At 34.7% G+C, this 72,089-nt stretch overlaps 3 protein-coding genes across 4 annotated transcripts; 1 reads left to right on the forward strand and 2 right to left on the reverse strand.

Moving 5' to 3' along the window:
- The first annotated feature begins 29,945 nt into the window (after positions 1 to 29,945).
- LOC131167262 (F-box/kelch-repeat protein At5g15710) lies at positions 29,946 to 42,295 on the forward strand. 2 transcript variants are annotated; one of them, XM_058125973.1, is made up of 2 exons: positions 29,946 to 32,120; positions 41,778 to 42,295. In XM_058125973.1, the coding sequence occupies exon 1, from the start codon at positions 30,373 to 30,375 to the stop codon at positions 31,741 to 31,743; it is 1,371 nt and encodes a 456-aa protein (XP_057981956.1). In that variant the 5' UTR covers positions 29,946 to 30,372; the 3' UTR covers positions 31,744 to 32,120; positions 41,778 to 42,295. The 2 variants fall into 2 exon arrangements, with proteins under 2 accessions (XP_057981956.1, XP_057981965.1); XM_058125982.1 differs by having other exon boundaries at positions 41,790 to 42,295.
- LOC131167270 (GDSL esterase/lipase 7-like) lies at positions 40,340 to 42,171 on the reverse strand. The gene is given in 6 exon segments (XM_058125998.1): positions 40,340 to 40,862; positions 40,864 to 40,937; positions 40,940 to 41,021; positions 41,779 to 41,863; positions 41,865 to 41,958; positions 41,961 to 42,171. Coding segments are annotated over 6 exon segments (609 nt in total). The 3' UTR covers positions 40,340 to 40,799.
- A 5,409-nt stretch (positions 42,296 to 47,704) lies between the features above and the next one.
- LOC131147257 (uncharacterized) lies at positions 47,705 to 48,133 on the reverse strand. The gene is made up of 2 exons (XM_058097038.1): positions 47,990 to 48,133; positions 47,705 to 47,908 (listed from the first exon to the last, which is right to left on the reverse strand). The coding sequence occupies exons 1-2, from the start codon at positions 48,131 to 48,133 to the stop codon at positions 47,705 to 47,707; spliced, it is 348 nt and encodes a 115-aa protein (XP_057953021.1).
- Positions 48,134 to 72,089: the final 23,956 nt, after the last annotated feature.

The raw sequence follows: 72,089 nt of genomic DNA on the forward strand, positions 1-72,089 counted from the left end.
CATTATTTCAAATCTCATATCATTGCAATTCGACATATAAAACATAACCGGTTTCCATTATCTTTATTTCTGCATAAAACATTTCAATATCTATATCATAGTCTCTTTATTCTCAGTGCAAATCACATAACCCAATTAAACACATTTCTAGTATAAATCATATGCCACACAGTTTTATTCGATATTCATATCATAATAATCACAAGTAAAATGTCATATACTCATTCTTCATGTATTCACTCAACCTTTAATTTCTAAAATAACTGTTATAATTTATTCCCCTTGCCTACCTTGTAATGCCCCAAAAATAATTATTACAGGAGGATGTAGTGATTCAAAAAAATAAATAATTAATTAATTAATTAAATTATTATTATTATCAATTTAATAATATAATAATATATTAATATAATATAATATTATAATATATATATATATATATATATATATATATATATATATATACATTACTTATTCCTAAAGCTTAATGCTTCAGGAGATTTTAGATTTCAATTGGAAATGTCTCTCAGGCAGCGTCTCTCTCTCCGCTCTCTCCTCCATCCTTCCTCCTCTCTCTCCTCATTTTCTCGGCAAATATTCGGCCGATGAGAAAACGGAAGATACCGCTGGGTTCTTATCTCCACCACCGACATTCTTACCGAAGTGGATTTGTCGTAGGAGTGACATACGCACCACTCCTAAGGTAAGGTATACTCCATCTCTTTCCGCAATTTCTCTTTAAATCTTTAGCCAAATTGATGATCAAACACCACCACGAGGTCCTAGTCTTGATCCTCGTCATTTTGGCTGGAGCAAATTTTCAATTTGGGGGTCCTAGACACCACTCCAAAGCGAGGGTGAGATTTAGGGAATTAAGAAAATTGTTATTTTTGAGAGTTTAATTGTTTATTTGGAATTTATAGGCTTAGGAAATGTTAAAATAGTATTTTATTTAGGGTTGATTTGATTGAACTAGGGTTATTGAATCAGTATTTGGGTGAGCGCTGCAGACATTATTTTGGGGTCTCTACTGGCGTAGTTTCTGGAAACCAGGTAAGGGGAATAAATTATATCAGTAGTTTTGTGAATTTACTAGTTAAAATGGAAATTTTACATGTTTATAAATATATATGATTATCATGTGGGTTTTAAAAGAAATTCCAACCATTTGAACTATGATTTTGAGCTTAGGGTTGCGTAGATATTATTTGTGAAAATGAAATGTAGAAAGTAATAAAATTCTTTGGATAATTGTGAAGGAAATTAAATGTGTATTTTTAGTAATCTGAACGATGAACATGGGTTGGCTTTTGATATTTTAAATGATATGATTATGCGTATTATTTAAATGGTGTGACATGAGTAAAATGAAAATTCTGTGATGAATTATGATACATTTATGAGATGTTGGAAATATTGAAATGTGATGAGAATATATATACTGCATGTGTATTGTTAATTTGAGCAGGATATGAATGTTAAATTGCAATGTATGATTTGAGAACTCTAGTAAATCACAGTGAGGCATAGTACTGCTGCGTATGATTTTGGCAAAGATTAGTGCACCCACACATCTCGTGGAGAGTGTGGAGATGGGATGGTCGATTGTGCTGTGTAGGGTAGAGATTCCCCCTGGAGTCTAGACCAGTGTGGGAATGCCAATCTAACTTACAGACTGAAGAGGTTGTTTTTTAATTTAACTCTGGTGGGCCGACCAGGGTTAAGTCCAGCCTTCGGGCCACATAACTCGTCATGGGGGGAAGCATGATCGTGATTATCCATCTGGTAGTGAGTTCTAAATGCATAATTGTTTTATTTAACCAATGAATAATATGAAAACAGAATATGTGAATGCAGACGTGAATATAAAGTAACATGAATCAGAGTAATGTTAAATGTGAATGTGAAATGTGAAAGTGAAATGTGAAAGTGAATTATGTAATGCAAAATAATAAGAGCATGAAAAGATGAATGATATAGAGATAACATATACAGAGTAAAATAAATGTATTATGTATATATATATATATTGTAGTATTATATGTATTTGGGGCAAAGTATACTCTCCACCCGAGGGCTTGCTAAGAAAGGCGAGTGCCCTGATTAGTATCTGATGTAGCCATATTGGGCTGCATAACGTATTAGGGTAGATGGAAGCTACTTGTATGGGCGGATAATCTTCCCCTATTCTCGAGAACATCTGCCAGTAAACATTTGTGTGAATGTGTGTGTATACGAGATAAATTATCCACCTAAGGGCTTACTGAGTAAGGTAAATGCCATGATATGCTTCAGTTGTAGCCATATGTTGCTTAAGGTATCAGATCAGTGGGGTGCTACTTGTATGGGTGGGTAATCACCCCAATCCTTGGGAACTCTTGTTGGTAAAATATTTTGCATGTGCGTGAGTAGGGATAGAGAATGGTTTTATAATTGTGATAGATTTGAAATGAAGATTGTATATTTGTACACAAACCTCATGATAGCCACACACTGGTGTTATTCTATTCCGACTTACTGAGATGTGTCTCACCCGATATGAATTTCATCTTTTTCAAGACCTTTGCGTGATCGAGTTTAGTGTTTGGTGTAGCATTTTTTAAAGAGAGAGGGTATGAAATTTTGATGTAAAATTTTGGGTTTTGTTTAAGTTTTCTAAGATGTATATATATATATATATATATATATATATATATATATGTTTGTGAATACTGAATGTTGGAGAATACCTTCTGAGAATAAATATATGTAGAAACTCTAGTATATTATTGAGGAGTTGTTATAATTTTCTCTGCGTAATTGATGATATAGAACTAGATATAGGTAAATGGAACACGTGGCACTTGGGCCCCACTTGGCGAGTTCGGGGCATCACAAAGTTGTATCAAAGGTATACTTCAAATAACACTCCGGATCCTAGTTTCGGGTTTAGAGCGTTATAGTTTGGTATTAGACAATTAAGTTTTAGGTTCTGCAGACTTAGGGATGATTAATACCAGAGTATAGGAAAAGATGATGGGGAGGATAGGAAATGGGTAGGACAAGTGTTGAGAATTATAGGATTTTGTCTCGTAGCCTAGAGGCGGAAGTACATCGATGACTTTCTGTGATATTTCTGAAGCAGTCGACGGTTTTGGAAAAACTACAGCAAACCTTAGATGATTTCGTTTCTGAGCTGTGGGACTGGTCTTTAACTTAGAGATTTGGATGTATATTGGATTCTAATTTAATGATTGTGTTGAGTAGGTTATGATAATGGAATTCTTATCTTTTTTCTGTCCTATTTTCAGGATGGATCCTAGGGGTGAGGATGTAGAGGTTGAAGGAAGAGATGACTCAGAGACTTCTAGTGAGGAGGACTTTGATACCTCCACGATGTTGAAGGGTATAGCCTGTTAGGTCAGGGCAGAAATGAGAAAGGATCTTAGAGAGCATAACTATCCACCTGTAGACCAGGGCTATAGCATCAAGGAGTTTATGAGGTTGAACCCTTCGAATGTTGAGGGAGGACTTGATCCAGTGACTTCAGAGAACTGGGTTCAGGAAATTGAGGAGATAATGAAAGTATTCGGTTGCACGAATGAGCAGAAGGTCCGTTATGCCGCGTTTAAAATGATTGGAGATGAGAAATGTTGGTGGCTTTCTGCGAAGATGTTAGAGGGAGAGAGGGTAGCGAAAGTGGCATTGACTTGGGAATGATTTAAGGAACTGTTCTTTGACAGGTATTTTCCCTTGTCCACTACAGAAGAAAAGGTTAAGGAGTTTACCAACCTGACGCAGGGGAATATGACTATTGGGGAGTATGCAACGAAATTTGTAGAGCTATCTCGCTTCGCACCATTTATGATTCCAAATGAGGCAAGAAAGGCCAAAAATGTTCGAAAAAGGTTTAAGACAAAAGATATTTGAGCTTGTAGTGGGGTTTAGCTCCAGAACTTTTCGTACTTGGTGGATAAGGCTTTGGTACTGGAAAAGAGTATGCAGGATGGTATAGAGCTGTCAAAGTAGAGAAAGAGGCTTGCTCCTTCCACTTTTCAAGTTGAGGCTAGTTAGGGATCATGGAGGAGAGAAAAGGATATAGTGGGCCCGAGGCAGGAGATGAGGGATCGAGGTTATTATGATTATCCAAATAATTCATCTTACCCTGTATGCCATAGATGTAACAAGAGGTATAAGGGTGAATGCCGAGCTAGGGGTCCTAACTGCCATAGGTGCGGTAAGCCGGGGCATATTGTGAGGAACTGTCATGTGCAGCTACCTAAAGCACCTTTACCGAACTAGATTTGGGGAAACCAAAAAGTACCTTAAGGTGGAGGTGGTCCAGCACGTGTGTATACAATGATCCCAACCGAGGCAGATATTTCCAGAGGCGCAGGTATGTATGTTTGATTGAGATATATAGTAGTTTTATTTAATTATAGATGATGTAGAAGTTCATATGGTAGCATATATTGAAATGTATGAGATATAGTGAGTTAATAAATTTTAGAAATGTGAAAAATGGTCGGGTAGCGAATTTCGAGGATGAAATTTCTATAAGGAGGGGATAATGTAATGCCCCAAAAATAATTATTACAGGAGGATGTAGTGATTCCAATAAATAAATAAATAATTATTACTATTAATTTAATAATATATTAATATAATATAATATAATATTATAATATAATTTTATATATATATATATATATATATTATATACATTACTTACTACTGAAGCTTAATGCTTTAGGAGATTTTCGATTTCAATTGGAAATCACTCTCAGGTAGCGTCTCTCTCTCTCTCTCTCTCTCTCTCTGCTCTCTCCTCTATCCTTCCTTCTCTCTCTCCCCATTTTCTTGACAAATATTTGGCCGATCAGAAAATGGAAGATATCACTGGGTTCCTATCTCTGCCACCGACATTCCTACCGGAGTGGATTTGTTGTAGGAGTGACGGAGGCACCACTCTTAGGGTAAGGTATACTCCCTCTCTTTCCTCAATTTCTCTTTAAATCTATAGCCAAATTGATGATCGGACACCACCACGTGGTCCTAGTCTCGATCCTCAACATTTTGGTTGGAGCAAATTTTCAATTTGGGGGTCCTAAGCACCACTCCAAAGCGAGGGTGAGATTTAGGGAATTAAGAAATTGGTTATTTTTTGGAGTTTAATTGTTTATTTGGAATTTGTGGGTCTAGGAAATGTTAAAATAGTATTTTATTTAGGGTTGATTTGATTAAACTAGGGTTATTGAATCAGGCTTCAGGTGAGTGCCGCAGGCATTATTTTGGGGTCCCTGCTGGCGTAGTTTCTAGAAACCAGGTAAGAGGAATAGATTAAGTCTGTAGTTTTGTAAAATTTACCGGTTAAAATGGAAATTTTATGTGTTTATAAATATATATATGATTATCATGTGAGTTTTAAAAGAAATGCCAACTATTTGAACTATGATTTTGAGCCCAGGGTTGCGTAGATATTATTTGTGAAAATGAAATGTGAAAAGTAATGAATTTTCTGAATAATTGTGAAGGATATTAAATGTGTATTTTCAGTAATCTGAACTATGAACATGGGTTGGATTTTGTTATTTTAAATGACATGATTATGCGTATTATTTAAATGGTGTGACTTGAGTAAACTGAAAATACTGTGATAAATTATGATATATTTATGAGATGTTAGAAATACTGAAATGTGATGAGAATAAATATATATATATATATATATATATATATATATATATATATATATATATATATATATATATAGTGTATGTGTATTGTTAATTTGAGCAAGATGTGAATGTTCAATTGCAATGTATGATTTGAGAACTCCGGTGGAACATAGTGAGGCACAGTATTGTTGCGTATGATTTTGGCAGAGATTAGTGAGCCCACACGTCTCGTGGAGAGTGTGGAGACGGGATAATCGATTGTGGGTAGGGTAAAGATTCCCCCTGGAGTCTAGGCCAATGTGGGAAAGCCAATCTGACTTATAAACTGAAGAGGTTATTTTCTGATTTAACTCTGGTGGGCCGACCAGGGTTAAGTCCAGCCTTCAGGTCGCACAACCCGTCATGGTGGGAAGCATGACAGTGATTATCCATCTGGTAGTGAGTTTTAAATGCTTAATTTTTTTAATTTAACCAATGAATAATATGAGAACAAAATATGTGAATGCAAACATGATTACAGAGTAACATGAAATCAGAGTAATGTGAAATGTGAATATGAAATGTAAATGATGTGAAATGTGGAAGTGAGATTCATGTGATGTGAAATGTGAAAGTGAATTATGTGATGCGAAATACTAAGAACATGAAAAGATGAATGATACAGAGATAACAGATACAGAGTAAAGTAAATGTATTATGTCTATATATATATATATATATATATATATATATATTGTAGTATTATATGTTTTTGGGGCGACGTATACTCTCCGCTCGAGGGCTTGCTGAGAAAGACGAGTGCTCTGATTAGTATTTGTTGTAGCCATATTGGGCTGCATAACGTATTAGAGCAGATGGAAGCTACTTATATGGGCGGATAATCTTCCCTATTATCGGGAACATCTGCTAGTAAACATTTGTGTAAATGTGTGTGTATACAAGATAAATTATCCACCCAAGGGCTTACTAAGTAAGGTAAATGCCCTGATATGCTTCAGTTGTAGCCATAGGTTGCATAAGGTATCAGAGCAAAGGGGTACTACTTGTATGGGCGGGTAATCACTCCAATCCTTGGGAACTCTCATTGATAAAATATTTTGCATGTGTGTGAGTAGGGACAGAGAATGATTTCATAACTGTGATAAATTTGAAATGATGATTGTATATTTGTACACAAACCTCATGATAGCCACACATTGGTGTTAATCTATTCCGACTTACTGATATGTGTCTCACCCGATATGAATTTCATCTTTTTCAAGACCTTCACGTGATCGAGCTTAGTGAGCTCGAGGCTAGTGTGGCATTTTTTAGAGAGAGGGGGTATAAACTTTTGATGTATATTTTTAGGTTTTGTTTATGTTTTCTGAGATTTGTATATATGTTTGTGAATACTGAATGTTAGAGAATACCTTCTGAGAATAGATATATGTAGAAACTCTGGTATATTATTGAGGAGTTATAATTTTCGCTACGAGATGATATAGAACGAGATACAAGTAAATAGAACACGTGACACTCGAGCCCCACTTGGCGAGTTCAGGGCGTCACAAGGGGGTATTAGAGCTATACTTCAAATAACACTCCAAACCCTAGTTTTGGGTTCAGGCGTTACATGGCTTACTAAGAGGCCTGCTAAAATACCTGATCCCACGCTCGCGGCATTCAAAACTCAAAACCATGAAATTCACATTTTGCCCAATTCAATTAACTCAACGCCAGAATTATAATTATTTTTAACATTTCCTAGGTTCACACACTCCCACTAACCGGTTAAATTCTAAAAATGCGGGTTTGATCCACTCCTCATATTTAAATTTAATTTCTAACATATTAAAAATACCAATAGGATCAAATCCCCACAGTTAATCTAATTCCAAAATATTCCCAAAAATCTAATTTAATCAAATCCCTGAAATTTAACTGAATTCCAAAATATTCCCCAAAAATATGCTATGATCAAATACTTTAATTTAATAATCACATATTATAATTTAACCGATTGAATTTATAAAAATAATTGACATAATTTGTACTCCTCACCTTAGTCTTGGAGTGATGCCTGAGATTCTCAAACAAAAAATTTGCTCTGACTAACGTGATGAGGATCAAACCTAGGACCTTATGGTGGTGTCCGATCGTTAATTTGATTAGAGATTTAAAGAGAAATTGAGGAGAGAGAGAGAGAGAGAGAGAGAGAGAGAGAGAGAGAGAGAGAGAGAGAGGTTACCTTATCACAAGAGCAGTGCCTACGATACTCCTACAACAAATCCACTCTGGTTAAAATGTCAGTGGTGGAGAATGGAACCTAGGGGTATTTTTTGTTCTCTGATCGGCTGAGTATTTATTAAGAAAATAAGGAGAGAGAGAGAAAGAGGGACAGAGGAGAGAGAGTAGCAGTGAGCCTGAGAGAGAAATTGGGAGTTGGCGCGAGGGGGGTGTACTTGAAATTGAAATTTGGTGTATATATATATATATATATATATATATATATATATATCTTATTATATTATTTATTTAATTAATTCAGTTAAATAATATTTAATTAATTAATTATTAATTAATATGTTATTTTTTCCTAGGTTACTACACATAAGTTTAATACTAATGGTTTTCAAAGACAAAACAAAGAGTTTGACAAAAATATCCTATACTCAAATGAATTTTAATGTTGGACAAGTTTTAAATTATATTAGTATTGTAATCTTTTAAAGACTTGGTCCCGGTTGGGTTTAAACCTTATTTATACACCTTTAAGTCAAGATATTGAAGAAATAGGGCAAAATGTCGATGGTTTGGTTAGGTGCATCAACGGTTTTAGGCAGAGAGCTAAATGTCTTTCTTGCCTGAGGAAACCATCAACGGTTTAGGGAAAATCATCGACGGTTTAGGGAAAATCGTTGACGGTTTGCGTCAAGTTCTAAACCCCAAGTGCCATAAAACGACTAGTTTCCAAAGTATTAAATTGTTTTATTAGTCCAAAGGTCATATAGCAACTAGTAAGCCACTTTGCCTATAAATACAAGTCCAATAGCTTGTTTAAAGATTGATCAAAATAGTTATATATCATTTGCAAGCACATTTCAACTTGTTCATCATATTTTTGCTCAACTTCTTGTTGCAAAGGGTTCTTCGTGAACCGAGTTGCGAAGGATTCTTGGTGAACTGAATTGTAAGGATTCTTGGTGAACCTTGCGGCCCTGGGTGAGCGTTAAGGGAATGGTTCTCTTAGAAAAAGCCTTAGTGAGCGAAAAAGATTTGTTCCTGACTGTAAAGGCTTTTCCGCCAGTAAAGGAGGTTTATAGTGGATTGTGAAATCCTTGAGTGTATCTCAAGGAGTAGACGTAGGCAAGAGGCTAAACCACGTTAATATTATTTGTTGAGTTTTTATTCCTTATTCTATTTAATTAATCTTGTGCATGATTTACATTTATATATATTCTGATATAATCATTTGTATCTTGCCAAAATTTATTATTTTGTAGAAAAGAATAATAATCCACAAAAGAGTCAATTCACCCCCCTCTAGACTTGACTTTAGGGCAACAACAATAATATCAAACAGACCCTAAAAAAGTAAAGAACTACAAGTATAAGAAGGTAAATTGGAGAGGCATGTGTCTAACTTTGGTCCGATTTGGGTCACCTTGGGTTGGTTGGGTTGTAGATTTTGTTGGTTCTTCGCAAATCAAAATTCATGATTATTACCTATCTAGTAGCCGATTCCTAATTCAACCAATTGGACCACTCTATTTAGTCTTTTTTTTTTTCTTCAAAACATTAGACAAAAGGGAGCTATGTAGAGGGGGAAGAGAAATTTAAAAAATTTATAAAATTGTGACTAAACTTATCATATTTACAAGATTGCCACTGCGTCTTTATAGCGTCTATTTATAAGTGGACAAAAAGTTATCATGATAAACTTCTTGATTTCACTTAAAAATTATTTAAAAAAGTGGTTGTACAATAACTCTTTTTGTAATAAATACATGTGGCAATGTGAGCCAAATACCATTTTTTTAAAAAAGATATTTATTTTAAGTGATAAGTAATATAAATACTTATTTTTTAAGAGCTTCTAAATGAAAACTTAGTTAAAATTACTAAAATATTGATATACAACTTAAGAAAATACTCATGCTTGCATTTTTGTGAAATAAAAAAATATATCAAATGTCATTTTGATATCATTTATTTCTAACTATAAAAGTCTACTAGTAAAACCAACCCGTGCTTTAGAGCGAACATATATATATACACTTCAATGATTAGTTTTAACAATAATATTAAAATTTAACACATTATTTTAGATCATTTGTTTAATGGAATTGTCAAATATTGATAAATTTACATGAATAATATAATATTTAAAAAAATTACATGTAGTCCATAAAATTTAAAAAATATCATGAACATGTACATATGATATAAATTTATTTGCAACAGACAAATTTAAATGTAAAATTAATGTAAAAAAATAAAATACAAATATAGACCATACTAATATTGAATGAGGATTTAAAATGTAAAATTTGAGTAAAATTTAAATACTTTATTTTTTAACATATGAGAAGTTGTGCAAAATATTTTAAAATAATTCAAAATCTAACGTATATAATGTATATGAATAGAAATGTAACACGGTATATATACTTCGATATTTTTAAATAAATAATAGGTGTAAATAAAAATCAAAATAAAGAAAGTAGGGAGCAATAATTTAAATCAATTGTGTAATATAAAAGTATTGAGAAATAAAGTAATAAAAAGTTGTTCATTTGGGATCCATTTAAAAAAATACATTTTACTAAAATTCGATCATATTAAAATTTTTAAATTTTGTCTAACAAATGAGAAAAATGTGTTTAAAAAATAATAAGTAGGAAGGGAGAGGGAGAAGGGTTTTAAAAAATTTTAAAAATATACAGTGTAGCTTGTGTGAGGCCAAAGATAGAAAATTTAACAACTAAATTTTAAATGATTAAAGATTGGAGAGCAACTTACATGGGGTCCCTTGCCTCTGTTATATAGAGGGGAAAAATATGAATTTTTTAAAAATAATGGGGCTCGCGTGAGGCACAGATGCCAAAGAGGAATCATTTTTCAAAGGAATTAATTTATGTTGGGATTTTTTAATTTTGTCTAATAAAAAAAGATTTTTAAAAATAGTAAATAAAATTTATGGGATCAATGTATAGAAAGAAGCTTAATAAATAAATTCAAAAAATTTAGTAGGATCTACATGGAACCAAAGAGAGAAGAATTTTAAAAATAAATTAAAAATAATTAAAAAAATTAATGGGTCTGCGTAGAGCCCTCTACCTATACTCAAAGAGAGGAGGGGGAAAAGTCAATAAATGTTAAAAAAAATTGTGATGTGGCATGAGCCCCTCCATCTATCATAGAGAGAGTAAAGTAAGAGAAGGTGAGAGAAAAATTTTTTTTTATAAAAAAAACACACTTAAATGTAAAAAAAGAAATTCAATGCCACGTGTTAACACTGGGTGTGACATTAATGAGGTTGAAATTCACGCGCACACGCACACACACACATATATATATATATATATATATTTTAATTTTTTGAAAATAAAATGAAAAATAAAAAACAACGTCACATCACATTTTAACTCAGTCGGACCACAAACGCTTATTGATCGAAGCAGTTGATCAAGATTGGATAGAAAATTTTGAAACTCTCTTCTCTCTCTCTCTCTCTCTCTCCATGCAGCGGCTACTCTCTCTTCTAATCTTTCTTATTTTTCTAATTGTTCACTTTTCTTTATAGTAGCAAAGGATAGAGTTATTAACCTTATTCTCCCAAATGGATCTCTCCAGACATGGGCTACTATTGGATAAGTTTGGACCATCCTTACTTAGAAAGGAAATCCAACCCAACAAGCGTGTGGAGGTGTTGTGGAGTGGTAGTGCCAGCGATGGCATGCAGTGGAGATATGAAGGGGCTATGTTGTGGCTATTAGTTGTTGTTCAAATGAAATAAAACCTAAAGATTCAAATGAGAAACAAGAGATAAGGTTGAACTTTTTGCTTTTAGGCCATAACTTGGCTTGCAGAAGCAAGAAAATTTTTTAAAAATTAAGGACAATTTGGTATTATTGTTAAAAGTTATAGAAACAAAAATTGGAAACAAAAATTAAAAATTAAAAATAGAAACTAAAAACTAGAAACTAGCAATTTGCTTGCTTAACATTTTTTAAAATAAAATAAATTAAAATTTTAATTAGTAAAATATTTATTTTTATCTTTAAATAAAAATATTATAAAAATATGATTAAAAAAATAAAATTACAAAGAATACACATTAAACAATTATTATAATAAAAATATACTTTATATAATTATTTTACTGAATTGCTTTACTTTTGAAATTAACTTTACAATAAAATTTTTATTAGCCATGACAACTGAAAAATAGTAAAAATAATTTGTAATTGGCTTTATTTTTAAAAAAATTTATGTATATTTTTATTTTAATTATATTCAAATTTATAAGATTATTTAATTTTGATTTTAATCTAAAAGTCTATAAAATGAAAAATTTAATCCAAAAAAAATATTTTTAGATATTAAAATTTATTACAATATGTTTGTAACACTCCAACCCCAACGGGTCTAAGATATTTACTTTTTACTATTGATTTACAGCGGAAGCAAATAAACTCAATTATTATTAAACCAGAGCGCTAATTATCCATATTACAATCATTTATTTCAAAAGAAGAAAAACTACATAAGCATAAATATTTGACATCATACTAATATTTCTAATCAATCTTTATTTTTCTATCCCCACCCGCATGTTTGCTAAACCTGATTTTCGACATGCCCTTCAGAGTTATCTAAAATAAAAATATGATTAAAGTGAGACGACGCTCAGTAAGTAAATAAAATTATTATTAGTGTGTGACCAAAATGAGCTTTTAAAAATCTCATAAAATAATATTTAATACTATAACTTCAAATTTTTTTCTAAAATAAATGTAAATCTAAAAATTTCTACCTAAAACTTTTACCATCAACTATAACAATAAAATTTAATAACCATATACTATGACCGTAAAATTGAACTTTTAACTTTAAAATTATAAAAATATTTAACAATATACATACATATACTTTTCCTTATACGTTTCCTTTAAATCGCTATTTGGGCAGAAGAATGACCATTTTTCGTATAAACTTATATTTTTCCTTCAACTCATTAATAACTCTGTACTCGTAATTAAATATGTATAAACATATATTATAAAAACCACCCTTAGACTTATTTGCCGTAAGTCATGTTTACCCCTATGACTGGGTTGTGCGGTCCGAAGACTGGACTTAACTGGCTAACCAACCAAACTAAATCAACGTACGTAAACATTAAGTGAGATTTTCCTTATTAAGTCCTGGTCCGGAACCAGGTGTGCACTCATTAGAAATCCACTAATATAAATAACCACTCTGTAAACAGTGTGGGTGCACTCTGATCCATTTAAACTTCAAGCTGTGATACCAAGCATCTGTAACTTTGAACTTGTTTTGTCATAAGGGGTTTTAAAACCATCTTATTATAATTTATGCAATATAAAATAATCTCGTGAAAATCTCATCTTTACTCATATTTTCATGAATAATGCAACATAAAAATAAACTCATAACACACAATTTTTGTGTTAAAAATATATATAAATTTTTTTAATATAAAGAAATGTTGAAAATTTACCCGAGGGGATTACAATATTTCTTAACCCAAAAATAAATGCAAGTATATTAAAGATAGAACTGGTATAATTAAATATACATAAAAATAAACTCATGTAAATTTTATAGAACTAAGTAACATAATTGAAATTTACTTACAAAATAAACTCAGGTATGAATTTTAAATAAAAAAGAAACTAACATTATCAAATTTACTTACAAATAAATTCGGGTATAGATTTTAAATAAAAATCCTAACATAATCAAATTTACTTACCTTCTTCTTTTATCTTGTGCTACGAACACAATAACTATCTCTAAGAAATGAGATCGGAAAGAGTGGGTGAGTGAGAACTTACTCAAAAATTCTCTCTCCACCACAAATTCTTTCACTCACTAATCTAATCTTTCTCTTCTTGAAAAAATTGTTGTGAAAAATAAAGGTTGAGAGCTCCCTATTTATACGAAAATTTTAGGGAAAAAATGAAATTTGTAAAAGTATGAAAAAAGGGGTGAAATTATAATTTTTTTTAAATTAAAGAATGGCCAAGGGATAGGCAAGGTATGAGTTGAGTATAAGATGAGGATGGAGGCCATGTGAGAGTGCTTGCCACCATTTAAATATATTTCTAATTAATTACTTAATTAATTAATTAGTTAATTAATTATTTTATTTTATTTTTATCATTATTATCATTATTATTATCATTGTTATTACTTTTTGAAAAAAAATTAAATTTAAACCCAAATGGATCCTACGTAACTCCAATAATTCTCATACGATTTTATGAGTCCTACACAGTTTCGAGACTCATGTAAACCTCCACACGACTTCGGGACTCATGTGGGCCCCACACAGTCTTGTGGGCCCCATATAGAATACCTATATTATTATTATTTTATCATATATTTCTGTAAATTATGTCAGACAAAACATTATTTTATGTACTTATTTATGTGTACAAACAGTGTCTATCCTGTTTATCCTATGAAATTCTATTTTGACCGGGCCGACCTCCAAGTAGCGATTGAGCCGTAATGGTCTCTAAGCGCTTGCTAAGACAAGGTCTTTCTTAGACATCAAACATGAAATTAAGGATCCTATAGAAAAACACTTTTGTATTGATATTATCTTAATGACCATTTTTATTATTTTATTATTATTGTGTTTTAATCGTATATATATATTTTTGGGTCATCACAATGTTGACAAATAACTGAAAACCAATAAATTTGTTTTTTAATTTGTTGGCAAACAACTGAAATTCAATAACAAAACAAAACAAAGAAAAAAGTTGACTACATAAATAAACATGTTTTTATAATCTTTTCTTTTTCCACTCTGGAAAAATAGAAACAAAAAAAGAAGAAGAAGAAACAACAACGATATCAAACATACCCTAAAAAGGTAAAGAACTACAAGAAGAAGAAGGTAAATTGGAGGGGCATGTGTCTAACTCCGGCCTGATTTGGGTCATGTTCGATTGGTCAAGTTGTAGATTTTGTTGGTTCTTCGCAAATCAGTAGCTTGTTGGTTCAACCAATTAGACTAGCTTGTTTAGTATATTTCTTTTCAAAACATTAGACAAAAACAGAGCTATGTAGGGGGAGGGGGTGAGAGGAGGAATTTTAAAAATTTATAAAATTGGGACTAAGCTTATCATATTTACAAGATTATCACCATACATATTGCAATGTGAGTCAAAAACCATTCTTTTTTTTTAAAAAAAATTTATTTTAAGTGATAAGTGTCAATGTCATTTATTTCTAACTATAAAAGTCTACCATTTTTTCAAAAAAAATATTTATTTTAAGTGATGAGTAATACAAATACTTATTTTTTTAAAGGGCCTCTAAATGAAAACATAGTTAAAATTACTAAAAAAAAATTGATTTAAAACTCAAGAAAATACTCATTCTTGCATTTTGGCGAAATAAAAAAAGTGTCAATGTTATTTTGATATCATTTATTTCTAACTATAAAAGTCTACTAATAAAACCAACCCGTGCTTTACAGTGAACATATATATATATATAGTTCAATAATTAGTTTTAACAATAATATTAAAATTTAACACATTATTTTACACCATTTGTTCAATGGAATTGTAAAATATTGATAAATTTAAATGAATAATATAATATTTATAAAAGTTTACCCTCTGTTTCCGAGTCAACCCTTGATCCGGGCTTTGAGGAGCTCTGCCTGTATACGGATTACTTGAACTTAGGTCTTAGACTCCCCTTTTCCCCCTTTATCTCTAATGTATTACGTTTTTACCGAATAGCACCCTCTCAATTGGTTCCGAACTCTTACCTCTCGTTCACCTGTTTCACCGTCGCAATCTCTTCTCCACCTACGGTGACCTCGAAGAAGTCGTTGCAATCCTTGACAAGGTCACCGAGAAAAGTAAAGGGTATGGGTTTATTACGTTCAAACACGTCAATGACACTTTGCTCGCTTTAAAGAAGCCAGGTAGGAAAATTGACGGACGAATAACCGGGACCCAGCTTGCAATATTGGGAAATTTTGGATCTAATGCGAATCCGACTACAATTGATGTTCCTATGCGCAAGATTTATATAGCCAATGTGCTTATTCTTAAGGTATGATTTTTTCTCCATCATACAATAATAATTTTTTTTAAGAAAAAAACAAATAGATGTCACAGTTTCAACGCTTGAAGAGCTTTGCCTTAATGGCTAATAATAATTATTAGGATGTTCAAGTTATTTAATTGATTAAACAATGACCCATGCACCAAATGCATAGTGAAGTCATGACAACTGCACTGTCAGTCAAATAAACAAAACCAAGCTTTGAAATTCCAATGGGTTGGCTGAATACACCATGGGATCAACAATAATGACTATTGCACATGAACAAGAATTTGAAATTGTAATTAGAAATTTAAGTTGAAATTACAACACACAATGAAACTGCACAATTGTAGCAACTGCAATCGGCAAAACCCTAAACAGCAAAACCGAGCTCCTTAGTGTCATTCTGTCTAGTACCTGAGCCCAATCAGCTGAACAATCCATATCATAATCAAAACAAACAGTAACAAAATCACCGTCGTCAATTGTAGACATCTCACAGATCTTAATTTCAAACTTCAATCTGCCACTGGACTTATATCCCCATGTCCAAAAAATCCAACATAGGACTCACCTGCAATTCCCTTTGCCTCAAATGATTGAACACTTGGTGCATGCATGTCCAAACCCTTTGAAACAAATCCATCCTGAACCGATTTCGAATCCTAACTGATATTGAAAATACCAGAACTCACATCTTTAACCCCAATAAAATCCAAATTACAAGAACCTGTCGAATTGAACAACCATCCCGGCATCGTAAATTGCCAAAATGTTACTGAAGATATAACCCAAAAAATGAGCACAGCTCATTAGGTAAAGAAGAATCGGTCCAACTGACGAGCAACGCTCGTGAGGCCAGAAGACTACCCCAAAAATGAGCACAATTCATTAGGAAAATAAGAATCGGTCCAACTGATGAGCAATGCTTGTAAGGCTAGAAGATTGCCCAAAAAGAGAGCATGACTTATTGGGTAAGGAAGAATCGGTTCAACTGACGAACAATGCTCGTGAGGCCAAAAGACTGCCCAAAAAATGAGTATAGCTGATTAGGCAAAGAAGAATCGACCCAATTGACAAGCAACGCTCGTGAGGCCAGAAGACTGCCCAAAAAATGAGCATAACTTATTAGGCAAAGAAGAATCGGTCCAACTAACAAGCAACGCTCGTGAGGCCCATAAACGGCCCAAAATATAAGCGCAACTCATTAGGTCAGAAATGGAAAAAAAAAAAAAAAGAGCAAGACTCATAAAGCCACAAGTAGCCCAAAATGTCTCAAGAAGAGCTGCTCAACCAAAGAAAAAAAAAAAAGGACAACAACAATAACAACAACTTTCGAAATTTAGAAGCCAGCTTCAAAAATTCGAAATTGAAGAGGGGGGACAGCTGATATACCTCAAATATATCACTTACCATAAGTCTAAAGGCTAGTATTGATGAGGGCAATTACCACCTACGTCAACTATTCAGGTAGAGTAATTGACGTCAGCTCCATAATGACCAAAGAAATATATGCCAACGTTATAATAACCGGAGCGATCCACGCTTGCGCCATAATTCGCCAATAAATGACACATCACCCTTGAATCAAACTCTATCACTATAAATGGGGATTCGGAGAAGAGGCTAAGGTATCTCATTCTAAACTTTACTTTACTGTTGCATAAAAAATCTCTCAAGCCAATCCTTGACTTAGGCATCGGAGCGATCCCCCAGAGTACATCCCGAGTCCTCAAAGCCTTACTTATTTATCTCTTTTCAGGTGGTTGTGATTAGGGATCGTGAAGGTCGTTCAATTTTTGGTTGCAACAATTCAAAATTTAATGTATATAATTTATATGAATAGAAAAGTAACACGGTATATATATTTCAATATTTTCAAATAAGTAATAGGTGTAAATAAAAATCAAAGATAAAGTAAGTAGGAAGTAATAATTTAAATCAATTTTATAATATAAAATTGTTGAGAAAGAAGGTGATAAAAAGTTGTTTATTTGGGACCCATTATAAAAAATATATATTTTAATAAAATTCATTTGTATTAAAATTTTTAAATTTTGTCTAATAAAAGAGAAAAATGAGTTTAAAAAATAATAAAGAATTTGATTGGACTATACATAGGAAGGGAGAGAAAGACGGGGTTAAAAAAATTGAAAATTTTTATAGTGGAGCTTGTGTGAGGCCAAAGAAAGAAATTTAAAAACTAAATTTTAAATGATTAAAAATTGTAGTGCAACTTGCATGCCCCCTGCCTCTTCTATATAGAGGGGGAAAAAATATAATTTTTTTAAAAATAATGAGACTCATGTGATGCCCCTCTACATCTGCCAAAGAGGAATTATTTCTCATAAGAATTCATTATGTTGAAATTTTTTATTTTTGTTAAATAAGAAAAAAAATTAAAATTAATAAATAAAATTAATGAGATCAACATAGAGAGAAAGAAGTTTAATAAATAAATTTTAAAAAATTAGTAGGATATGCATGAGACCAAAGAGAGAAGAATTTAAAAAAAAAATTATAAATGATTTAAAAAATTAAAAGGCCCACGTGGAGCCCTCTACCTACGCTCGGAAGGAGAAAAAGTCAATAAATATTTTTAAAAATTGTGAGGCCCGCATTAGCTCTCCATCTAGACAGAGAAAAGTAAAACAAAGTGAAAGGACAATTTTTTTTTTTTAAATAGACTTAAATGTAAAAGAAAGAAATTTAGTGCCACCTGTTAAGATTGGGTGTGACATTAATGAGGTTGAAATTCATATATATATATATATATATATATATATATACATATATATATATGTATATAGATTATTTAATTTTTTGAAAATAAAAAAGTAAAAAACAACTTTACATCACATTTTGTGGGGACTCCTATAAAAATAATTTTGGAATCATACTTTTGAAAAAATCCTAGAAACAATAAATAAAATATTGTTTTCAAAAAATATTTTCCTGAAAATGATGGAACCTTTTCCAATTTCTACCATTTTTTTATAATTATTTTACTTAATTGTTCTACTTTCTAAATTAACTTTACAATAAATATTTTATTAGACATGACAATTGAAAAATAGTAAGGGTATTTTGTAATTGACTTTATTTTTTAAAATTTATGTATATTTTTATTTTAATTATATTTAGATTTATATGATCATTTAATTTTAATTTTAATTTAAAAGTATATAAAATAAAAAATTTAATCCAAAAAACTATTTTTGGATATTAAAATTTATGACAATAGGTTGACAAAATAACTGAAAACCATAAAATCTGATTTTTAATTTTTTGGCAAAAAGCTAAAAATCAATAACAAAAAAAAAAAAAAAAACTGACAATAGAAATTATTATGTTTTTATAATCTATTTTTTCACTTTAAAGAAAAGGAAACAGAAAATAAGAAATAACAACGATATCAAACAATCCCTAAAAAAGTAAAGAACTAACTACAAGAAAAAGTAGGTAAATTGAAGGGACATGTGTCTAACTCTGGTCCGATTTGGGTCAACCTTGGGTTGGTCAGATTATAGATTTTGTAAGTTCTTCGCAAATCAGTAGCAGTGACTATTAGTTGTCTATCTAGATCAGGAAAGTAGCTAATTCCTATTTCTACCAATTGGACCAACTTGTTCAGTCTATTTCTGTTCAAAGCATTAGACAAAAGGGAGCAATGTAAGGGGGGAGGAGAAATTTTTAAAATTTATAAAATTGTGACTGAACTTATGATATTTACAAAATTATCACTGCGTTTTAATAGTGTCTATTATAAGTGGATAAAAAATTATCTTGAATAACTTCTTAATTTCACTTAAAAATTATTTTAAAAAGTGGTTGTACAATAAGACATAATAAATACATATTGCAAGTTGAGTCAAATACCATTTTTAAAAAAAAAAAAAAAATTTATTTTTAGTGATAGTTAATATAAATACTTAATTTTAAGGGATTCTAAATGAAAACTTAATTAAAATTACAATAAAAAATTTGATATAAAACTGAAGAAAATACTCATGCTTGCTTTTTTGCGAAATAAAAAAAATGTCAATGTCATTTTGATTTAGAGTAAAATATGACATAGTAATATTTTCTTAAATCTTGACATAACACGCATAATTACAGCAGTTTATGCCGTCATAACATAACGTAAAAATCATGACACCGGTACCAACATAACATGACGTACTTGTACATGAAATTCTTACACTTGTTAACATGATATTCTTAAAACCATAGATTTTGTATTATTTTTATGGTTTTCCTGAATACTGTTATAACATGTTTATCTTGAAAAAATCGTAATATTTCAATATACTATAAATTTCATGGAAATATTAATACTTATGTCACACAAATGTAAGTAACCTTATAAACTCATAATTTATTATGAAATCATATCTTCTCATAAAATGTGTTAAAATCATTTCCCTATTCAACAGCAGTATTCCCAAACATTGTTCTATAACATACATATTTTTCTGAAAATAAATGTTGTATAATAATAAATAATTTCATGAAAAATACTGATTTAATTTATTCTCTTACTCGACTTATTGAAAAGCCTACAAACTTAACCAAACCTACTCCTATGGTATTCCCAATTCAACACCCTGAAATTACATTTTCCCCAATGAAACTTCAATATTATTCTATTTAAACATTTTCCTTAGTCTAGAAACACCAAATACCTTATAAAACTTAAAATAACTAACTTATCCAGATTTTGGGATGGTGCCCAAGTTGGCCTAACCAACGAACTACTCTAGCAGACTTGAAGAGAATCTTCCTAGGAGTAGTGTGGCAGCTTTCGATCGTCGAATCGGTGAAATACGAATCCGAAAATCTATAAAGAAGGTGAAAGAGATGTTTTTAGAGAGAGAGAAAACCTTGCATGCAATTTCCTTTGTTGAAAACCCGAGTTTGACATACTTATAAAACACATATTCGTTGACGAGACACGTCACCTCATTGACGAGTCTATGAAGGGAGTTCGTCAACGAATACTTACTCCTCGTCGACGAATTTTAGGTCCTGAAATCAGCCCTCTTGGTAATGTCTCGTCGACGAGCACTATGCATTCGTCGATGAGACCCTACTGAAACCCTTTTTCAAAAAATCATTTTCTCTCATTTCTTTTATTTTTTAATTACTATAATTCTTCGGATCTCTATAGAGACCACTAAAAATATGCATTTAAGTCCTGTTTTGGTCTTAGTGCTTCATCAACACAGTGTAACAAAGCATAAGACATTTTGGGTTATATGGGTGATGATTCCTATGGTCATTCTAAGGTCTCTTGAGAGTTAATCCCAAAAATCCGACGTCGGTCGACCAAGGTGATTCCTAAGGTCAAACTACGGTTTTGAGCATTTAATTCTTATCATACATGATATGTAAATATTACAAACCCAAAATATAAAACAAAATGCATTTTACAATAAGAACAAATGTGTTCAATCTTCTTGCTCGTTTGCCTTCATGGAATGCGCCAGATTCATATGATCTTGGAGTTTATTCTGGCTTCAAAGTCCTTTGATCTTATGTGTGTTAAAATTTAGACCTGTTCACATACTTAAACACATATAAGATACTAGTATTTTGTCTGTATCAAAATAGAGATCGGACTCAAAAAGTCAACATGTGTTCTTGATGCCTTTAGGAGTTCTTTGACTCCTAAAATTGTGCAAGCTCTTATCTGTATGCAAGATTTGATCCGAGGTTCATATACTCCAATTATGGTTGAAGAAGACATAGATGATCTTGAAAATCTAGAAAAAAGTAATATTATATTAATATATTGTCAAAGATTTTCATTTGTTCATTGAATGATTAATTATTACAACTTGCAAGTGCTTCTATATAATTTTTTAGAGTTTTCAAAGGTTGCATTGGAGTTCACAATTGGTGAATAAGCCAATCAAAGAAAGAAAAAAGGGTTAGTTTCATATTGAGATTATGCTTAAGTGTTTTTTCATAGAAATTACATGCTATCAATTATCATTATTGACAATATATAATTTATTGTTTTGACATATTGTTGAAAACTTAGAATTTTAATTGTTTGTCATTTTCATATATTTACAGGTTACAGGACATGCCATAGGAGCTGAAGAGTGGGAGTTTGTGATATAAGAAGCCATGAAGTGGTAGTTGATGTAAGAAGCATTAAAGCCCTAATTTTTGTTTTAATTTTTCAAAAATAATTTACATTTCATGTTTGGTTTTGGTTTTTTATTTTGTACAAACTGTTTAAATTGGTCTGTAATATAATATTAGGGAATTTGAACTCTTGAACTCAAAGCCAAGCAAACGTTGCAAATGATTAAATTTCATATTTGGTCTGTGATTGTGTTTTTTTTTGAAAGAATTTCTAGATTGTTTTAGGAAGAATTAAAGGATTAGATTGATTAGAATTTAATGTTTGGTATGCAGACACTTCTATTTTTACATTGACTAGATTTTATCTAAGTAGGGATAAGGTAGCTAGTTGACTAGATTTGACCCTCTGATGGTTTCAATATGAATTTTTTTTTTCTTGAGAATTAAGAGCTGTTTTGTGATGACCCAAAAAAATATATAATAATAAAATAATAAAAATGGTTATTAAGTTAATATCAATACAGAAGTATTTTTCTGTAGGATCCTTGATTCCATGTTTGATGCTCAAGAAAGACCTTATCTTAACAAGTGCTCAGAGACTATTGCGACTTAGTGGCTCCCTGGAGGCCGGCCTGGTCAAAATGGAATTTCATAAGATAAACAGGATAGACACTGTTTGTACACGTAAATAAGTACATAAAATAATGTTTTGACTGACATAATTTGCAGAAATATATGATAAAATAATAATAATATAGGTATCCTATGCAGGCCCCACAAGATTGTGTGGGGCCCATATGAGTCCCGAAGCCGTGTGGAGGTTTACACGAGTCTCGAAACTGTGTAGGGTTAATAAAATCGTATGAGGATTATTGGAGTTACGTAGGATCCGTTTGGGTCTCGAAGTGACGTGGGGCCCACAAGATCATGTGGGGCCCACATGAGTTTTCAAAATTTAAATTTAATTCTTATTCAAAAATAAATAATAAAATAAATAAATACTAAAAATGGTTCAAAATTAATAACAATGATAATAATAATGATAATAATGATTAAGAAAAATAATAAAATAATTAATTAACTAATTGATTAATTAATTAGGTAAGTAATTAATTAAAAATTTATTTAATGCGAATGGTGGCAAGCACTCCCACATAGCCTCCATTCCCATCCTATACTCAACCCATACCTTACCCATTCTTTAATTTTAAAAATTATAATTTCACCAATCTCCCCACACTTTTATAAATTTCATTTCTTCTCTAAAATTTTCCTATAAATAAGGAGCTCTCAACCTTCATTTTTCACAACAATTTTTCCAAGGAAGAAAATAATTAGTGAGTGAAAGAATTTGTGGTGGAGAGAGAATTTTTGAGTAAGTTCTCAATCACCCATTGTTTCCGATCTCATTTCTTAGAGATACAGTGTTCGTAAGGAAAAAGGTAAGTAAATTTTGATTATGTTAATTTTTTTTTAATTTAAAATTTATACCCGAATTTATTTTATAAGTAAATTTCAATTATGTTAATTAGTTCCACAAAATTTCCATGAGTTTATTTTTACACATATTTAATTATACCAGTTCTATCTTTAATATACTTGCATCTATTTTTGGGTTAAGAAATATTCTAATCCCCTCGGGTAAATTTTTAGCATTTCTTTCTATTGAAAGATAAAATTGTAGACACCCTATTTTTGCCCTAACCAAACAGAACAAGAGGTCTCTTATTATTATTATTATTATTATTATTATTATTATTATTATTATTATTTTATTAATATTATTTTCCTATATTATTACTACTTTACTTATATTTTTATTATCATTATTATTATTATTTTTCATTTTTTATTACTAGTACTTTTATTATCTTTATTTTATTTTTACTTTACTATACTTATTTTTATTTTTCATTTATTTTGTTGTTTTTGATATATCATTATTATTATTACTTTTTGTATTATTACTCTATTTTTGTTAATTTACTGATAATGCTTTATTTTTATTTTTACCATAATTATTTATTATTATTTAATATTAATATAGTAGTATTATTATTATTATTATCTTATGGATACTTATATTATTATGATACTTATTATTAATATTATTTCCTTTTTCATTATTACCATAAGAGTAAAAGCATAAAAAAAATAAAAAAAGAAAAGAAATTCAAAAAAAGGAAGTTTGGTTTTAGGTTTTCAATTCTTTTTATATAAGGGCAATGAAGCACACAAGGAGGGGGGTGCACAGCACAGCCGCACGGGGGCAAAGGCCAAAAGAAAAAAACCCTTGAGCAGCCCTCACACACAGCAGTTTCACGCTGCTCCCATCTCCCTCTCAGTTTCATGACTCACAGCCACTGTCTGCCTCTCCCCGACCATTCCCATTACAACCACCACCACCTCCCATTACCATCTCACGGCCACCATCCTCCGGCAACCGCTCGAAGATCCCGCTCCAGATCCTCCCTGCTGCACCGACCAACACCAGTGGCCTCCCCTGCAAACACCGACGGCCACATCTATCCCCGACGAACCTGCAAGGCCGAGACCATTGCAACCTGCACCAGGCCAACCGTCTTCTCCATAGCTCCTTGCAGAAGCCTGCTGCCACGTCAAAACCAGTAGACCCGAGAGCCTCCACCAACTGTTCCTCCAAACAGCAGCCCCCTGCTGCTATACAAGCTACCCTGCTGCAACTCCATCGCATTCCAGCAAGCACCAGGCCACCTAACTCCGGCAGCACCCCCGGTGGTCAACTCCCTGCCTCCAACTCTGCACACATTTGCACACAGCTTCCTTGCTGGGAGTTTCCTGCACCCACACACACATACACACACTCACAGGCACACACATGCACAGGCCTTTGTTTGTTTTGTTTTGTTTTTTTTATTATTATTTTATTTTGTTTATCTCATGGAACTGTGAAGATTTTCTTTTTATAACCCTCTTATTTTGTTTTGTTTTGTCTTTTTATATATTATTAATTATTAATTCATTTGTTTTTTTTTTTTGTAGGAATTTTTGGGGCTTATTTCAATGTTCAAAGTTTGGATTTTGTTCTCTTGATTTTATGGTACATATGTATATATATATATATATATATATATATATATATATATATGGTGTTGTTTTCGTTATGTAAGTATCAAGTTTATATTTTTATTATTACGTTTACTTGTATTATTTATTTTGTCTGCTGCGTTTGGTATATTTATCTCTATTATTATTTATGTTTAGCACATAGATTATTTCAGGATTGTTTGGGTATTTTTAGTTTAGATTAATTTTCACATTAACATTGTCTAGGTTTTGTTTAACATTTAGATTATTTCATGATTGTTTGGGTATTTTTAGTTCAGATTATTTTTCTCATTAATATTGTTTAGGTTTTGTTTAACGTTTAGATTATTTCATGATTGTTTAGGTATTTTTAGTTTAGATTATTTTTCACATTAATATTGTTTAGGTTTTGTTTACAACTTAGATTATTTTGGTTGGTTTTTTTTATTTTTTATTTTTTATTTTTTATAATTTATTTTTCACATTAATATTGTTTAGGTTTTGTTTAAGGTCTAGATTGTTTCATGATTGTTTGGTATTATCTTTATGTTTGTATTTGGCATTTCTCATTATTATTTTAGTATATAGGGTATTATTTATTATGATATTTTAAGCATTTTTAGGATCTTAGCATATATGGTGTTTTTAGTTTGTTAATATATTTAGTAATAGTATCATAGTATTTCTATTATGTTTACATGTGCTGAGATTTATTATAGTATCCTTAGTATATTAATATAGAAATATGGTATCTAATTACTTATTTTGACATTCATGATATTTTAGTAAGTGTGTATTGCTTATTACTCTATTAAAACCTCCCATATTAGTATCTTTCTATAAAAAAATTTTTATACAATTTCAAATTTTGGGAGAGTATTTTTCTTAAGTATTTTCTTAATTATTATCCCTATGATTTTATTTGCGGAGGTATGAGCCTTTGGGCATCACGTACCATAAGCTCTGAGAGAATATATATATATGTATATATATATATATATATATATATTTATTTATTCATTTTTTATGTGTGTTTATTAATTCATAAAAGGAGTAGTTTAAAGAATTATTAGATTAATTTAGGGATAATTTCAAATTAATTAGGTACCGTTCGTAAGAACGGGCGCATAGGGGGTGCTCGTACCTTCCCCTCGCGTAACCGAATTCCCGACCCCAACTCTGGTAATGTAGACCGATTCTACCCCTAACGGGGTAGTAATCACGTGTTCTAACCGCACTAAAGGTTAGTGGCGACTCCTACACTTTCATCTTTTTAATTGAAAATTCAAATTGATTTTAATTTCGCCGCCCGGGGCCCACGCGCTCCCTGGACGTCGCGACAAAAATTATATATATTTTTAACACAAAAATTGTGTGGCATGAGTTTATTTTTATGTTGCATTTTATTTTTGAAAATATGAGTAAAGATGAGATTTTTATGATATTATTTTAAATTACATAAATTATAATAAGATGATTTTAAAACCTCTTATGACAACGAAAGTTCAAAGTTACAGATGCTCGGTATCGTAGCTTAAAGTTTATATGGATCAGAGTGCACGCACACTTTTTACAGAGTGGTTATTTATGTTAGTGGATTTCTCTTGAGTGCACACCTGGTTCCGGATCAGGACTTAATAAGGAAAATCTCACTTAAAGTTTACGTACGTTGATTTAGTTTGGTCAGCTAGCCAGTTAAGTCTAGTCTTCGGATCGCACAACCCAATTATGGAGGTAAACATGACTTACGACAAACAGGCATAAGGGTGGTTTTTTTACAATATATGTTTATACATATTTAATTACATGTACAAAGTTACTGATGATTTGAAAGAAAAATGTAAGTTTACATGAAAATGATTATTCTGGTACTTAAATGACGATCTAAGGAAAACGTATAAGGAAAAGTATATGTATGTTTATCATTAAATATTTTTACAGTTTTAAAGTTAAAAGTTTAATTTAACAGTTATAATATATGATTATAAAATTTTACTGTTGTAATTGATGGTAAAAGTTTTATGTAGTAAATTTTAAATTTATATTTATTCTAAAAGCAGTTTTGAAGTTATAGTTTTAAATATTGATTTACGAAATTTTTTAAAAGCTCATTTTGGCCACACATTAATAATAATCTTATTTACTTACTGAGCGTCGTCTCATTCCAATCATATTTTTTTTCAGATAACTTTGAAGAGCATGTCGGAAATCAGGCTTAACAAGCACGCAGGTGGGGATAGAAAAATAAAGATTGATTAGAAATATTAGCATGATGCCAAATATTTATGTTGTGAAATTTTTCTTTTTTAAAATAGATGATTGTAATATGGATAATTAGCGCTCTGATTTAATAACGATTGAGTTTATTTGCTTCCGCTGTAAATCAATGGTAAAAAGTTAATATCTCAGGCCCTTCGGGGTTGGGGTGTTACATGTTTAATTAAACTGATGGTGTATAACGTAATAGTGTAAATTTTATTCTTATAGTTCAATAGCAAAATATCATTTTTATTAATAAAATTAATAGATGAGGTGCTTAATTAAGCTAGAATTGGTGTATATATATATATATATATAATTATATTATGTTTTTAACAATAAATTTCAAATTAATTCAGTTAAATTCGGTTAACCAAATTACCCGAAAAGGTAGTTCGGTTGGTTTCAATTCGGCGAGACCCCGCAGTTCGGTCGGTTCGTTTAATAGTTTTCATTAATCGAAATTTTCGGTTAATTCGGTTAATTAACTGAATTTAGTCGAACCGACAATTTGCTTACCCCTACATAGAACTTTAAAAATATAATGGACATGTACATATAACATAAATTTATTTGCAGCGAATCGGTTTAAATGTAAATTAATTGAGAAAAATAAAATATAGATATAAACATAATAATATTGAATGAGGATTTAAAATGTAAAATTTGAGTAGAATTTAAATATTTTAGTTTATAACATATCGAAAGTTAAACACTTATATATAATTGTAATATTTTGATATTAGAACCTTATGGTGGCAGTTAGGTAAGAAAATAATAGCTCTTTTTAATTTTAATGTATACAATATATTTATAAACAAAAATATAATACGGTATATATATATATTTGAATAGTATGAACTAAAAATAATTCTATAATTTTAGTGGAGAAAAATTGTATTGTATTGTATATATTATATTGAATATTTTAAAAATAATTCCAGTCATTTATGCTAATTTTAATGTATATAATGTATGTGAATAGAAATGTAACATGGTATATATATATATATATATATATATATATATTTCAATATCTTTAATAATATAAATTGAAATTAATTCTATACTTTTAGTAGATGTAAATAAAAATCAATAATAAAGAAAGTACAAATTAATAATTTAAATTAATTCTATAATCTAAAAGTATTGAAAAAAATGATGGAAAATTGTTGAGTTGGAATCATTTTTCAAGAGAATTCATTTATGTTAGGATTTTTTAATTTTGTATAATAAGAAAAAAAGATTTTTAAAAATAATAAATAAAATTAATGGAATCAAAGTAGAGAGAGAGAAGTTTACTAAATACATTCGAAAAAATTTAGTAGGGTCTGCATGAGACAAAAGAGAGATTTAAAAAAAAATAAAAATAGAAATGATTAAAAAAATTAATGAGCCCGCATGGAGCCTCTACCTATGTTCAGAAAGAAAGGGCGGGAAAAAAGTTAATAAATATTTTAAAAAATTTGTGAGACCCGCATGAGCCCCTCCATCTATTACATGAGAGTAAAGTAAGAGAAAGTGAGAGGACACAAACCTAAAAAAAGAGACGGACTTAAATTTTAAAAATAAATTCAGCGTTGGGTGTGGCATAACATTCAATGAGATATATAAATATATATATTATTTTTTGAAAATAAAAAAAACAACTTTACATCACATTTTGTGGGGCTCCTAAGAAAATTATTTTTGAATCATATTTTTGAAAATAATTCTAGAAACAATAAATAAAATAGCTTTTTCAACAAATATTTTCCCGAAAATGATGGAACCTTTTCCTATTCCTGCCATTTTAAATTAATTAAGGATCCACACGATCATCACAGAATGACTCAAAAGCCTGTCAACAGCCACAGCCACCAAGGCACCCACTGTTTGGGCTGGGCCCAGCACTTCATAAAATGAGCCATAGGTGGGGCCCAAGTATGAGGAATATCGTGGGACCTCCCTACTCGTGAACCACATCTTAGATCAGCCATGAATTGGAAGTCACGGACTGCTCTGCACCGTTTGATTGTGGGCCTGCTTAATGGACTGTCCAGATTGGGGAGCAAGGTACAATGCATTGAATTTTTTTTTAAAAATAATTTTGATATTAAACCTTTCATCTAATAAACTGTTAATTTTTTTCAAAAAAAGAATTTCACGAATCCAAATTCTCTGTATCGTTTTAAACTTGATTTAAAAAATACATGCAGCTTGATTAAAAATAAACTCCCCCCAATGAAAATAAAATTGTCACAGTATAGTTCTGAATAAAGAAAAATCTAATTATTATATATATATATATTATATAAATATTTTGTTTGTGAATTTTATGATATGAATTTGTTTTTTACAAGTAATTTTCACGAAATAATGTCTCTTACCGTGTACTGCTCTCCACTTGATTGTACCCTCAATTTATGGCTTCGGGCAGGGACAAAAAAATTAATGCAATGTAAGCTCCACAGAGCAAGAGAGGGAGACTGTAAAAAAAAAATAAAAAAGTAAAAGGGCAGTTGGGGAAGGAGGGAGAGGCTTTAAGTTTAGGTCAAGGTTGCTCTCATTTTTATGTAAGGAATCCATTTTTGTCTTGGCTCTGACGTGCTTCCCTCTAATCGCAAGGATGCCATTGTGAATTCTCAAGAGGTAACGCTTCTTTAACCCGAAAGGCTTGAGCTTTGCGTTTCTGTTTCTAAGATTAATGATTCGTGTATGGAAAGTTGTGTCTTTTCTCTGATCGTTTCCACTGCCAACAAGCTTGTTCTAGTTTGGATCTGAGAAGAAATTAGGGTTTTCGATTGCAGCTGTAATGCTGTTCCTGTATAATGATTTTTTGAGTTTTGCTTTGTTGGGATTTTGAGGTTTTCTCCTTCATTGCGTAACTCTGCTTTTGTATTTGAAATTTTGGATCCTTTAGCCCGTGGAATGTGAATTAAGATTTATTCTCGATACTTGAATACCAACTAGTTTTGGGGCGTTTGGGATTTTGGGAGTTCATACCATGGAAGTTTATACGATGGAGGGAGGAGGGGAATCTGCGGGGTCTGGGTCTGGTAAACTCGTACCCCCCCAGTTGATGAAAAGTGAGTATTTTCGTGAAGGTGAGCAGTTGATGAAAAGTGGGCCTTTTGGTGAAGAGGATGGTTGCATTAAGCAGGTGGCATCTCTTAGAGGATCTGGAGTGAGGAATACAAGCCCGTTAGGGCGAGTAGGGTCAAGAAATATTAGTCCTTCTAGGCAGAAGGTGATTAAGACCAAACCACGCGGCTTAGACGAAGAAACAGTTTCTACATTTGGCAAAGCAGCTCACCCTGCTGTTCAGATGGAAGATAATATATGGGCAATGTTACCTGAAGATTTGCTTAGTGAAATTTTGGCCAGGGTTCCTCCATTTATGCTCTTTCGGCTTCGATCTGTTTGTAAACGGTGGAATTCAATTCTTCAAGATAATAGTTTTCTTAAATTTCATGCACAAGTGCCATCTCATGGGCCTTGTCTTCTCACATACTGGAAGAACTTGCAGACACCACAATGCTCAGTTTTCAGCTTGCCATTGAGAACATGGTTTAGGATCCCATTCACATTTTTGCCACAGTGGGCATTCTGGCTGGTTGGCTCTTCCGGTGGTCTAGTCTGCTTCTCTGGACTTGATGGGCCGAATTTCAAAACCTTAGTTTGTAATCCCCTCACACAGTCTTGGAGGACCTTGCCGAGTATGCATTATAATCAGCAAAGACAGTTAGTTATGGTTGTTGATCGGATGGACCGATCCTTCAAAGTCATAGCCACCAGTGATATTTATGGTGACAATTCATTGCCAACTGAAGTATATGATTCAAAGCTCAACAGTTGGTCACTTCACCAGACAATGCCTGCTGTCAATCTATGCTCCTCAAAGATGGCATTTTGCGACTCCAGGTTGTATTTGGAAACCCTTTCACCACTTGGTTTGATGATGTACCAGCTGGATACTGGATACTGGGAACACATTCCAGCTAAGTTTCCAAGGTCTTTGTTGGATGGGTATCTAGTTGCTGGCTCTCACAAGCGTTTATTTCTTGTTGGACGCATAGGCCTTTATAGTACTCTTCAAAGTATGAGAATTTGGGAATTGGATCATGCAAAGATAGTGTGGGTGGAGATAAGTAGGATGCCACCGAAATATTTTAGAGCTCTTTTGAGGTTATCAGCTGAGAGATTTGAGTGCTTTGGACAGGATAATCTGATCTGCTTTACATCTTGGAATCAAGGAAAGGGGCTTCTTTATGATGTAGATAAGAAGATTTGGTCTTGGATTGCAGGCTGTGCTCTTCAGTCGTACAATAGCCAGGTTTGTTTCTATGAGCCACGGTTTGACGCTTCCATCTATTAGGTGGTGAATTTTGCTCCATGCTATCAATTATTCAAGGGTTTGCGGGGGGTTATCATTTTCAACCAGCATTCTTTTTTTTCTATAACACCCCTTCTCCGGTTTAATGCATCCATGAGTTCAGCTTATTCAGATTTGGCTGGTATACTATTTTCTTAATATCTGATGTTCCTGAAGATTTAATGCTGGCAAGCAAGTTGTTCATAACCCAAGAAAGCAGGTTTAATTTGCAAGATTTTCTACCTGACAATTGGTAATATAATCCACTACCAGGGTGTTGTAAAGGGTATTGCTTGAGTAACATTGTAGTTGGATGATTGGAAAAGAGCTGAACTTATTAGAGGAATTTCTCTGTGGATGTTGATGAGTGGAAAATAATTGTAAGATTTTTCCTCTAATTTATGTACACTTTTGAAAGTTTTTGGGACATGCAAGTTCTTTATCTTAATCAATTGATATTCTTTGTTTGTTTTTTAATTACCATATGATTATGTAGTGGTGATGCCTCATTTATATATTTCAAACATGTTGCCTTAGTAGTTTCTTTATAATTCTCTATGTAAGAACTTGCTTTTGTTTGAGTTTAGAATAAATGTATTTCTCTAGAAGTAATGGTCAAGCCTTTGGTTTGGATTTTAAAAGAGTTGCACTGTCTTGGTCTTTGCTGTAGCTTTATCTTCTAAATTCTTCTTTATCCTGTTTTTGTTGCTGTTGCGTCCATTTAAATGTTGCCATGTTCTCAATTTTGTGATTTGCCTCCTGGTGTTGGGTTATGGTCCACAGATTTTGTAATTCTGTGTTTTTCATCGGCAATTTCTCTGCTTGTTTCATGCGTTGATTTTTTTTTCACGTGTTAAAAAAGGGGTTTACAGGTTCATTACTTTTCATAAATCTCTAAACTTCTCAGAGGAGGGTTGAGGGCAATTTTAAATATCACCTGGTCAAGTGTGGAATGTTGAGGGAGTTTTTATTATGGGAGGGGTGGTAATTAAAGAACTTTGTCTTTTCAATTATGCTGTTCTTGAAATTTGTTTTTCAAACACCTCCCATTGTAATTGATGGTGCAGTTCAAATTTTCAAACTCTTCCTTGCCTTTCTATTTTTCTTACTCTTGCCGCAATCCAATTGATTCCCCGGCCTCCGGAAGCTATCAATCTGAATCCCGTATTGTCCACTTTTATCATAGAACTGCTTGATAATCTGACTTTAATGGGATCAGTGCAATTCTGGTGTGGGAATGGGTAAGAAGCATCTTCTATTCAAGCACTTGTCTCCTACTCCCTCTTATCTTGCTGAGTATTTGTTCCTAGATTAATCTGTTAATTTTGTTCCTTTCCTACCCCATGATAAAAAAATATTATTACTCACTAAATCAACAATTAGAGTTCCTGCAATTCTCCAACAATAGACTATATTTGCTTTCAAAATCAGAATTGACCCATCACTCTCCCTCTCTCCTTCACTGCCTCAATTCTTACCCTGAAATACCTTCCCAAACTCCTCACTGCTTGTACCAGACTTGGTTTCCACCAATGAGGATTGCCATTACTATTCCATTGAAAGTTCTTGTGTGTGCAATTTTGAAATCTCTGATCTCTTTGACTTCATGCAACTTGATTTTGTCACTGCTATTCCTTCAATGAGGATTGGGCTCTTTGGAATTATGAGCATCGGTTACTGAATCTTTCTGTTGTTGGAGACATCAGAAGGTATCACATAAGATTTAGAAATGCCTTGTTCTTACTGCACTCTTTCAGAAATCCTAAATTGCTTCTGAACTCCAAAAACAGAAGTTTGTTGCTTATTCACATGACATTCCCCATGAGATTCCACCATTTTCTGCTTATTCATGGTTGTCAAGATCATTCGATGAGAAGAAGAATGGCTTGTTTTCATAGATTTTCCCCAGCTGTATCTGTTTGTGGGTTGGAGCATGAGATATGATACCATCCATGGTGTCTGTATATAGTCATCCTATATTACACATCTGATGGCTGTTAAAGCTTGATATACATTGTTGGCCGGGCCCACAACCTAATAGCTTAAACTTTTAGGTGAAGTGGCAATCTAACACGGTATCAGAGCTATGGTTGCCAGGAGGTCCTGTGTTCTAGTCTTGTTGCCTGTGTTTATTGTGTGGTGTTTAAAAATTATTATATTTCCTATAATGGGTGTTATTTATCCTTTGCTCATCTCTCCACATGCTGTTGGGCTGCTTGTGCAAAGGAATGTTAAATCTTGATATTATTTGTTGCCCCACAAAGGTTAAGTAGTAATCTAACAGGCTGAAACCACTTGAGCTTCATTTTTTTTTTATAGAAAACATTTAGGCTTCATTTCGTATATCAGCAGTTTCCCTAAAACCTGTTAGGCCTTTGAACATGAGTTTAAAATGTGTCCCATAATCACCAGAAAAACTGAGCTGATTGATTTTGAACTGTGCCCAATCGCAAATGGTTCCAAGCCCTAAAAGCAGCTTGTTCCAGAATTGTCTTCTCCTTCCACCACTGTGAACCCTGATACCCTAATTTCAGCTGCGTGCTGCACCAGTGAAACCCAGGTTCTAAATGCAAACAGCTTGTCCTCCACAAGAAGCAAATCACCATGACCCACTCTTGGAACGAACATCCTCAGTTCCTGTGATTGCATATTTCCATCTTGCTGATTAATTTGATTGGTGTTTACTCCAGCTGATGAAAAAATAATATCCCTTTGTACCTTGGCAGAACTTCACTGCTGCCCTTTTTATACATGGAGCAAATGCCATCTGTTGTAGAAAATCAGCCCCACTTCTAAGAAAATTCCTTCCTCATTACTGATTCTTCACTCAATAAGAACATCTCCAAAGAATTTTATTGCGGCATCTGACCTTCTCTAACCTTAAAGACATCAAAGACTAGTGATCACATTCACATGGCATTGTTGAAGTTGACACCAAACGCCTGATTCAACAAATTCAAACCTTACCATTCTTTGACACATGAGCGAACCTTCCTATGTTAACCTTCACAAATCTCCACTCAAAAGTCTTATCTGTAAATCTGAACAAGTTCAGACAGTACCTCCCTTGAAACCTAATGACATATTCTAGGCAGAAGTCCAGATCCAGAGAGAATAGGGGTTTGGGTCCTGGTAACTTGGTATCTAACTATCTATATACATTGCTCTCGGAAAGAATTGGTCATGGTGGTCCCCTTGAAAATTAACTCCTTCTGGCATAAGGCGATTAAAAGAAAAATTTGGTTTGCTGGAAAATAAGTGGGATGCTATGCTAATATTGCTGCTAGAGTTACCATTAGAGGCCTTTAATATTCTTTTCATGCATCTCCTTTGTAACTCTGTTCTTCCCTTCTGTAAAGTGCTGATCCAAATTCCTATTCTTTAGAGCAGTTATAGAGATATTTGTGGGAGTGATTGGATTAGGTCACTGAAAAAGAAGGGTATGCATGCTGTGAATCTGTTAATAGTAATATCTCAAAATACTTATTTGTCCATATTTTGAAAATTTTTTAGTAAATAGTTACCTGTAAATTTGAAGGTGTTTTTTTTTTTTTGGAATAGGCTGACGGGAAAATGATGACTGAAAACCATTTTCTCTTCCCTTAATTAATAATAGAGACGATGGATGACTCTCAGTTCCTTTGTGGGGAGGATGTGTGGGCATTGGGGTGCGAGGGTACTTCTTTTATGTTGCTCCTCTCCTTGTTACACAATGCACCTATTTCTTCTTTCATGGTTGTCATAGGGAATTTTGTCTCCTGGAAATTTTATTTTCCCAAGCTTTATTTGTTGGTTGGTTGGACTATTTTTGATCTTCATCAAGTTGGCAAATTAGGGTTTGGATTTTGCATGGTTTTGGGACCTTTTCTTGTAAAACACTTTTTTCTTGATTAACTCCTTTTCTTTCCCTTTTGTTAATTGAATTTAGAGAGCCAATGTACCATTCAAGGTCAAGGTTTTTGTTTGGTTAATTATCCTTAATAGAGTATCAACAATCTCTGAATGTTTGTCATGTTTTTTGTTTGCGCTGAGGCATTTTCTTGTCTTTTTGTTTTTTTTTGTTTTTTGGCATTGCTCTATGACTTGGAGATTGTGGAGCTTGCTGTTTGGCTTTTTTGGAGAATGTTGGGTGTGTGTGGATCCTTGGAGGCTTTATGCTATGCCTTTTAGTAGTTTTGAAAAGAGTAAAGGTGTGAGCAGGTTGTGGGATTGTGTTGTTTTTGCAGTTCTTTGGAATATTTGGCTGGAGAGGGATGCGGAAATCTGTAATGGGCATTTTCTACCTTTGCAGCTACCTTTGGATAGAATTTGGCTTTCGTGCTTCTTATGGGCCTTTTCTTCCGGTTGCTTCCAAAAATTGCAAGGCCTTATTGGCTTGTTATCTGTTGCTTTGGTTGTTTCCTGTTGTTTTTTTTATCTTATTTTTGTTTTGTCTATCCATGAAGATGCATTATCCTCCCAAATACTAATTGCACTTCTCTTCTCTCTTAATATAATTTCTTTTTCTAGAAAAAAAAATTGTAGTCATAGGATTATGTTAGACATGCGCTCTATTGCTGGGCCCTTCAGGAGGAAGCTAAGGAGAAGAAGTGGATCTGCATTCCTCTTGCTCTTTGATTTTTGGGATCTTGTGGAGGGAAAGGGATGATAGAGCATTTGAAGGGGTGGTGGTGTCTCTCTCTCACTATGGAAAAGTGGCTGCAAGCACTTATTTTTATTTGATTTTACTTTTGTTGGTAAGAAGTACTAACAGCATCTGTACTTCTCCCAAATCCTGGAAAAGAAATACCTGGTTGGTCATCCAGTAACCCTCGCCAAATAAACGAAAGAAACCTATTTTACATGCCCCAAGTAAATACATAGTGTACTGTTTAACCACACCTGAAAAAAAAACAAAAGAACAAGTGGGGACAATGTTTTTGATGACACCTTACCCTGCGGCAGATTGGTAGTGATATCCCTATTAAGGGTCACCAACCAGACATGCTTTAATCTTAGGAGGGTTTTTTGTCTCCCAAATATGACAAGGTGGAAAATCCAAAACCCAGATCTTAACATCCATCATATTAGAAATATGACAATCCTAAGCACATAAAGCAAAGAAGAGATCTCCTGCTCCCTATCGTTCAAATCCTTTCAGAAGGAAAATCCTAAGCAAAAGTATTATCATTGGGAATAAGTAAAAATGAAATGAAAAGAAGAAATAGCAGCATTATGGACCAAAGAAGGATGATAAATCTGAGTAGAAGTAATCATTAATGCTGAATCCCCCACCAAGGCATCCTCCCAGAAGTAAATACAAGAACCATTTACCCATTTAAACTTTGTCAAATGAGTAAAGAAATGGAGAATGCAACATGAACCCCCCATGGAATGTTAGATGAACATATAAGCTGTTCCAAAGTTAACCTTGCATTGACATGAGGAGGAGGTTATCGTTACTGTAGGTGAATAAACAGCCTTTCAGTTTGGCATAAAGTGAGGGGAATGCCATTCAATTGCTACAGAAAGGAAGCTTGATTTTTTATATGTAGTTCTGCAATTGTGTTTGATGATCCTGTCATTCCTAACTTGTATGTCTGTTACTGTGTGAAGAAACGTTTCTGGAATGCCCTTTTTTTCTATTTTGTTGAGGCATGTGTGGCTCCACAATCTGTCTATGATTTCTTGGTAGTGAGATTTTGGGTTTTGGAAGAGGTAGAAGAGGGAGGGCTTTATGATGTCCACTGTATGCCATTTTCTTGATTCTATGGCTTGAGATGAAAATAATTTTCAAGGATCAGATAACTTCTCCATTTTTTCTTGGGGATATATTGAATTTTCTTGCTTCTTTTGGGACACTCTTTTAGGATATTTGGGGGGCTATCGCTGTTTGATCTTCAAAGGGAGAGGTGGCTTATCCTGCATCTTGTTGTGCTTATATTCAGTCTTTATGGCATTTTTGTTATCTAAAAAAAAATTTTGTATGAGATCATGTTAGAAAGGGAGGCTCTAATTGGGGCAGATGCATGGTTATATGTGTGTGTGTATATAGAGCCTGGTCTTTAAAGCAAAAAGGTAGATGGCAAGATTCTTTTGTTCCTACCCTTGTGTGTGGGAGAGAGAGAGAGAGGGCACTCGTTGAACTATGTAGGTCCCTCTCTCTCTAACACACTCCCCCCACACACACAGAGCTAGGAACCAAAGAATCTTTGAACCCAACTGCAAAAGTCCAAATAAAAAAGAAAAGAACCATGTCTCTCTCTCTCTCTCTCTCTCTCCATCTTTTGCACTTATTATACTACTTCTAAAAGCACAACAGTGTTTTTTTTTTTTTAATAGTCCATTGCGACAAGCTTTATATTGAAAATACTATCCTTTAAAATACATTCTCTTAAATTTTAACGGCAGTTGAAGCGTTTGAAAGAATGATCTTCCATCTCCTTCGAGCCTTGATGCTGGATCCATCATTGGCACTTATACATGCACACTATTTGAAATTTAGCAGTTTTGTTCAAAGATTCTTTGGTTCCTAGCAGTGGGTGTGGGTGGGTGTGCACATGCGTGCACGTGTGTGTCTCTGAGTGAGAGAGAGAGAGAGAGAGAGAGAGAGAGAGCTGTTAGAAGCCTCTATCTTTTTGACTTAAGACTAGGAATGTAATAAATGCTATACTAGTTTGGAGTCATTTATCTTTTTCCTTTAAAACTAGGGCCATAACAGCATGAAACGGAAATAGCAATGTGTTCAGAAAACACTTGTTTAATTATTTAGGTTAAAGAATTCGTTTGATATTTAGTTGGTCACCTCTCAGGGAAGAAACAAATGGTCAGTACTCACCACCTTGAAATGCAGTGGGAATGCATATGGAGAAATCACCTTGTTTGGTTTCCTTTTTAGAGCATTTGATGTATAACAACTTTTTTAAAAATCACAGATGCATAGCCCAAACCATCATTAGATAACCAAATTTACTTATCTGGACAAGAAAAGTCTTCAGATGCAGATATTTCTAAAGAACAGGTTACCAAAAAAGAAGAAATTCGAAGACCATGTCAAATTTTTATCATCATTAGAAAAGGATGATATACAGAGACTGCAGAGCTTTACTAGCTGTTTGGTTTTTATTCTGTGTGTGTATTGAAGAGGAGGTTGCCTTACCCTCCTATTTACACCCTTTCTCTTTCATAATATAATTCTTTGAAAACAATTCAGTAGAGTAGAATGATATGTTGGCTTCTTTAGAGAATCCGAGAATAGAAATCATGAGTTCTTTGAATCTTTAAAATTAAGTGGACATTGATCCTCCTGTTTGATTTTCGGAATCAGGTTTGGAATGGAATCAAATTATAGGAATGGAATCCAAGTCCTGTGATTGGTTTGTGAAATCAGGGAAGCTGAATTGTATTGTGGACAGAATACTAACCCCACCATTGCAAGGGGGTAGGGGCTGTCACCAATGAGGCCGTGGTCGTTGTGATTGGTGATGTTTGTGACGGTGCCACAGGTGGTGCTGTAAACCTGGCCATGTGTTGTGACTCCATTGCTGTACCACTCCTTTAAGTTATCGACATAGGTCTGGGCGTCCATCTTCTTATTAGAGTTGATCATGTTGATGGCCACATTTGCCCTTACTAGGGGGTGTGACCTTTTCTGGAATATCTGTCATTGCTGCTATGGTTTCGTTCATGACATGAGTCCCAAACACATTAGCAGTCCTAATTAATGTCTTCTATTAATATATGGGATTAGAGTGTGTTGTAACTCTTACAGTAGTGGCCTATGGACACCACATTTTTAATGGAATTTTTTTTAAGATAAATTTAAATTTAAGTTATATAGTTGAAAGGCTAGAAAAATAAATAATTCTGAAGGAGAAATATTTTTGAAAATTGACTTATTTCTCATTTCATGCTAATCACCATTCAGAAATACCCAATGGGGGAGCAAAATTCATATTGTGATTTTGACAGTCATTTTGAGTGACTGACCATTCCAGCACTGATTCCAGTCCTGCCTCTATTCTTTCGTGCCTGAATTCTATTCAGCAGACCAAAGTTGGGGTTGGTTGGGTAAGGTTCGGGAGGACAAAGAAAGAAAGACAGCACAAAATGGTTAGTAGCCATTTATATTTGTGTTTCCTAAGCTCAAGCAACCTGGAATCTTATTTTCTATCCAAATTTGATCCCGAACCTCAGAAGGAAAGAGCAGTTCATCTTATGAAATGAAATAAAATTCTAGGGAATAGGTTTGTGGCTTTGTGCTTTTACTGTCCTCAATATCATAAGCAGCACACATGTTTGGTTATGGCATTTGGACTCTTTATTACATGTGACATTTTTATTTTTCATTTTCTTTTTTCCTGAAAAAAGCGTAGGTAATATTTGAAGTTTAAGTTTGACAGAATATGTTTGCTAATTTTTGAAACTGCAGATTCTTTTATGATAAACAAAAATTTAGTAGTGCAAATTTGTGGATTAATGTACCATCATTTTGTAATTGCTTGAACTGTAAATCTGATTCTCTGGTCCCCCCATCCCACTATTATCAATCTGTAGATATTTGCTTGGATGCCTTTACTTATTTCAGAAGCCTAGGTAGATGTTGCTTAATGATGCGGCAATTTATTATATGTGGTCTTTCACCTGTTGGTGGGAGCTATTGACTGTCTTTTCTGTGTCTTGCTTTTTGATCATAGCTGCTTTTGACAGTGTTGATATCAAAATGTCTGGGTTGTCCATGGACTCTGGGAAGAGTATTTTTGATTGAATTGAGCTTACTGTTTTTGCTTTCTTAACCTGTTAGTATTGAGTATTTTTCATTGAATCAAGCTGTACTGTTTTTTGTTAACTAGTTAGCATCAACTTACTAGCCTTTGTTTGAAAACTGAGCTGCGAGTGCTGCCTTGCATATCCTGTGTCAAGATTACCTCTTCTATGCTATATATTTATCAAAGAAACTAGAATAGGTCATAGGAGTGTGGTACAACGTCACTTAATCTGTGTAATAGCAATACCCACCTGAAAATAAGATAAGACTTAAGAGTAACCGAAGTTGGCTAGTCTAAGTGGAAATTTCCCCTCTATAGTTCAGCTAGCTGGTAGACACTGATTGGGTGGCATTTGGCTGTAGACTTGCTGTAGCAGCATTTTTGCTATAATGGCATTGGCAGCTTGAGTTGGATGGAGAGAGTCCCAAAACATGTATTGGTTTCTATTGCACATGGCTGCTGCAGGGGAAGGCAGGTGAGCTGCCCTCCGTACTTCCCATTACTGCAACAGACTTTGCTTGATACTGCGAACCCTGCAACACAACATGACAGAATTTAGGAATGGATTTGTCTTTCCCACAATGAATCACATTGGGTGCATCAATTTGTATTTTATTATGGCTGTTGTAGTGCCACTAATAGATATTGCCAATTTGTCAGACAGTAGTGATTGGGTGTGGGATACAGGAATATAACACACTTCAATAGCCATTATTTGAACCCTTCTCAATTCTTATCCCATTTGAACTGAAAAAGTTGTCGGTTTGCTATTTTGGACTGTAAAATGGGGAATTCCATATATTCGAAGGCCAATTTATTATTTCTTTCTAGCCAAAAATGAAAAAAGCACATTATTCGTATAAATTTCTATGAAGAGCATTAGGGCACCCATTGCATCCAAGGGGTCAGATTCATTTATCTACTTGTACCTTGGTGTTGTACCGAAGATATCAGTGGATGGCTATGTTATACAGGAACTTTTTTCAATTGCCACTATATGAACTTTTCTATTTTTTATTTTCTATATATATATTTTAATTTTTTTTCCCATTCTACCTGAAAAAATTGTTGGTATGTTGTGTTGAACTATAAAGAGAAGTTTCATGTATTCTGAAGACTAATTATTTCTTTCAAATCCAAAATATCGTGTTCATATAAATTTCTTAGAAGATGTACAGGAAGCAGTAAATGTTATTGTCTAGCTTTTATAATTGTAAATTGTAGCTGAATCCCCTATCTTGATGGCTGCTATACCTTGTATTTAATCACGTCAAGGAATGCTTGATGCAGAATGTTTGGCAGGGTTTGTGGCCATGTCATAGAAGAGATTATAAATGTTTTGATAGATGAAGAAAGATCCAGGGAGGCTGGCACTGGGATTTTGAGAGTTGAGTAAGGCAGTTGTTGACTGAAGTGACCAAGTTGTTGACCCGATCAATGCAACTGTAATTGCCACTCACCAAGGATAGCTGGCTGGTATGCATCCAAGTGGCCCAGAGCCAACCAGCACCATTTTCCTTGCTCCCAACTCTCTGGAAATAGCGGAAACACTGAACTCAAAGAGGCCTGCATGTAAGCAATGCTTTAAATCTTCGTTAGCCACCACTATCGACGCATGGTGCATCATCAACACTGCTTGGGAGTTGTGATTGACGTTTCCAAGCCACGAATCAAATGTTGACATTATTGACGTGTGGTCATTTCCACATTTTTGTCGAAACTAAAATGTTAAATTTCGTTTTACAAATTTTTTGTTGAAATTTTTATGAGTGATCTGATTTAGATATTCTAACAAAAATTGTCAAAAATCAAACTATTCACTATGAGACTAATATTCAGAGGGAAAAATTCTCTCTTAATTATCTTATTTTTATTGAAAGCAAATGTTAGCAATGGGTTTTGAAAATTATATGCAAGTTAAATTTAGATGAGCAAAAATATTTTATTTGACCATTTATATCTAAACTATTTCTATTTGTATAATTAATTAACGAAATAAAATTTATATTAATTGAATATGTTTAATATGACTATTAATTTATGCTTCATCTTGCACACAACAATACTTCCTACCTTATTGATGCATTTAGTTTATGACATTTTCAATTTTAGATTTGTACAAAATTTAATATTATTTTTTATCATTTTTATCTAAATTCGCATAGATTCTAATACGAATTGGTATACTCCAAACACAGAATAAAAGAATTTAATGCTTTATCCCTAATTTGTATTATTATTTTTCTTTTTATTTTTAAAAATGGCATAGAAATTGACACCCAAGTCAAAAAAATTTTAACATTTAAAGTTTTCAAAATTTTAGTCAAAATCCTAATTTAATTTAATACATTGCCTCTATATGGACTAATAATTTACTTGTTAGACTTAGACTTGGCAAAACGGATTGGGTCGGATAATCTGCGATGGATAAGACAGAATATTGGGTGAAGAAATCATAATTCATATTCGACTCGTTTAAGTGACAGATTAGGTGGTTTCGGGTCGAATAATTCATGGCGGATGGACGAATAATCCGCCATTTCTCAAATATAAACTTTTCTATTAATTATATCAATCATTCAATCATTTATATTAATTAACGACTCCTGATTCATATAAGTAAAGCTGTAAGCATTAAAAACTAATCATTCATCAAACCGTCAACGATTACATTTGTCATTCAAATGATGAAGATTCGAGACAAATCATCACAATAAAAACTAAGGAGCGTCAAAGATTCAAAGTCAATTGTTTGAGGTAGAGCTTATTGATTCAAAAGGAGCTTATATGTCAAAAATACAAATTTTATCTCAAATTATGAGATTTATGATATCTTATTTATTATTACCTATATCGTGTAATCGTATTTAAATACCCCTGCTTATATCCTCTCTAAAGCGCGTAGTGTTTACGACCTAGTTATTTGAATAAAAATATCATTATTCTTAAAAAAAAATAAAATTAAGCGGGTTAACAGATATCTGTCGGATAAACCCAATCTGACTCACTAAGGATATAGATATGAAAATGGAAAACCATATTCGACTTATTTAACAAGCGGTTGATTATAAGTCGGTTAAACGGGTTAGATGCAGGTCGGATTAATGAATTTTTATCCTTTTTGCCAGGTCTAGTCAGACCAGCTCTTTGCCGATGTTGTTCCTTCCATCTTTTCCTTTTCCGTTCTTCTCTTCTACTCCCCACTTCTTTATCATTTTCTCTCTTTGGTTTTCTCTCTTACATTACTCTTCCTCCGAATTAACTCATTCAACAACTCAAATGCGGACCTGCCTATGCTTGGATTACCATTTTTTCACACCTTTCCCTTTTTCCCATGTCTTGCATGCATAAATTTCCACATATTATTACTTTTACAAAATAATGACAAGCAAAATTAATTCCAAAATATCTTCTGCTGAAGCAAAAAGTAAATAAATAACTTGGTACATAAAAAAAATTTTATAACTAAAAAAAAAGTGGTTCTCTAACCGAGTTAATAGTTTTTTTTTTTTCTTATGATAGGAAAATTTGTTCTACATTTATGCAAACATGGGGAGGATTTGGATGAGGAAGCTAGTTTTTATATTAGAAGTCCTATAGCTTGTAAGCACTTACATAATGATGATGATGTAAAATGGAAGAAGACAACTAAAAATAAAAGGGAAACAGAGTTGGACTAAAAACTCCACACTTCATTGATAAGAAAATGACCATTATATAGGTTAAAAACAAACGGTTACAAGTACAAAAATAGGCACCACTAACATCATACTAAACAACTCTTAGGCACCACTAACATCATGTTAAACAATTCCTAGGCACCACTAACATCATGTTAACCAACTCTTACAAATTAGGCAACAAATAGAAACAAAATACATTCTAATGTGTTGCTACTAATTTATTCAACAAAACCTCCCTTAAATTGATGTTCCATACATAACATTAGTTTACTAAGATTCAAACTTTGAAGCGCCATCCCTCAGATAAAGTCCTTTGAACTGGAAACAGTAAGTAACTCCCTAAGCTTCTGAAATGTTGGAAATTTGAGAGGTTTTGTTAGAATATCAACAATCTGGTCTTCACTTCTGTAGTAAACCAGATTAATAACTCCCTCATTCTTGAGATCTCTCAAGAAATGATACTTCACATCTATATGCTTGCTTCGACCATGTAGAACAAGATTCTTTGAGAGCTTTACTGCTGAACTATTGTTATAGTGAATGAGAGTAGACCTATCTTCTTTGAACTATAGCTCTTCAAGAATCTTCTTCAGCCAAATAGCTTGATAAGCAAAAGTTGTTGCTGCAAAAAATTCTGTTTCGTGCGTGAAATGTGACGATGGCGATTCTTTATAGGACCATGAAACAGTCCTGTTCCCAACATGAAAACATATCCAGAGGCTTTTCGATCATCAGAATGTCCTGCATAATCACTATCTATAAACCAAAACAATATGACGTTTCTCTTTTTTGAAGAACAATCCAAACTCTTTAGTACCTTGCAAGTAGCTAAGAATTCTTTTTGCAGCCAAAAGATGAATCTCTGTAGGACACTCCATGTATCTACTAATGACACTTACATCATACATTATATCCAGCCTTGTTGCAGTCAATCAAAATACATTAAGTCCCCATAATTGTTGTAAAGAGCACGTTAAATCTCTTCCTCCATCATCCTTGTTTAGCTTCAAACAAACCAGACGGTGTATTCATAGATTACAATCCTTCCTCTAAAACCCGTCCAAGAATTTCTGCCATATACTTCTTTGAGGAATAAGATGCCAGTCAAGGGACTTACGACACTTCTAGCCAAGGAAAAGTAATGGCATCATGCAAGATCCAAACATTTCAAATTTCAAGCCATCATGGATTCTTAAAGCTTTCAAACTGGCTTGTATTACTTCCAGTTATAGATTAGATCATTAAATATAAGCAAATAGTGAGCATTTTCCCTCTGTCCTCAACTTTATGAAAAGTGTATGTTCATAATAAGGACATTTTTGAATCTTCCTTAAGAATAAGTTCTATACGATTATCTAAGCCAGTGGGGTTGTTTTAATTCATATAGAGCCTTCTTTAGTCTATACACTTTCTGCTCATTTCCAAAGTTACTATAACCAAGAGGTGAGAATAAATGATAGTTACTTCAAATCTCCTGGTCGGAATGCCTACTTCATGTCAGTTGGAAGATAGGCTATGAGTTTTTGAGCTACTAAGATCACCAATCGGATTGTGTCATGCCTTGCAATTGAGCAAAACTTTTTATAATCAAACACAACACTTGCTCATAGCCGTGGCCACCACGGGGCCCTTGTCCTTGTTTGACTTCACATTCTCTTCCGCTTTGTCTTGTTGTAAATCCACTTCACGCCCAATTGTTGTGCCCTTCTGGAAGATCAGATAACGCAAGGTCATTCTTCGATGGCTGAAATTTCAGCATCCATTAGCTTCCTCCATTTGTATTTCTTTGACAGCACTTTCAAACACTGTAGGATCACAATCTGAAAAATAGAGCAAAATGAGTGATTGAGTCTTCAAATTGAGAATTTGATTACTCATATATGACACCTGTTGGCTTCCTCGAACACGATGAGGAACCGGATTAAGCTTTTGCTTGTGGTGCTATTGGTAGTGACATTCAGAGGCTACTAAGAGTTTCATTGAGGATTCTCAACGCATGGTGATGGGGCAAGGTGTTGCTGCGGCGTTTAGTTTGCTAAGCACCATGTTCTCCATCAAAAACTAGTTGGAATTGCCCTCCAAACTTCATTTTTGCTTTAATCCCATATTGATCTTCATAAAAAACACTCTCAATGAAAAGTATTTCTTAGGTTAGGATTTTGTAAAGCTTAAAGCCTTTGATGACCACTAACACCAAGAAAAATAACTTTTTTCCCTTGTAATCCAGCCTTATTCCTATTTTGACGGAATAGTGGCATAGCAACACACCCAAAAAAACTCTGAAGTGGTCAACATCTGGTTCCGTCCACTATATGGCTTCCTTGTGTCATATTTGAACGAAATTGTGGGGACTGTCTACATATATGAATGCTCCAATTAACTGCTTAGGTAGAATCTTTTTGGAATACAATCATTATTAAAAGACACTCCCACCATTTTAGAATGTGTGATTATTCCTATCACAAATGCCATCTGTTGGGGGTATAAGTGCGGTTGTGTAAGTTGCCTTTTGATTCATAAGTCTCATAGAACTTGCAAATTCATGTGCTTTAATTCTCCCCCACGATTTATATGCGAAGAATTTTTAGGGACTGCCAACTTCTTTCTCAACACCTTATAGATTTATAGGTTAGAAAGGCTTCAGACTTCTCTTGCAAAGTAAAACTAAGCTTTTTGTGACTAAAAATCATCAATGAAGTGAAGGTACGTAATATTCTTACCTCCAGTGAACATGGAGTTATTAGGCCCGAAAAGTTTGGAGCATGAAACAAGCTCTAGTGCAATTTTAACCTCCATTGATTTCACTTGGGAATTGATTACAGTGTGTTTGCTAACAAACACATCTTCAACAAACTTAAGAAAGGAGCTGTGTATGTAATTGTAATTTTGAGGAAGACTGTCACCATTATCTTTTGTGTGTAAGTCTTCCATCTGCCAACTAAGATGACCATAGCAAAAATGCCATCGCCATTCCTTGTCCAACTCTTGTAGCAAGACATGAGTGAGCGGTGTCATGAGAACGATGGAAACAATCATGGCTATCATGTGCCTTGAGTATCAGCCCAACTTGTCATCTTCAAATTCTCAAAACTCCCTTTTGATAGAAGATTCCCATATCCCTTTCTTTGTAGACTGCCTAAATTGAGTAAATTGTTCTCAAATTCTGGAACAAAGAGAACGTTTTGAATAGTTTGAAAGAATTTCTAGTGGTTTGAATTGCACCTTTCCCTTTCCCATAACAGAGACTGTAGAGACATCCACCCTAACTTCATGACATCGCCAAAAAGATTCATCCCAATTAAGAATACACTTCTCTCAAATCATATGGTTCTGCTGAGATAGTGTCTTAGTACCACAAAGAATTTTCTGGGGGTTTCCTCCTCATGTGACAAGCCTAGCAACAAAGACACTTGCTCTTCCCTCTTAGAAAAACTGGACTACATTTCCACCATCTCTCCTTAGATTAGTACGACACTCTGACTTGTAGTGGCCAAACTTGTGACACCAATAGCATTCAACTCTTGATTTGTTTGCTCACTTTGACTTGGAAGGCATTGAATGATTGTTGTTGTTGTCATGGCCTTTTCCTCTCGCTTGAGAGTCAGAATCTTCAGATTTATGATTTGAGTGCCTACCATCATTGCTGCCTTTGCCTCTGCCTTTTCCACGTCCTTGACCCCGTCTTTTTGATGTCGAGGCTTGTAACGCTTGCTCCTCCTTGTCTTGCCGAATCATTTTCTGGTCATGAACCAACAAAGAACTTTACAATTCATCAATGGAGATACTGTCAGTATCTTTAGATTCCTCAATAGAACAAACAACATAGTTGAATTTTGTTGTCATCGAACGAAGAATCTTCTCAATTATAGTGACATCTGCTATTTTGTCGCCATGGATTCTCATCTTATTTGCGATTATCATCGTCCTGGAGAAGTAATCTGTCACCAATTCTCCATACTTCATGTGTAAAGTTTCAAAATCACCTCGAAGTGCTTGCACTTGTGCTCTCATACTTCTTCTTCATAGAGTTCTAGATTTGCTTGGAAGTTTCTTTACAAAGAATGGTTTCTAGGATGGAATGATCAATTGGTTGGAAGAGATAATTTTTTTCTTTGAGATCCTTCAACTACTGCCCTTCAAGCTCCACCTTATATGCATCTGTTAGCATAACACTTGCTGTTGGTTTTGCTACTTTCGACACAACAACTATCCTATATCCTTTGGACCTCAAAAATTCTCCATAAGCATGCTCCAATGGTCATAGTGACCATCAAAGCGTGGAATGAATGGCTGCACAAAAGTTTTAGAAGCCATTGTGGAACTCTAACCTTGCTCTAATACCACTGATGTAAAATGGAAGAAGAAAACTAAAAATAAAGGGAAACAGAGTTAGACTGAAAACTCCACACTTCATTGATAAGGAAATGACCATTATATAGGCTAAAAAAAAAAAACGGTTACAAGCACAAAAATAGGCACCACTAACATCATGCTAAACAACTCTTAGGCACCACTGACATCATGCTAAACAACTTCTAGACAATACTAATATCATGCTAATCAACTCCTACAAACTAGGCAACAAATAGAAACAAAACCCATTCTAATGTGCTACTACTAATTTATTCAACAGATGGTCAGTTTCGTTGAGAATACCAGCTGGTGCCGCTGATGCGTAGTTGAGTCCTCTCAGGATATTTTTTACTTTGGCCAATGGAGATAAATACGGCGGTATCAACGCAGCCCCAGATAGCGTGCTGTAGCAGCACGCACGTTTTGAAGAAAAGAGTGATGAAGAAAAAATAGCAAAAACACAAACTATAGGAAGTAAAAAGATGCGCTGAGACAAGAGAATGAAGTGTGGTATATATACGTCCTGATGTAATCGATGGCAGTGAGGCCGTTTCACGTTCAGTTGGAATGCTGTAGTCAATGCCATAAGGGTAGTAGTTGGTTGCGCAGCGGTGAGCATGTAGATGTTGTTTCCACCGTCAATGAGAGAGTCGACGAAAACAAACATGGCAGGGGTGAGAGTGGCACTATCATGGCCATGAGCAGCCTCCAAGGACTGCACAAGCGCAATAATGCAGAGGAATGTACAGGCAGCACCACTTCTTTGGTCTGTAGCTTTTTCCATATTTCTTCCTTCTCTTTGATGCTTAATTTGGCATATATAGAGTGGACAGAGCTTGGTCAAAGGCATATGTGGTTCATATTTGTAAGGTTGGGGTTGGCATTTACAGTACACTATTTTGCAACAGATTGAGTTGGGTTGTTAGTTAGCAGTTACAATAAGTTTTTTACTGTCCATCCCTTGCTCCATCTCTTACTGTGTCACTACATATTTGCATGTTGTTTGGAGTACTGTAATGATGCTAACCCATTTGGCCATATGGCGCACCCTGATGGGACAGTATTCCATGTTTCTAGGAGTGGGTTCAGCGCATGTGGGTGGTCGGGATATATCGAGTATTTGAATGATGCACAGGTTACTTTCTATATTTCATCTGGCAGGAGTTTCCCTTGTTTGGTTTTCATTTTTTTAGGCTGACCTGAAAGCCCTCGCTAACTGGTTGCCTTTTTTCGTTTCAGTCTTATAGTATATTTATTTTTGGGTGGGCTGATGTTTGGGGTTATAATGCGCGCCCATGCGTTAAGTCTTGTGTGAAATTCTAATCATGCTATCATGCGCGGACCATGAATAAGACCATCTCAAAGTTTTTGAACCATTTAAAGAGTACAAGTTCGTCATCTTGAGTAATGGTACTTGAACTCAACATTGAACAATCATATTGCAAGTTATGCGGTCATGGGGCACGTGATGACACGAGTTCACGTATCGGGCCCTCACTAGGTAAAGTAGTGTGAGACCCGTGGTGACATGGGTCCATGGTACAGAGCATTATCCTTATGTTGATGACATAAAAACAATGCTTTTGTGTCATGTTGCTGAAGTCAAATAAAAATTTGAATAGACATTTCTTTGCGCATATTAGTTCTTAAAATTGTTCTAACTTTTAATTAATTAAGGACTTCTATTTTTCCTTTAATAGCTAGGCATAAAACCTCATTTGCTAAAATGAAGAAGTTCATCTCTAAATTTTGTGATAGAGTGGTATGGAAAATTTGAGTTTGAAATTTTAATTTGTTAGAAATGTGGCTCATATTCGAGTGGAACGCATACACCGGGAAAGTATTGTGAAGCAAAGAACCAGAGAGAAGTTTGTAAGTAGAATTGGCGACTGTTTGCTCGATAGTTTGGGATAATTGTTGATGGTTTGCACTGTAACCGTCGACGATTTCAGGCAGTATGCAAAAGTAATACTCTCAACTTAAAATTCTAGATGGTGCATCTTTCTGGGATATCAGAAAGGCGTGAAAGGGTTCAAGGTGTGGGATTCAGTGGCAAATAAGGTGGTGATCAGTAGAGACGTGGTTTTCAATGAGAAAACCATGTTGCGTCGTACTTAGGAATAATAAATAGAGAAACAAGTGCCAAAAAATTGCAGCAACAATGAGCGAGCGATTTAGGAAGAGTTGGAGACTCAGTGCTGAAATGCAGGGAGTTCTGGCTCGAGAGATCAGTCGACGGTCCAGGTGGAGTTAGAAACTCAAGGTGGATATGATGGTGTTTAGAACACAAGGAGTTCTAACTCGGATGACTAGCAGTCACATCATAGCATAGCTGTAGATAGACCAAGGCGCATCGTTAGGCCACCCCCCAAGTACGATTTTGATGATCTGGTGTCTTATGCAGTTATCACCAATAATAGGGATCCCTACTATATTTCAAGAGGCCATGTGCAGCCAGTAGAAAGGTAGTTGGATAGGCGCTATGGTGGAGGAGATGGAGTTGTTGCATAACAACTAGACGTGGGACTTTGTGGAGCTTCCAGTTAGGAGGTGGGCGATTGGATGCAAGTGGGTATACAGGAAGAAAGAAGTAGTTTCAGAAAGGGAAAGAGAAAAGTACAAGGCTCGCTTGGTTGCAAAGGAAAACTTGTAGAGGAATGGAGTAGATTATGATGAAATCTTCTCCCCTGTGGTCAGACACACTTCTATTAGGATAGTGTTGGGACTGGTGGTGCAACACGACTTGCATCTGGAGTAGATGGACGTAAAGACAACATTCCTCCATGGTGATCTGGAGGAGCTGTGTTGACTTTTTGAGTCCGATCTCTGGTTTTTATTCTGACAAAACACAAGGATCTTATGTATACATCTAGTTTGTGAGTAGGTTTATAATACAACACACACAGAGAAGGATTATGGAAATATAAGGAACTTACAGATTAACTCCGGCATTTTCCAATGAGAAACTGAGAGCCAAGGAAGAACGACTTGTTGTGCTTCATTTGTAAAGGCATCTGTATTATATTTGGTCTGCATATTATGGTCTGTAATATTTTCATCTGCATGCATGATATGAATGAGCTCAAATGACCATAGGGAACCACAAGACCTTAGGGATTCAGTCGACCAACGCCGGATTTTGGGACTAATTATAAAGCTCAAAGACCTTAGATAGACCATAGGTCCTTGCACAAACACTTAGAAAAATCCCCACTATCATTTATGCAATCAAGGGTAAAAATCAGGACTTAAATACACACTTTAAGTGGTTTCAGTTGACCGAACTCGAAGCCATATAGAAGCTTTGGTTGACCGAACTTACCAGAGTCAACATGTTGACTATTCGGTCGACCATTTTGAAATGAACTTGCACTACACGATCGACCTAACTGACACGTGGGTGATTCCTAACTAGGGGTGAGCAAACGGTCGGTTCGGTTAAATTCGGGTAATTAACCGAATTAACCGAAAAATTCGGTTAATATAAACCATTAACCGAACGACAAAATGAACGAACGACACCAAACCGACCCCGACCCGATTGCCCATCGGGTAAATTCGAGTTAATCGATGTTAACCGAATATTAAAAATTTAATTGTTAGAAATATAACTACAATATAATTTTTTTTTAACCAAAATCCACCTTAATTAACTACCTTATTTATAATTTTATTAATGACCTACTATTTTACCAAGAACAACGAAGGGGGAATAAGGGGTGCGGGGGGGGGGGGGGGGGGGGGGGGAAAAATTAAACAAAAGGGGGCAAGACCAATAGGTTAATTAAATTCTTAATGCACTTAAGAAGCAAAATTTATATTCATAAATTCTATTTAAATCTAATTTAATTAGTACTTCGGTTTATTCGGTTACCGAAATTTTTTTATCCCTTAACCGAACCGAAATCGATTAACCGAAATTTGTAGACGTATCACGAAACGACGAACATGGATTTTTTACTGACGGAAACGACCAAATTTCGGCGGTTAATTCGGTGAATTCGGTTTTCAAAGAATGTTGCCTCACCCCTATTCCCACAACCTGTCGAAATGAAACCAATCGTTAAAATCTGACTCGTCACCCGAAACTCCAGAATTTGGTCAACCGAACATGCCCTGGTCGATCGAACCTCGAACGGTTCAAAATCGCCTTAATACGGTTGACCATATCTCCAATTCAAAATGGCCACGGTCGACCAAACTCAGCAATACGGTCGACCGAATCTTTAATATGGTCGACTGAAACCTCTCGGGTTGAACATGTGGTAAGTGTCATATCATAAAATAAGGTTTTAGTTTATGTAACCCCCATTCTTAATCTTTCAAAAAGGAATCTATGTCCCTTTCAACGGTTTTATATTCTTTTTGTGTATGTCTATATATACAGTTCATTTGGAAAGTTAATGATGGAATAGTAATATTCATTAGCCAAAACTCTCTAATTCCAAACACGTATTTTCTATTACAAGCAAAAAATCATCTCTTACTCCTTAGTGCTAAAATCTTTGGTTAAGAGTATTATTGAGATTGTTCATAGTAGCTCACACTTTCATTTGTATTGTTTGTTGAATGATTTATTGGAGTGAGCTTGAGAGTTTCCTTGTGAGTTAATTCATAAGTTTTCAGTGGGAATACTTTAGACGGTGAGTCTTGCATGATTGTTGCAAGTATTCAAAGGCTGTTTGTGTGTTTTGTACAATCATTTTCAAACAAGCTTGTGAACATATCTCCTATACTTATACTTGATATTTTTTTTGAGATATTTCCGTGTGACTTTTGAGATCTTTGGGTTATTGATTGTGATGATATAACATTTGACTCAAAAAGACAATGTAATACCCACTCTTTACACCTAAAGGTTATTGTTTGCATATAACTGAGAGTTGACATTTATACTTCACTGAGCTTATATTTTCATATCATACAGAAGTGCAATTTTTTAATTGTGTTGAGCATATTTTTGTACAAATATTCTTGTATTAGAAGCACCTTTACTTGTTCAAAAAAAGTTTATTTGATTGTAATCTAGGCGTGGCTTAAGGTGGGAATTCTTCGCCCAATAAGAAGAGTGTGTAAAGGTTGAGGTCAACCTTGGTAATTTGACCTGGTTGTATATGGTGCCGCTCCACCTGTTAAGTGAGCAATAGTGGAATCCTCGCGCCTGTGAGCTAGAGGCGAGGACATAGGCAGTACTGGCCGAACCACGATATTATATCGTGTGTTGATCTCTTCCTTGCGCACTTTAATTTCCGCACTTTGAATTCAGTTCATGTATGTTTAATTATTTATTGTCTTGATTGTTTTCACATACATGCTTTGAATACTGTGACTATTGGAATCCATTTAGAAAGACCCTAGGTTGTGAAATACAGCTAATATTTAGTTAAACCTAGGAAGAAGTTTAAAATTCCAATTCACCCTCTTTTAAGAATATACCAATTCCAACAAGCTGATTTACATGACACAATCAGAAGGGTTTAGCTAACCTGGACAAGAGCACTTAGTCTGCAAACTGAAGAAGTCACTTTACAGGTTGAAGTAGTCTTCGAGGTAATGGTACAAAAGGTTTGATGCTTATATGATCCATATTGGCTACAAGAGGTGTGAGTACGATTGCTGCGTCTATATGAGGAGTCTTGAGGATGGGTCTCTCATATTTCTATTGCTGTATGTTGATGACATGTTGATTACTGCTAAAGACATGATTGAGGTGAATCAATTGAAAACTCGGTTGGGAAAAGAGTTCGATATGAAAGACTTGGGTGCAGCCAAGAGGATTCTTGGCATGGAGATTCGCAAGGACAGAGCTGTAGGGAGACTATGGTTATCTCAAGGCGGCTATATAAAGAAGGTGTTGGAGAGGCTTAGCATGACTAATGCTAAGTTGGTGAGCACACCACTGATGAGTCATTTTAGGCTGTCTACTACCTAGTGCCCAAAGATAAATGGTGAGGTTTGTGATATGTCAAAGGTCCCCTATGCTAGTGCAGTGGGGTGTCTAATGTATGCCATGGTGTGTACAAGGCTGGACCTGGCACATGTTGTCAACATGGTGAGGAAGTTCTTTTTGAATCCAGATCGACAACATTGGGACGTGGTCAAGTGAATCCTTATGTACTTGAGGGGTACAACTGGATATGGTATCATGTTTAGTAGACAACAGAGTGATCCGTAAGTGTTATGGAATGTGGATGCTAACTACATAAGAGACTTGGATGACAAGAGGTCTACCATAGGGTATGTATTTACCCTTGTGGGAGGACCTATTTATTGGAGGTCTATGGTGTAGTCACTCGTAGCTTTATCAACTATTGAGTCAAAGTACATGTCAGTGGTTGAGGCTGCCAAGGAAGCATTGTGGCTTACGGGATTGGTCGGGGAGTAGGGTGTTCATTAAGATGGAGTTCTGCTGCAGTGTGATAGTCAGAGTGCCATCTACTTAGCGAAGAATTAGGTATACCATGCGAGGACAAAACACATTGATGTGTGGTTTCACAGGGTTAAGGAACTGATTGCTTTAGGAGAACTTCAACTGGAGAAGGTTCATATGTTTGACAATGCAGCTAATATGTTGATGAATCTGGTCATAATGGACAAGTTAAAGCATTAATTGGACTTGATCAACATCTCTAGGTGCTAAATGGGAGACAACCCCATTCTATTGTCCCAGGTGGACTATTTATTATGTTTTCGTGTTTCTCCTAAGTGGTATTTGCCAAGTGGAGATTGTTGGAAATGTGGCTCATATTTGAGTGGAATGCATACACTGGGAAAGCATTGTGAAGTAAAGAACCAGAGAGAAGTTTGCAGGTTGAACCGACAAAAATTTTCTCGACGATTTGGGATAACCGTCAACGGTTTGCACTATAACCGTTGATGGTTTCAGGTGGTATGCAGAAGTAATACTCTCAACTTAAAACCATCGACAGTTTGGCTAAAACCATTGATGGTTTAGTTTGGCCTAAGTTACAATTTTTGAATTTGGAGATCAATAGATTGGGGGTATTGGAGGATTTTCCTCCCGAGATTGCGACAAGGATGATTTAGATATGTTCTAAGGTTCCCGTACGCTTAGGGTTCATATTTAATCAATATTTGTAACCTTAGTTGTATGCTTGACATTATTGTGATGGTGAAAATTCAGTTGCTGCTCCCGTGGACGTAGGCACATTGCCGAACCACGTAAATTTTATGTCTTTGATTATTGTTTTCATTGGTTTTCTTTGTGAGTGATTTCTTGTTTCCATATATTCATCACTGAATGCTTGCATTGCTTGTTCCAGATTCTTTTGCTGCGCATTCGCACCAATATAATTAAACTTGATCTGTTCAAGAATCACTGAATTTGAATTCGATTTAATTACAAGCTCGTCTTGATTAAACTAAATTTAATATAAAAATATATAATACTAAATACATGTACATTAGAACTCGACTTCAACTCAAGTGTATTCTATACTATAGTTGAGTTACAACTTTAAACATCCCACATCAAACTCCAAAATTTAAAGAAAAGTACAAGAATATTCACGATAATTTTATGTACATAACATATAAACATTGAATTGCATGCCTCATACAACAACAACATCAATAATAAACTTTAAGTCACATTAAATGGGATAAACTAAATGATTTTTTTTTTTGAAAATTCACTTGATTTAGGGTATTTTCTTCGATTAACTCAAGAGCTACAAAATATTTTTCTCACCACTTCACTGCAAGTTATTTTAAGTTTATCCCTCCCTCTTCTAGTATTATTTACAACAATTTGTCTACTCCCCCTCAATGGTGTATTACTTGGCCTATGTTTTAAGTGTCCAAACTATCTAATTTGTCTCTTCCTTATCTTCGCTGGTACTATGCCTAAATTATTGTGAACATGTTTGTTCCATAATTTATCCTTTAACTCTAATTAGTTTCAATAGTTATATCATTACTTTTAATAAAACAAAATGATCGAATCTATTTGATTGGTAAAAGGGAGCCAAACATTTTTCTTCTATGTGATTGCTCTTGTTTGGTCAAACCCTCTTTTTAGGGCGAAATGTAAATTAGTTATTGCATTGTGTTGGAAATGTGGTTGCGCTTCAAATTGACTAAAAGTTCTAGTTTTGCATCTGTTGTCAAAAGGGATTTCTCTCTTATGCGAGTCTTGACTCCTATTTATCATGCAACTTTTTTCCTTAAAGTCTATTTCTTTTTTGAGCCAATATGAAAGGGTTTAATAATAAAAAACAATGTTTACTTTCTGATTTGGGAAAAAGAAATTGGAGTGTGTCGACGGTCATTTTTTGATCAAACATATCCTAACCCAAATAAATATATAAAAAAATAAAAAAATGAATAGAAAAGAAAATTTCCACTAGGAAATTAACCAACCTCTTTTTTCATTATTGTTATTTGGCACCCCAATAAGCAATCGATCGGCTAATTAATTTGCATCAGTTTCATATCAGCTTCGTTCATTTCACTTTCAACCTTAGGAACTTTTTTATTATCAATGATTTTTGTTGGCACATAATTGCCTTGGACAATCACTCTCCAAGCCCTCCAATCCATGGTTTGAGTAAAAATCCTCATTCTTTGTTTCCAAAAGGTGTAGTTAACATCGCAAAAAATTGGAGGCCTTGTGGAGGATTGACCCTCACCAAACCGGGATATGCCTTGGTTTGCCGTTAGATTTTTATGCAACTACTGGTTAGGTTTTATTGCAACTAGGCTCTAACACCAATTGAAAGTCGATATGTGATTCCAAAAGGGGGGGTGGATTGGGTATTTTAAAAATTTATGCGGAAGCTCAATCAATTTTTAAAATGATTTTCACACACAATCTAACTACTTCAATAACAACAATGCTTTTAACAAATAAGTATATCAATATAGATATCCTTAAATATGAAATTTAGAACAGATAAAAATCAATCCTTAAATATAAGAGAGTTTATGCTATGGTTTCAATATGTGATCAAACTACATAACAAGAATAAATTTTATAGCAGATAAAAATCAATCCTTAATATGAGAGAGTTTATGCTATGATTTCAATATGTGATCAAACTACACACCAATAATAAATTCCACAGCAGATAAAAAATCAATGTCAATATGTGTCAATATGAAAGAGTTAAGTTAGACAGTGACACTATATTTTTACAAGGTTTAGGGTTCTGTGCCTACGTCCTTGCCTTAAGCAAGCCGCTTGAAGATTCCACTATTCCTTCCTTCAATAGGTTGAGAAGCCTCTCTTCTTTAGTAGGCAGAGAAGCCTCTTAAGCGAAAATACCCTTTTTCTTGTCAACAACTCAATTCCAGAATCATCAAGTTACAAGAAGTAATCAAAACTGAGTTGTACAAGATTAACTCTCTAACTATAGTAAATACGTACATGAATAAAGCTCTAATACACTCTCATGAGAAGATTGCAATGAAGCTCAAAGAGTTTAGCTAAGTTTTTTTTGGTTTTTGAAAAGTAATAGGCTTGAAAAACTAGGTCAAAAAAGCTTTCAGCAAAGAACGACACGAATCTCAATTGATATCTATAATCAGTGTAATCAGTGTCTAAAACACGTTTAGGGTTAACTATTTATATCAACATTTGAATTATAGCCATTGTGCATGTTTTAATGACTTAATATTTGAGAATCTTAGAGATTTTCTGCTATTGCAATGAGTATCACGAACGCTTCGGTCGACTGAACTAAATTTTCAGTCTCCCGAACCAATTAAATCAGGAATTTTCAAAGTGGCAGTAGCCATTCAGTCGACTGAACTTTGACGTTCGATCACTCGAATCGAGCCATTTGGTTGACTAAACCCTGAGGTTCGGTTGCTCGAACCGATTGAGTCTGGGAATTAAAAATGGCAATAGCCATTCGGTCGGCTGAACCTTGAGGTTTGGTCGTTGGAACTTCTTGGAACCAGACTAATGTTCAAACAGTGTTCCTTCGGTCGATTGAACATTTTACCTTAGGTGCCTGAACATCTTAAAATTCAAATTCCTTTATATTTTTCATTCAAAAAATGATTTTAACCTTTTGAAATAACTTTTGGACTTGTAAAAGTATTTTCCAAGAATTTAAAGAGTACCTAGGGTCCAATTAAGTAACCTAAGAGTTTCATAACATATTCAATTGAGGTGTACTTATATGAATCCTATTTTGCGATATACACTATAAAAAAAATTTGTTTTTAGTGATGAAAGTACTAGTGACGCTTTAAATTTCGTCACTAAAAGTAAGTTTTCCCACTCAATCTATCGTAGGAAACCCTTTTTCGTGCCCAAACTATCCCAAGAAAGTATTAGTGACGTTTTTTGGGGTATTAGTGATACTTTGAAATCATCACTAATAGACACTTATTAATGACGGTTTATGAACCATTACTAATAGTGCATTATTAGTAACGGTATAAAAAAACCATCACTAAGAGTCTTGTATTAGTAACGATTTATAGAATCATCACTTATAATATACTTCTTTATTGCAAAAAGCTCAATAATATTAGTGACGGTTCACAAAAACCATTACTAATAGTGCATTATTAGTCACGGTTTAGAATAACCATCACTAATAATGCATTATTAGTCATGATTTAGAATAACCGTCACTAATAATCTTGTATTAGTGATGGTTTATAGAATTGTCACTAATAATGCATTTGTTGTCTGGGAAAAAGGTCAACAATATTAGTGATAGTACTCAAAAATCGTCACTAATAGTCTATTATTAGTAACAGTTCACATAAACTGTAACTAATAGTCTTGTATTAGTAACGATTTATAGAACCTTCACTAATATTGCATTTGTTGACTGAAAAAAAAGGTTAACAATATTAGTGATGGTTTAGAAGAATCGTTACTAATACCTATTATTAGCGATGATTTTTCTGAACCATCACTAATAGTCTATTATTAGCGACAATGTTTCTAAACCGTCACTAATAGTCTTGTATTTGTGGTGAGGTTCTACAATGATTGGACTGAATTTTTAAATGGAATAGAGTTTCATAGATCTTTTGAAGTTGCTCATCACAGTAAAAAGGAATGGGATGCACGAAAAAGAAATAGTGCGCTTGGTTCAAATATCTATGGGTGGGTTGCTCGTAAAGATGATTACAATTTGGAAGGGTCGGCCAGTCAAAGACTGACTTCGTAGCTGTGGACAGATAAAAACTGTTCCTGATATTGTTCAAGAAGCAAAATAGGATAGAAATAATGTTGTGGCCGCTAACCTAGCCAATTTGAAGGACACCATAAAACTGTCACTAATAATTAATGCATTTGTTTACGGGTCGGGAAACTGACCTAGCTAATGAATTGGACCAAACACGTCGCCTTGTTAAACCAGAACCCATATCTCAAACTCTAGAGCGAAATATTGATATATATATATATATATATATATATGTGTGTGTGTGTGTGTGTGTGTGTGTGTGTGTGTGTGTGTGTGTTGGCTTTTTGAGTCCAATCCTCGTTTTGATGTTGACAAAGTACAAGTTACTTATGTGTGTATTTAGCACGTGAACATGTTCATTAATTTAACACACACATAAGGGAACAGAAATGGAAGCCATAAAGACGCATAAAGCTCATACATTTGGCATTTTCCATGAAGAGGAGCAAAGAAGATAAAAAAAACATTTAATTTTATTTGTATTGCATTTAAGTTTTTATCTTTGGTTTGTAATAATGCATGCATCTGCATGATATGATTGAATGCTCTGATACCAATTGTTGGAATTGGTTTTATCTCAAGAGGGGGAGGGGTGAATTGGGTTTTAAAACATTTTGGTTAATTTAAACTTTTGCCGATTCACCACACGTCATATCCCATTCAAAATGTACATGTGTGAGTAAAATAATTTAAGCAGTGAAAACAAGCACACACATTTGCAGTATCTTATTTAAATTAAATGGATATTTGCAAATTGTTATGACTATAAATATGAACATGCATACATGTGTGAAAATTAAAGCGCAGAAATTTATATAAGATAGAGAGAGAGACACACGATATTTGTTATCGAGGTTCAGCCCAACCAGCCTACGCCCCCGCCTTGGGTATATCCCCCAAGGATTACACTGTCCCTGCTCACTTAAATGGGTGGAGCAGAAGCCGTTAAAACCTTTCCTTACGGAGAGAGGTAAACCCCAGCTCAATTACTAGGTTGAGCCCAACTGGTGTCTGTTACGAGGCAGAGACACTCCAGTTCAATTACCAGGATGAACCGAACCCGTATCCCTTATAGGGCGGAGACTCCCCAGTTCAATTTTAGGCCGAACCCAACCGATACATAAAACATTCTTGTACATATAAATGTACTTCTGAATACAAGCAGAAATATACAACATTAAATCTCTAAAATGCACACTCCAATGATATAAAATGATGCTCAGTGGAGTAAGAGTGTTTTTTAAAATAAATATTTTCAATCTTTGAATAATGATGTATATGAAAAAGTATTTCAAAGATTTGAACTCTAATAAAATATTTCTCCAAAAAACTATTTTTCAATAAAAATCAGGAGAACTAGGGTTTGCTTTTAAAGGCATTTTGCAAACAATCATCTTTGATGTGAAGTAAAATATGAATCAAGAACCTCAAAGATCAAAGTGTTATAAAAATTTTCTCCAACAAAGATTTGCAATAAGGAATGTTTGGAGAAATTAGGATTTGTGCTCAAAAATGTTTTTGCAATAATCACAATCTAAAAAACAAATGTTCAAAAAAAAAAAAAAAATCTCTTCCAAAAGATTTTCCAAAGAGTAATAAAAAGAGTTGGATAGTAAAAAATTTAACCCAAAAATGATTTTTGAAATAAAAGTGTAAGTGGGGGAACTTTGATTAAGTAAAAAATTTGAGAGAAAAAGTTTGCTAATCAAAGTTGCTAATCAAAACAAATGAAGGGGTATTTATAGTTTTTCAGGAAATTATGATCGTTGTGGACACGCTCGATATTTTGGAAATGTTTAATTACGAAATTAATTATATTTTAGCACTTAAAAATTTTCCAACCTGAGAGGTTCAGTCGACCGTCTTAAAGGGTCGGTCGGATGAACACTCACAGTGCGTATTTTGAATTTCAAAGGGGTTCAATCAGCTGTGGGAAACACCGGTCGGTTGAGCTAAGGTGAAAAACCAAACCTTCGTAGGTTCGGTTGACAGGGCTTAGGGCTGGTTTGCCGATTCTTTAGGTTCGGTCGACCGAGGTATTTTTAAACTACAAGTTTGGTTGGTTGAGGGCGGTAGAAAAGTCAATTTCCCGATTCGGTTGACCGTTTGTGCGATGTTCAAAGATGGTCGGTTGATTGAGCCAAGTCAAAGTTTGACCTTTGACCTTGTTTGGTTGACTGAGCTGTTTTGAACTGAAATGGTTCGGTTGACCGATGCTTTTTAATTAAGCGTAAAAATCTAATGTTTGGTCGACCAAAGTCTTTGTAAGCCCTAATTTGACCCTAAAACTATTCCAAAAATTTTGTATGCTTTTAGTCTTTTTAGAAAAAAGGTTTTTGGTGAAATGTTAGGTGTCCTATGGTCAACCTATGGTCATCTGAGCATTCAATCATATCATGCAGATGCATGCATTACTACATACCAAAGAAAAAAAACCTAAATGCAGTACAAATAAAATTAAATGTCTTCTTTATCTTCTTTGCTCCTTTTTATGGAAAACGCCAGATGTGTGAGCTTTATGCGTCTTTATGGCTTCCATTTTCGTTTCCTTATGTGTGTGTTAAATTAATGAACCTGTTCATATGCTAAATACACACATAAGTAACTTGTACTTTGTTAATATCAAAACAGGGATTGGACTCAAAAATCCAACAATCTCCCCCTTTTTGATGATGACAAATGTATCAAAACAAAATGGGTACAACCTGAAAAGGCTCCCCCTAAGAATATGCATAATGTAAAATATAGACAATAAAACTCAAGCATATTCACGAAAGAAAACATTATAAGAAATTATGCATTTAAATATTTCTGTTAAAGCAAAAGCTCAAATAACTATATTATTTGGCCCTAAGAAAAAATTTCCCTTTTGGTCATAAACATTTTGCTCATAAAATTCTCTTCTTTTTGGCATTAGCAAAAAAGGTTAAGTTAAGTAGAAAACATTTTGAGTATTTAAAAATAGACTTAGCAAAGAGAACTCACCCTTTTTAAAATAATTTTTAATTTTCTTCGAAAACTCTCTCCCCTTTTTAATATAGATTATGGGCATAAAAAGTTTTAAAACTATTTGAAAGATATAGTCATTAAGCATACAAAACAGTTTAATTGATCATTTAAAAAAGCTAAAATGTCATGTTAACAAGATCAGACAAAAAATATCCTCAAACCATTGCAATTTAAGCACAACATAAGACCCACAAAAGATTTGAATTTAAAGCATGCGGCACATATAAAAATAGGTTTGAGTATAAGATTGGTCTAACTAGTTTGCATGTATGTTCATGTATGATCCATGAATCAGTTATACAACACCCTTAAAAATTTTGAAAATTCATGGCTTAAAATTTTTAACACAAAAGAGCACAAGTCATGAAAACGTTTAAGCACATAAGCAAAAGATAAAAGATATTTTATATAAGTTCATTTCTTGCTATTAGAATATGTACATAAATAAATATATACATCCCCTTATGATAATCAATGAATGCTGGGGGCTATGCTCACTGAAAAAGAAACTTTAATTCAAAATATATAAAAGGTTTATCTCAATTCAATTGTTTAATATTGTTCTTTTCCCCATTTTCCTCAATTGTACTTTAATTTTTTTCCTAGGGAATTATTAATAGCATGTAGGAGATCAAATGGGCACAAACCTCACAGAATAATATTCTACGGAATTATTTTATGAAATTAATATATGTATGTACGTACATTTGGCTTCCATACGATTCACAAGAATTTAATGAAGGGGTTTATATGAGTCTCAACATCTAAAAAGTGTATAAAAATTTATTGTATATTTATAAAAAAATATAATATATGTTCATGATACATATATTTTTTGTTTATTAAAGGTTGTGTATAATTGTTTTCATCCCTATTGTTATCATTTTTTATTATTAGAAAAAAACTTGCGATGCACAAAAGGGGAAAAATATAAATATGAAAAATTTAAGCAGAATATTAGTAACGGTTTAGAGAAACCGTCACTAATAGTCCATTATTAGTGACGGTTTATTCGAACCATCACTAATAATGTATATGTTGATGGTGAAGAAGTCAACAATATAATATTAGTGACGGTTCTCAAAAATCGTCACTAATAGTATATTATTTGTAATGGTTTAGAATATCCGTCATTAATAATCTTGTATTAGTAACAGTTTGTAGAACCGACACTAATACTATTTTCTTTATCAAAAAACATATAAACAATTTTTTTAACTATTAGTGATGGTTTGTTAGAGTATTAGTGATGCTTCGAAACCGTCACTAATACTCTAAAATGTTAAAACCCTAACCTCGTGCGGATTTCCCCATTTTTGCCCTGAAACTTCTTTTCTCCTCTCTCCCTCCTTTCCTCATCCCTCCTCCTCCTCCTCCTTGCGTGTGTCGTCTTTGGCCACCTATAGCAGTTCCTTCCTCCTCCTGTTGCTGCCGTTGCCGCTTGCGTGAGTTGCTCCAGCTGCCGCCGCCGCTGCTTCTTCTTCTTCTTTTGAAAATGGATGTGCGCGCGCAACAATGTGTGTGTGTGTGTATTTGTGAGTGTGTGACAGTGTGTGTGATAAATAACATTTTACATTCCCATTTGCAAATAATTGAACTAAACTTGCAATTTGTGATTTCCATTATTTGTTTTCCTTATTTCCATTTTCTTTTATGTTGATCAACTCCTTAACAGTTTCTATTTGATGAGTGCACTTGTCGATTGTTCTCTTATTTATTGTTTTGACATCATTAATTTGCACATTGTTGACTTTTTGAGTCCGATCCCTATTTTGATGGTGACAAAACACTTGTATCTAATGTGTGCATTTAGCATTTTTGAAAAGATTCATGATTCAGCATATACATGAGGTAATGGACATGGAAGTTAGAAGGAACATAAAGATCACACACTCAGGCGCATTCCATGACAACAGAAGAGCAAAAGAAGAAGACACTTAATTTAAGTTGTATATGCATTTAATTTTTATTATTTTGGTTTGTAATAATGCATGCATCTGCATGATATGGATTGAATGCTCATATGATCGTAGGTTGACCATAGGGAACCAAATGACCTTAAGACACTTAACATTTCTAAGAAAAACCTTTTTCTAAAAGACTAAAATCATACAAAAGTTTTAAAAATAATTTAGGATCAAATTTGGGGCAAAAAAAAACTTCGGTTGACCGAAGTTGGAGTTTTTGGGTTAATTAAATAGCCTCGGTCGACGGACCTAGTAAGGATTATGTAGACAACCTAATTTTTACCAGCCCTTCATGAGGAGACTCGGAGTAATAAAAGTTGACTTCGAATCCCAAGAATCGGAGGACCCTTTTTGAAAATCCCGATTTTCTAAATTGAGTCCTGGTATTTTAAATTGAGTCCCGATGTCTTTTATAAAGTCCCGATATTTTAAATTGAGTTCCGATGTCTTAAAGTGAATCCTGGTATTTTTAATCGAGTCTTAGTATTTTTAATCGAGTCCCGGTATTTAAAATCGAGTCTAGGTATTTTATTTGAGTCCTGTATTTTTAATTGAGTTCCGATATTTTAATTAAGTCTCGTTGAATTTTAATTGAGTCTCATATTTTTATTTTTATCTTTTAGTAGTCAAGTTCGAATCCTCTGTTTTCCGGGAGTCAAGTTTCTTTTTTAAACTCGGAACTTTCCTTGGGAAGACAAAATTGGAAAAACAAAACAAATATGCAATAAATTCAAAAATAAAAAGGGAAAAATGAAAAGTAAAAGTGTAAGTGTGCGTAGTAGCTGATTCCCTCCCAAAACCACAGCTAACAAAATTACGCGCACATAGGAAAAGATGCTTCCGTTGGAGATTTTTGGGCGCTATTTGAAATGCAGACTCCCCATGAAAAGTACACACACACACACACACACACACACACACACAAACACACACAAACACACAGAGGAGGGGCCGCCGCGGGGGGGGGGGGGGGGGGTGGGGCGGCGCGTGGGGTTTCATTTCATTTTCCACTTTCCACTGTTAACAACTTTCTATCTCTCTCCCTTTCGGGCGCTCTCATCCTCTCCCTGATCTCCCTCATTTCTCTGGACCACCCTCACTGTTCTCCTGCAACCCACACCAGCCGCAGCCTAACCACTCTCTCGGCCATTTCCTCAGATCACCCTCATTCTCTCCCTGATCTCCGTCTCATCTCCAGCCACCTCCCACTCTCCGGTCACCACCCAGCTCAAGGCCGAGCCCTCCCTAAGCTCCTCGTCTGGCTCATCCTCTTCATCTCCATCATTTGGTTTGTCTACACGCTCACGCCCTCAGATCAGACCCAACGGACCCGCAAGCTTTCCTCGACTCCACGGTTTCCAGACCACCCGGTGACCATTTGCGAGTGTCACCGGCCCCTCCATCATTATCTACAGCTTCGGACGTCACCCAGCACCCACCAGCCACCACCGGCTACAACCGTACCACCATCTCCACCTCCAGCGCCATCGGTGATCCTAACACAGCACCTCCCCGACCCACGCACCCTTAGCTGTAGCTCACTCCCATCTCCGCCCTCTCGGTTTCCGACATAGCCAGCACAGCCAGCTTCGGTCTCCCATAGGTCGATCACGCTCACGATCTCCCGTCTCTCTTAGGCTTTCACATCCCTCACCGGCAACGCAGCAGGAACACCCGCCACCAACTCCAACGACCTCATTGTAAGTCCCCTGTCCTCTCTGGTTATCCTCACGCAGCACACACTCCTCCTCACGCTGCACGCACTCGTCCTCACATCTGCAGACACTCATCCTCACATCTGCAGTACACTCAAACACACCAACTCACGCAGTGTTCACATATACATGTACACACCTGCACACACTAAAAAACACACACTGTTCACATACACCTGTACACACCTGCACACACTAAAAAACATACACTGTTCACATTCACTCACACACCTGTGCACACCTCATGCATAGACTAACTCACGCGCTGTTCACACGCACTAACATCCACTAATACCCATACACGTAAGCATGTTAGCATGCAACACCTTCATGCACTCAAGCATGCACTCACATACAAATACTCACATATCCATGCACTCATGTATGTACACCATAGTCATACGCACACGTTCACATACTCATGCACGAACATGCATGCAACATATACATCCGCACATTCATGCACATGCATGCTACGTTCATACCTTCGTACATGAACCTCCACTCACGCCACCCACATGCACATACAAATTCACACCACCCACATGCACGTACACAGTCATGCATGCACACACTTTCATGCACATACACATTCATGCGCATGCACATTCATGCATGAATTCATCCACGAATGCACCCACACCCAAATCCGTATAGACAACTCACATGCATACATATACACATTCACACGTCCGCGTGCTCAACATCAATGCTTGCGTCCATAAGACATATTCTGAGCCCATTGGTCTCGATCAAGACCGTAAACTGGTTTTCCTTTAAACCGATTAGTGTTTGACCTGTTCATTATCCCCCGAATCGGTTCATGATGATTTTCTTCATTTCACTTGATTATTATTTAGATATTCAAAAAATTCACAAAAAATCACAAAATTCTCAGAAAATCACAAAAATATTTTCCTACTTTGATTTCCATGGTTTCTATTTTGTGCTATTTTGAAGTTCGTGAAAAATCACAAAAAATCACAAAAAATATTTTCACACTTAAGAAAAATCACAAAAAGTTTGTTAGCCCTAGAAAATTGCTTTCATCCCGAACAAATTTCAAAAAACCTCCCAAAATAGTATTTTCCTACTTAGAAAAACTTACGTATTTCAAAACCCTCGGGAGGGTATTTTGTACCTTATTTTCTTGATTTTCCTTCCCGATAATTGCAACCAAATATATGGACTCTTTAGAGTATTGGATTGCCCCGGTTTTGAGGGAATACCTATATAATATTTTCATTCTTTTGAATTTTGAAAGGGAGTAATTTTGACGGACTTACTAGATTTATTTTGAGATAATTTTTGATTAATCTGTTATCGTTCATAAGAACGGGCGCGTAGGGGGTGCTAATACCTTCCCTTAGCGTAACTGTACTCCCGAGCCCGACTCTGGTGACGTAGACTGATTCTACCCCTAACAGGGTAGCAATCAAGTGTTCTAACCGCACTTCAAAAGGTTAGTGGCGACTCCATCACATGTTATTTTTCCACGAAAATATCTTTTCAAAATACACATCCCATTTTTCTCAGTTCGCAGTCGCACTCATTTTCGCCGGAGAGTGGTTCTCTGGCCGGGGTCCAGGACGTCGTGACAGCTTAACGACTCCGCTGGGGACGCTTGAGAGTCAAGCCAGTAATTAATTGAGAATTATCCCGATCTGAAATCTAAATAAACCTTTTTGATTACTCCCTATCATTTTTGTAGAAATTGATAACTTGATTGCATATGCGTGAATAATTTTGAATGTCTTGCTTGTTTTGGTACTTGAATAAGCATGTGATTAGTTCTAATTGTTTTTGTTAAGCATGTGATTAGTTGTATCTTGGATAAGCATGATATTTTGTTTCCTCTACTGTTTTGTTAAGCATGTGTTTAATTTTGAATAATGGATGGATGTGGGGCAGAAGGTTTAGGTAGAAAATGTGATTTCACACACTCTTAAAGCTCTATACTTGGGCTTTCCCTTGCTAGGATTAGAAAGGAGTGTAATAGTGCCAGTTCCCATGTGACATGGCCTATGGGAACCTGCGAACCACTCCGCTCAGTGCGAGCTTCTTCCGGACCTCTGTGAGGGAGGATGAAGTTTCAATCTGGGAACCTGTTGTTAATGAGGATTAGAGCCTAATTACACATGATTGTCCAAAATCGTTTGCCTAGGGTAGAGCCTCAGAGAACCCTATATACATACCTTCCCTTGGGTATGGACAGAAGCCACATCTTTCTTCACATGTTGTAATCCATGTCTGTTGTGTATATGTTTTGAAATGCCTCATGTTATACATCCTGCATCTATGTCGGGCATCCATATCACTTGGCTGATGTTTCGAGAAAAGCCTTATCCATACAAAAGTCAAATTTTATCTCTTAAAGTACCCTACCTAGGGGAAAATGGATCTTTTAGGGGATTATTGAGGTTTTTCTCGGAACTCTGACCAAATGATTATTTAGGTTGCATTACATGCATGCATGTCATTCTCTAATGGGTCGGTAATCACTTTCCGACTTCCTATTAGGTCAAATTAAAATTCAGAATTCTAACATTGAGCCCACTTCTACTCATCACTACAACACCAGGAGTAAAGAAAAGACCATGGTAGAACAATTGGAAGGCAGAGTCCTGAGAATAGAACAGTGGCAAGAAGAGCTAAACAACAAAATGAATTAGCTTTTGGACCTAATGATGAACAAGGATAAGACTGTACAATCACAAAATGTTGAGGAGGAGTAAGACCCCACCTATCCTTCGGGATTTATCCCGTTACATAGGCAGACCTCGGCACAACCTCCGGTTACCGTAGAAAATCCCCCACCAAACAGTGCTTCATTCATTCCTACCGCACCAAGACTGGGGGTCCCAGCAGTCGGAGTACCCCCGACAATGATGACAGATGTGGGGGCAAACAAAATCACAACTGAGCATCACTGTGACATACTTGAAGAATGGTTAAGGGCCATCGAAGGGTCCAATTCATTTGGTCTCTTTGATCTGACAGACCTTTGCTTGGTGCCGAAGGTCATTCTGCAGCCAAAATTTAAGATGTCATACTTTGAAAAGTATGACGGAACCCGGTGTCCTTGATCCCACTTACTGATGTATTTTCAAGACATGGTAGCGTACTCAGATGATAAAAAGCTAATGATGCACTGCTTTCAAAGTAGTTTGACTGGGTCTGCCATTCGTTAGTACATTCAACAAGATAAGGCTCGGGTCCGCATTTGGACGGACTTGGCCAATGCCTTTGTCAATCACTACCGCCACGTGACATAGATGGCACCTGACCGAATGATGCTTCAAGAAATGGAGAAGAAGCCTACTCAAACATTCAGGGAATATGCTTATAGGTGGAGGGATGTGACGATCCAAGTGGATCCCCCAGTGAGCGACCGAGAAGCCATTTCTTTATTCGTGGGCATGCTGAAAGACCCCTATCGCATGCACCTTCGAGGAGCAACTCCCTATGATTTCATGGATATTGTGGTAGTACGAGGGAGAATTGAAGCCGACATTAAGGCAAGTCTAGTCAGAGATGGCGAAAATGAGATCAGTTTGGGCAAAATATGGATGGGTAGGAAGAAGGATGAGGAAGCTCATATGGTCTAGAGGCATTATTATCGGGGAGGTGGAAATCGTTGGTCTACAAAGAATTTTGCTTTCAGACCCTCCGTTAATCAGATTACACAAACAGGCACAAGACTTCAAAGAGCTCCTCCCGAGCCGATGCTGACCTAGCCAATTAACCAAGAACAAGAAAGGGGAACCCAAAGAAATTTCAGGAAGATAGACCTCGTGTCGATGGCGTATTCAAACTTATTCGCTCAATTGGCGGAACGAAACATGGTTACAACCATTCCGGGGATTCCTGTCTCACCTCCTTTTTCACGCTGGTATGACCCAGTTGTCCGATGCATTTATCATGCCAATACTCTTGGGTATTCCATTGAGCGCTGCTGGGCCTTCAAAAACAAGGTGTAGATGCTGAGGGAAGCAGGGAGGTTACAGTTTGATGATAAGCAGTATGGAGTTCAGAGCAATCCTTTACCTGACGACGGGGAAGGCAACATCAAGTAAGGGTTCGAGAGCTGCGAAAGGGATGAGAAGCTCACTGATGACAAAACAGATTGACTTGTTTTCCGATCACCGAAATAGAAAACCTTTTGCTTTTTGATTTACTTCATGTCATGTTTTGTTATTTTGGTTTTTCCCTTGCAATCTTTTGATAATTTTGTTCAATGAAATTATGCATTTTTGTTATGAGTTCAAGTGCCAAGATTTTGTTTGCTCGTGTTTCATGCTAAGATTAAGAAAAAAAAAATACCAGTATTCATAAGCCATGAAAATGATGAGAACTCAAAAAGGGATGATGAAAAAATGAAACAATTTCCCTCGCCTCATGGATTCACGCGTCAAGAAGCATAAAGAAATGTTGTTTGTGCCATAAGTTTGTGATGCTCATCACTCCTATTTTGATCAAATGATAGATGGCCATTATTGGCAAACCAGTTTTTTGACAAAAAAACCAAGCATCGATTTATCACTTGCCACACAACTTGAGCCCAAATATCAAATAATTTCTTCTAGAAAGTCATTTTCCAAAATTAAACTGGGTTCAGGGTTTTAGGAGTCTGAAAAATTACATGAGGCAACAATTAGTTAGCTAAAATGATGGAAGGCCATCTTTCTGCTACCAAGAAAGAAGAACTAAAAATCCCTTGCTAGCCCTGTTGAGCTTGAAAGATTCAATTCTTGATTTAACCCATTGAAGGATCACACCCCACACTGGGGCAATTTTAAAAGTTTTAGTCCCAAATGGAGATCAAATGAGAATAAAGTTAAAACTCCTCCATGAAAGTGAAAGCAAAAAATGAGAAAATGCCGAAAAAGAAAGAAAGAGGAAGAAAAAAAATTAGGGGACATACATCATATGTGATCCTTGACCAATGATTACCTGTCGTAATATCAACAAAATTTGAGCCTTATCATACCTTTTTCCTTTATCCCTAAGCCTACATTGCGGTCCTATCAAAAGACCTGACCATATTGGTATACATTATTGTCGCAAATAATTTGTTAGACTCAATGTTGAGTCTGAACTACGTAATGATCTGATCCCGAGAGCGTACGTAGGCAGCTTGTTCAAGAGGACATGTTTGGTTAATACTTTGCAAGTACCCCACCATAAACTCGGGCAAAGGATATCATTTGGGGAAGAGAATTTTAAGCCTTAGTTTCCTTATTTTTTCTGAGAACCCATATCCCGAGGCCTACGTTTCGTCCTGAGTCCTAAAGTCCATCTTGAGATCAAAACAGAGGTAAAGCTTCATTAAGCTATGGACAATGATCAGAACAACGAAGTATCAATGTTTCCCCCACCAAAAGAAAAAAGAGGAATATTTCCTTCAAAAAAATTAGGGCAATCAACGAAGGGAGAAACCCAGTCATCCAGGCTGAAAGACCAGCATCAATATCATATGACTTTCGAATACTGTTATAAATTTTTCCTCTCAGGCATGAACATAGTAAAATATCTATCTTGTACATATCCCCTTTTGAATCTACAAATTTATCCAAATGCATGATTTCCCATCTTCAACAATCTCTTCCGTCCTTCAAAAACTCCAAAAGATGATCGGATAGCCAAAGAAGTATCCTGCAAAGCTAGCTGATTCACTAGAAGCCAATTCAGAGATTTTTTT

This window comes from Malania oleifera, chromosome 1 (assembly GCF_029873635.1).
Source record: "Malania oleifera isolate guangnan ecotype guangnan chromosome 1, ASM2987363v1, whole genome shotgun sequence".
Taxonomy (NCBI): domain Eukaryota; kingdom Viridiplantae; phylum Streptophyta; class Magnoliopsida; order Santalales; family Ximeniaceae; genus Malania; species Malania oleifera.

Coding starts and splice junctions, on each gene's coding strand:
- LOC131147257 (XM_058097038.1), bottom strand. CDS start 48,133: ATGAAGTATGGAGAATTGGTGACAGATTACTTCTCCAGGACGATGATA. Junction 47,909..47,989: donor CAACAAAATTCAACTATGTT/GTTTGTTCTATT, acceptor GTTCATGACCAG/AAAATGATTCGGCAAGACAA.
- LOC131167262 (XM_058125973.1), top strand. CDS start 30,373: ATGGAAGTTTATACGATGGAGGGAGGAGGGGAATCTGCGGGGTCTGGG.